This window comes from Capra hircus, chromosome 14 (genome assembly GCF_001704415.2).
Source record: "Capra hircus breed San Clemente chromosome 14, ASM170441v1, whole genome shotgun sequence".
In the NCBI taxonomy this organism is placed as follows: domain Eukaryota; kingdom Metazoa; phylum Chordata; class Mammalia; order Artiodactyla; family Bovidae; genus Capra; species Capra hircus.
Genome location: NC_030821.1, coordinates 74,917,117 through 74,989,205, shown reverse-complemented (window position 1 = coordinate 74,989,205; position 72,089 = coordinate 74,917,117). Strand labels below are relative to the sequence as shown.

Sequence of the window (72,089 nt, the reverse complement as noted above, 5' to 3'; positions counted from 1 at the left end):
TCACCTCCACTAGCTTTGTTCATAGTGATGCTTTCTAAGGCCCACTTGATTTCACATTCCAAGATGTCTGGCTCTAGGTGAGTGATCACACCATCATGATTATCTGGGTCATGAAGATCTTTTTTGTATAGTTCGTCTGCGTATTCTTGCCACCTCTTCTTAATATCTTCTGCTTCTGTTACATCCATACCATTTCTGTCCTTTATCGAGCCCATCTTTGCGTGAAATGTTCCCTTGGTATCTCTAATTTTCTTGAAGAGATCTCTAATCTTTCCCATTCTGTTGTTTTCCTCTATTTCTTTGCACTGATCGCTGAAGAAGGCTTTCTTATCTCTCCTTGCTATTCTTTGGAACTCTGCATTCAGATGCTTATATCTTTCCTTTTCTCCTTTGCTTTTCACTTCTCTTCTTTTCACAGCTATTTGTAAGGCCTCCCCAGACAGCCATTTTGCTTTTTTGCATTTCTTTCCATGGGGATGGTCTTGATCCCTGTCTCCTGCACAATGTCACGAACCTCATTCCATAGTTCATCAGGCATTCTATCTATCAGATCTAGACCCTTAAATCTATTTCTCACTTCCACTGTATAATCATAAGGGATTTGATTTAGGTCATACCTGAATGGTCTAGCGGTTTTCCCCACTTTCTTCAATTTAAGTCTGAATTTGGTAATAAGGAGTTCATGATCTGAGCCACAGTCAGCTCCCAGTCTTGTCTTTGTTGACTGTATAGAGCTTCTCCATCTTTGGCTGCAAAGAATATAATCAATCTGATTTTGGCTTGACCATTTGGTGATGTCCATGTGTAAAGTCTGCTCTTGTGTTGTTGGAAGAAGATGTTTGCTATGACCAGTGCATTTTCTTGGCAAAACTCTATTAGTCTTTGCCCTGCTTCATTCCGCTTTCCAAGGCCAAGTTTGCCTGTTACTCCAGGTGTTTCTTGACTTCCTACTTTTGCATTCCAGTCCCCTATAATGAAAAGGACATCTTTTTTGGGTGTTAGTTCTGAAAGGTCTTGTAGGTCTTCATAAAACCATTCAACTTCAGCTTCTTCAGCGTTACTGATTGGGGCATGGACTTGGATAACTGTGATATAGAACGGTTTGCCTTGGAGACGAACAGAGATCATTCTGTCATTTTTGAGACTGCATTCAAGTACTGCATTTCAGACTCTTTTGTTGACCATGATGGCTACTCCATTTCTTCTGAGGGATTCCTGTCATCTGGTGGATCATGGAAAAAGCAAGAGTTCCAGAAAAACATCTATTTCTGCTTTATTGGCTATGCCAAAGCCTTTGACTGTGTGGATCACAATAAACTGTGGAAAATTCTGAAAGAGATGGGAATACCAGACCACCTGACCTGCCTCTTGAGAAATCTGTATGCAGGTCAGGAAGCAACAGTTAGAACTGGACATGGAACAACAGACTGGTTCCAAATAGGAAAAGGAGTACGTCAAGGCTATATATTGTAACCCTGCTTATTTAACTTCTATGCAGAGTACATCATGAGAAATGCTGGACTGGAAGAAACACAAGCTGGAATCAAGATTGCCGGGAGAAATATCAATAACCTCAGATATGCAGATGACACCACCCTTATGGCAGAAAGTGAAGAGGAGCTAAAGAGCCTCTTGATGAAAGTGAAAGAGGAGAGCGAAAAAGTTGGCTTAAAGCTCAACATTCAGAAAACGAAGATCATGGCATCTGGTCCCATCACTTCATGGGAAATAGATGGGGAAACAGTGGAAACAGTGTCAGACTTTATTTTTGGGGGCTCCAAAATCACTGCAGATGGTGACTGCAGCCATGAAATTAAAAGACGCTTACTCCTTGGAAGAAAAGTTATGACCAACCTAGATAGTATATTCAAAAGCAGAGACATTACTTTGCAACAAAGGTCCGTCTAGTCAAGGTTTTGGTTTTTCCAGTGGTCATGTATGGATGTGAGAGTTGGACTGTGAAGAAAGCTGAGCGCCAAAGTATTGTTGCTTTTGAACTATGGTGTTGGAGAAGACTCTTGAGAGTCCCTTGGACTGCAAGGAGATCCAATCAGTCCATCCTAAAGGAGATCAGTCCTCGGTGTTCATTGGAAGGACTGATGCTGAAGCTGAAACTCCAATACTTTGGCCACCTCATGCGAAAAGTTGACTCATTGGAAAAGACTCTGATGCTGGGAGGGATTGGGGCCAGGGGGAGAAGGAGACGACCGAGGATGAGACGGCTGGATGGCATCACCAACTCGATGGACATGAGTTTGAGTGAACTCCGGGAGTTGGTGATGGACAGGGAGGCCTGGCATGCTGCAATTCATGGGATCGCAAAGAGTCAGACACGACTGAGAGACTGAACTCAACCGAACTGGTGTGAAATCTAGAAAGACGGTACTGACAACCTCATGTGCATGGCTGCAAAGGAGACACAGATAAAGAACAGACTTTGGGCTCAGTGGGAGAAGGAGAGGGTGGGATGATTTAAGAGAATAGCACTGAAACGCATACATTACTGTATATAAAGGAGACAACCGGTGGGAGTTTGATGTGTGACGCCAACCCAGAGCTAGTGCTCTATGACAGCCCGGAGGGATGTGGTGGGGAGGCAGGTGGGAGGGGGTACGGGATGGAGGGGACACATCTATGCCTACGGCCGATTCATAGTGATGTATGGCAAAAACCATCACAGTAATGTAAAGTAATTATCCTCCAACTAAAATAAAGCTTTTTAAAAAAAATGTGGAAATAAAGTGGGTGCTCTTTATAATAATTGGGACAATGCTGCGTGCGAAGGACCAGGCAGAGAGCCCAACATGTGGTAACAGCTCACTCGACTGCAGCGGCTGTTAGTGTATTGCAGTGTCCTCTTCGAAGGGTCTCTCCCTAGTCAGCAGTCATCTGGCCTAAAGACAGCAAAGCCTCTACCCGGAGATGTTCGGGACTTGAAAGATCGCCTTGTGAGGATTCCAGATGATTCCAAGCGCTGTGAATCCTCCCTCCATAATTCACACAAAAGCCTGACAGTCTCGCTTCATTTCTCAGAACAGAATCTGCTGGGGACTGAAAGATTAATCAGACTTCATTAATTCTGCAAAATAAACCGTGGCATGTTTACCCGCGCACTCAGAGGCATTATCATAAATCACTAAAATTAAAGCTCACCTGTCTTTGGCCTGCACTGGGGCCCTGTGAGCAGAAGGTCATGGCATCAGTGGTTTTTCCCAGTGGCTTCATTTCTTCCTGAGCTTCCATGTGACCAGCGAGACCAGCTGCACGGGGCTCCAGTTTGATCATTAACAGAATCCTGATCCCTCGTCCAGTGGTGAAGGAGCTCTAAAGCGTGTGTATTTTTGCTCAGAATAAGTAAAGAGACTAAGCTACATTGAGAGGAGATTAGAAGTTTGAGAGGCAGTGACTTGTTTTTTCAAGCCATAGCTTCTTAAGCCCATAGCCTGAAAAGGTTTCAGAGATCCGGAAAGGATTAGTAGTGTGTCCAAGGTCACACAAACCATTAACAGCGGATCTGGGCCCAGAACTCAGGACTCCTGGTTCTCAGTTTAGTGCTCGTTCCACACCAGTGCATCTGCCTACGGGCTTGGGGGAGATTAAAATGCATTCCAAAATATTTACTCCCTTGTGGGACAAGTCTACCGCTTACCTTGGTCTTGGTCACACGACTTTCTTTGGCCTTCAAATAGAAACTGACCCACTGCAAGCAGGGGTTGGAATGTGCTTGAGGGGTTGGTCACAAGACCTTCACAATCTCATGGGCCCAAGCGTTACTGAAAGCTCGGCCTCTCCTTGCACCTGTGCCGAAGCAAATCCCAGAGATAGAGTAGAAAAGGATAGCTTTAAAGAAGGCTGAGTGCTTAAGAATTGATGCTTTCAAACTGTGTTGCTGGAGAAGACTCTTGAGAGTCCCTTGGACTGCAAGAAAATCAAACAGGTCAATCCTAAAGAAAATCAATCCTGAATATTCATTGAAAGGACTGATGCTAAAGCTGAAACTCCAATACTTTGGCCACCTGATGTGAAGAGCTGGACTCATTGGAAAAGCTAGGAAAGATTGAGGGCAGGAAGAAAAGGGGACAACAGAGGGTGAGATGGTTGGATGGCGTCACCAACTAAATGGACATGAGTTTGAGTAAACTCTGGGAAATAGTGAAGGACAGGGAAGCCTGGCATGCTGCAATCCATGGGGTCACAAAGAGTTGGACACAGTGACTGAACAACAATTGTTTTGCCAAGAAAAGGAGGACACAGCAGGCTCCTGCCTTAAAAAAACCTATGTGTCCCAACTCAGGAGGATTTGGTGAGTTTTATAGCAGTACTTCCAGGATGGGATTTTGGACAAGATTAGGGTGTGTGCAGGGCCTCAGTCTCCTAATCTCCATGAGCCTCTCAGGTCCCTTTAATCTTGCCTTGTGGTTTTTTGACTCCTCCTCCTTTGATTAGCAGCTGTTTGGAACTCACCCTTTGGAACTCAGGGAAGGACATGGAGGCTGCAGTCTTGCCTACAAGAGACAAGAGACCAAAAAAAAAAAAGTTTTTGTAACCAGGAGCCCACAGCTAACTCCCCACCCAGTTTAACTAGTGTGACTTGGCTAAATGACCAAGTTCTTCTCAAGAAAGATATAACTGGAAATGCCATGGACTTCTGGAACACATCCTTAAAAAGAGTGGACTCACCTCTTTCATCATTCCTGCTCACTTGAAAGTGGACACAATGGCTGGAGCTCAAGCAACCATTTTGGAACAGGAAACTGCATGCCATGTACAGCAGAAAGGAGACAGAGGAGTCTAGGCTCTGACACCACAGTACCAGCCCCGAATCAGCTGCCTATGAATTTCTTTAACATAAGAGAAAATAAACCATTAACTTGACTAAGCCACGATTTGTCGTTGTTGTCCATTCGCTAAGTTATGTCCAGCTCTTTGTGACCTCATGGACTGCAGCATGCCAGGCTTCCCTGTCTTTCACTCTTTCCTGGAGTTTGTTCAAATTCATGTCCATTGAGGAGGTGATACTGTCTAACCATCTCATCCTCTGCCACCTCCCTCCCCTCTTGCCTTCAATCTTTCCCAGCATCAGAGTCTTTTCCAATGAGTCAGCTCTTTGCATCATGTGGCCAAAGTATTAGAGCTTCAGCTTCGGCATCACTATTTAGCATAGCCCTAGTTTGCACTATCTCTACACAGATTCTGTCACCAGTACAGAGCTGCTCTGGGGCCCGGGAATCTGTGTTTTGACAAGCTCTCCAGGTAATTCGTATACTCAATAAAGCTTGAGAGGCACTGATTTAGAGTTTCCCACCACATACACCTAACCTGATAACTGATAGAGTAGTCCTAAATTGCAGGTTTTGTCAAGGGCTTGGTGAAAGCTTAAAAGGCAGGTGATGTAAAGCCAGGAAAGACGGCAAAGGCAATAACTGACAATGTCAAGATTTAAAATGATTTTGACAGAGTGGAACGCTGGACCAAAGCCAAGCAGATGAATGCAATAGGGATATAAAAAAAGCAAGTCTAAATGTTCTTTTTTTTCTTGAAGCAAATATAAAATGTTCTATCTTTGACTTCGTAAATTAAAAAGAAGAAATGTAAAATTACTTATTTTGAGAGACCGCAAATAATGCTATAAATCAATGCCAATTACAGCTAGTGCAAGGGACATAGGAAGGAAAGGCGATCTGGAAAGGGAATGAGAACAAAACTCAACATCATGAAGAGATGTAGAGTTAAGGACGAAAAGGGAGAGAATGGGGGCTCCACTTCAGCATCACTCTGTGGATCCTTAAATGGTCTTTGCATCTGGAGGTGATCATGATAAAGCATCAGATTATATTAAAACTCACTGTGCACCAGGCACTGTGTGTTATGCAGATGTATCCTTTCAGGAACTCTATGAGATAAGATTTATTATTATCATTGCTTCCCAGATGCAGAAACTGAAGCAGAGAGAGGCTGAGTCATTTTCTAACAGCCACACAGCTAGTACAAGGTAGAAGCAAGCTTGGAACCCAGGTGACTAGACTTCTGGTCTGTGACCCTCAGCACCCCTGGCATGAACCCTACCCTTTGGTGCTGCTGCACACTCCTCATTGATCAGTTTCTACTGACTGATAGCCTGCCTTAAAAAGAAGGAAATGCATTACCTCCTGTAACTGTAAAGCCAGAAGTTGAACGGGAATCTAGATGCAGTCTGATTACAAGCACAAAGACAGCGTCACAGACACACTTTGTTCCATTCCTATGTGCTACAGTCCTCAGCGTCTGGACTCAGCCTAAGGCTGGTGCCCCTCACGGTTCCAAGATAGCAGGGAACAGTCCTGAAACTTTGTGCTTTCTTCTTCATGGCCAGCAAGGGAGAGACGTCTTCAGTCCAAACATGGAATATACTGGAATATATACTCCTTAATTCAGTTTATTGTACCGATGTAGGCAAGTGACCATCCTTAGACAACAGAGGTCACCCGTGGGAATACTATGAGTTGAGTGGGATAGATAACTCCTTATGGTCAGAGATGGTCTCGCCAAGTCAGGGCTTTGTACTACTCAGGACAGATGGGTGTCGCTATTAGTTGTGATTCTTTTTCTTTCTAAAGCAAATTAAGTTTCTTTCTGTGTTCAAATTCTGACAAAACAACAAGTACTGAGAAAATCATACACTATTCATTAGAAAGCATCTTAGATAGAAATCAATAAACCCCTCTTACCAACTAGGTGCTGGTACCAGGTGATTTAGGAGGAGAGAGGTGCCCAATGTGTACTAGACACCAAGAATGATGACTCATGCTTTATTATTTCTTTTAATCATTACAAGGAAGTCATATTATCCCCATTAGGTAGATGAAACAACCAAGGCCCAGAATTTGTTTGGATGTGAATTGCTCAATGCCATTCAGCTTGTCAAGTGGCAGAGGTTCAAACTCAGCCCTATAGGATTCTACAACCCAAGTTATTTCCATCCTACTATACTGACCCAGTACAGGGTCATTTCCATTTGTGAAATTATTAAATTTGACCCTCTCTTTTCTTTTTCATTTTTGACTGCACACTGCAGCAATGTGGGGCCTTAGATCCCCGACCAGGGACTGAACCCTCACCCTTCAGCATTGGAAAGCAGAGTCTTAACCACTGGACTGCCAGGGGAATCCCAGCGTTGAATCTTTTAACTGAGATTTCTTGGCTATTTCTTATCTTTTGCTAAATGCTTTATGTGTACAATCTCAGTTTATCCTGCCAATAAACCTATAATGCAGTTTATTATAGAGAATGCTTTTAGTTGCAAATGATAAAATCCCAAATCAAACGTTATGTGCCAATGGCCACATCCCCAGTTCTTTTCTAGTTATGATTCTCTCTAGACTTAGCTGCAAGTATTTTGAGTTTATTTTTCTTCGGTGGCAGAACCACACTTATACTCTTTTCCTGGAGTCATTTTGTCCAGTTGAAAAGATTTAATGGGTGCCACCTTCATCCATTGAGAGGTTTCCATAGAGGGACCATGCCTTCTGCTGGTCTTGGTACAAGAATGAGTTTTAATTAAACTTTGTCACTTAATCAAACCAGTCAATCCTAAAGGAAATCAACCCTGAATATTCATTGGAAGGACTAATTCTGAAGCTAAAGCTCCAATTCTTTGGCCACCTGATGCAAAGGGCCGACTCACTGGGAAAGATCCTAATGCTGAAAAAGATCGAGGACAGATTAACAATACTGTGTTGGTTTCAGGTGAACGGCAAAGGAACTCAGTCATACATGTCTCCATTCTCCCCAAAACTCCTTCCGCAGCCACAGTGCCACATAACACTGAGCAGAGTTCCCTGTGCTATACAGTAGGTCCTTGTGGGTTTTCCATTTTAAATACAGCAGTTTATACAGGCAACCATAAGTTCATTCTCTAAGCTGACAGCAGATATTTTTGAGCAAATGATACAATCTACCCAGTAGTGTTCTGGTGAATGTTTAACAACTAACCCTTGGGGAATAAAAGTTCTGATTTATAGCATTTGCCAATTTACATAAGGTAAATACTCCTGCAATGGCTGATTTAAAAATACCAATGAGATGTCACTAAATGCAGAATTAGGAAGCGTTGTGTGCAGTCAGCTTTGTGAACAAGTACGAGCAGGCTGTAGCACGGCTATGAACTTGCCCCATTTTAATTAAATCAATTACCATTGACCTCCAGACCTCCTTAGCCACAGATTCTGAATCGGGGATTAAACCAACCATATGTTGAAAATATTTTGAAAAAAAGAAAAAAACATTTCAGAAAGCTCCAAAAGGCTAAAGTTGAATCTGCCATGCACTGCACTATTTACATAACATTTACATTGTATTTGCAACTATTTACATAGCATTTACATGGTATTAGATATTATAAGCAATCTAGAGATGATTTAAAGTATGTGTGTAGGTCAAATGCAAATGATATGCCATTTCATATATGGGACTCGAGCATTCGTGGATTTTGGTGTCCGTGGAAGTCCTAGTCCCCTGGGATCCTGAAGAACTATTAAGTGTGTGTGCTTAGTCGCTCAGTCGTGTCTGACTCTTTGCAACCCCATGGACTATAGCCCACCAGGCCCCTCTGTCTATGGGATTTTCCCAGCAAGAATACATAGTGGGCTGTCATTTCTTCCTCCAGGAGATCTTCCCAGCCCAGGGACTAAACCTTTGTCTCCAGAGTCTCCGGTATTCACAAGCAGATTCTTTGCCACCTGGGAAGCCCTAAGGACTACTATCCTAAATGTAATTTATCTATACTTGTTCCACAGCTTGACTATGAAATCCTGCTGTGGACTAGAGCTATTATATGGCAGCATATACCTGCATAAACCTGCTTTACGCCTAAATTAAGGATTTCCAGTAGGGCAAGTCAGACCTAGACAACTCAGACTTCATCTCCACATCATTTGCTATTCCTGCATTAACTGGCAAATTCAAGAGGAGAGTAAGACTCTGAGGTTGAAATAAAAATAACCCTTTGCCTCTATAAATAAGATTCAGCCCCAGGTTCCTTCTCTTTTGCAGACAGGCTTATTAAGAACTTGGCTCTTCTCTAAGGAAACTAAGGTAGAGATCATTCGAAAACCCTTTCATTCCAAATTACTCATGATAGGAGTTGCTTAATGAAGGTACCTCTTGATTTTTAATCTTTACCATCATAACTTTTTTTTTCCAGTAAAAAGTTTGTTTAAAATATCCCTGAGCTTGTAATTAACTTTTACAAACAGAAGTTTTATTTATTTATTTTTGGTCATGCTGGATCTTCATTGCTGCACGGACTTTCTCTAGTTGCAGTGAGCAGGGACTACTTTGCATTGAGGTGCAGAGACTTCTCACTGTGGTGGCTCCTCTTGTTGTGGAACTTAGGTTCTGGTTGCATGGGTTTCAGAAGTTGTGGTTCATGGGCTCTAGAGCACGGGCTCTGTTGTTGTGGTATCCAGGCTTAGCTGCTCAACGCATAAAGGATCTTTGCAGATAAGGGATCAAACCTGTGCCCCTGCAATGGCAGGCAGATTCTTATTCATTGTATCACCAGGCAAGTCCCATGGAGAAGTCCTGAGTTACTTTTTTTCCAAAGAATATAATCAAATTGATATCACCACTGCGGTGACACTGAGCAAGTTGCTTATGTGCCCGGAATTTCTCTTTCGCCATCTATCAGGTGGGATAACAACTCTTATTTCTGGCTACTCCTTATAACCTTGCAAGGTTGTTATGAGACAAGTATCCCGGCACACCTAAAGCACTTGCAAGAGAACCTTGCTTGTGGTAGTCAATCAATAAATAATCATTACCATGCATTACGGAGGATACTGATAAGAATTTTCATGATTACTATTCAGGCATAGTACTAGAGGGTTGGAGCTACCATTTAAATAGTACACGGCTTTCTTCAGTAGCTCAGAACATTTGGCAGGAGTAATTTGGCTGTTGATTTTGAGTATATCTGACAGGAATGACTTTTGCAGCTTCCCTGGAAGCGTGGATGTTATTGTAATTTAACAACACTCACCTTCCTAGTTTCTAGTCCATTATGGCTGTTGGCCCCTAGCTTCCCTCAAATTGCCAGCCCAACAGAAAGACTGAGCAGCCTGTCTCAGGACAAAATTGTGGCCTGGGTGGGGGCGGGGGATGGGTGGGGAGTATGGGGGGGAACCCTTAGCCCCATCCCCTGGAGAATGAACAGTTCACTCAGCCCTGCTGCAGTCTTTCATCACGACACACACACAAAATCCCAGGAGGAAACCCTGCCTCTAGCTAGCTGCAGAGTAGTCCTGGAGGAGCTGGAGGGCCATGCACACACAGAAGCCTGGTTCAGTGCCACATGCCACCTGAGGTCACAAGACCATCAGTGCAGAGAGACCGAGATGACAGTCCACAAAAAGGCTATCCCCTCCCTTCCTGGGGTCACCTCATTCATTCTTCCTGAGCTGCTGTGAATAGTCAAGATTATTATTTCAGACTTCTTTAAACCTCTTGACTTAAAAAAATAATAATGAGGGGACTTCCCTAGTGGCGCAGTGGATGAGAATCTGCCTGTCAATGCAGGAGACACAGGTTCGAGCCCTGGTCCAGGAAGATTCCACATGTGGCAAAGCAACTAAGTCCGTGCACTTGGGCTTGAGCCTGTGCTCTCAAGCCCAGGAGCCACAGCTGTTCAGCCCACATGCCCAAACTACTGAAGCCTCTCTGCCCTAGAGCCCATGCTCTGCAACAAGAGAAACCACTGCCGTGAGAAGCCCGCACATCACAGCTAGAGAGCAGCCCCGGCTCTCTGCAACTAGAGGAGGGACTTTGCAGCAGGGAAGACCCAGCACAGCCAAAAATAAATACATAATTTTTAAAGATAGCTCTAAAAAAAGAGTGCTGATGCAGATAAAGACAATAGTTAAAACAGTAAAAGTTACCTGACAGTCTACATAGTACTGTGTGTGTGTCTGTGTGTGTGACACTATGCATGTATGTGTGTGTCTACTGGTTTCTCCTGAGAGGCCTAATTATCGGCTTCTGGAATTGAACATAATGATTTTTTTCTAGCAGTGACAGTCACACATAGCTAGGCCATCAAAAACTTGGAAGCAAGGATACAGAGCCATTCTTAACTGGGTTCTGGAGAATGTAATGTTACTTGTATGAGCAGCTCAATAAATTTGGGGTGTAAATATGGCCACATGGTCTTTTCCAATGAAGCCATAGAGTAAAGCTTACTGTTAAAACAAATAACTGCTCCTCCCCAACGTTTTCATTTATTTCTTGCCCATCTAACAGTCCAAAATGTCTATAGTTGAAGATCAGCATTCTTCCACAGAGTGATTCAGGAATCCAAGTCTGATTATACCCTCTTTTCTGGACAATGTAGTCACGAACTTATTCTACAAAAGGTGGCTTCTCCAGTACTCCCAGGAGACATTTAAAGAAGCCAACTAACCTTTCTGGCCCTTCTCTTGATAGAGCTAGGAGTGGAGAAAAAGTATGTTAAAGCTTTCCATTCACTGGGGCATCCTAGTATATTGGATTTTTTGAAATGCAAGAGTTAGATGTCATTTCAAGGTTTTAGTAGATGAGTGTCTATCTACTGAAGAGAAATAAGGAGAATTTGGAGGCTATCTTCATATGTAAAGGGGCATAAAGAAACTGAAAAATGCATACATTTTTATTTAGTTATTTATTTAATTATTTAGCTTTGCCAGGTCTTGGTTTTGGCCCTCGGGATCTCTAGCTGCAGAATGTGAGATCTAGTTCTCTGATCAGGGATCAAACTCTGCACATTAGGAGCTCAGAGCCTTAGCCACTGGACCACCAGGGACCACCAGGGACCACCAGGGAAACCCCTATAAACTCTTTATTTTTGAAGGACTCAGTTAATATTTATAGTTTTTTATATAAGACCAATAGTTACTGTTCAACGCATTTGTTGAATCCAACCTCTTGAATCATGCCTGGAACTTGGCTGCTCAATTGTTGCTTATTAGAATTAATAAATGAATGGTAATGCTATTAGTCTAGTAAGTACTTCAAAATATGTACAGATCCTTAGAAATAACTCTATACAATAAAAGTCATTTAAGTTTTTGAGATGAAAACTGGTGGGCATTCGATAAATATTTATCTATTTGTATTATCAAAAGAATAATTGCGATCCTTTAAATTGCCAAAGTAGACAGAGATGTGCCTTGTATATATCACAATCAGGACAGCTACATGTTGAGTACGGTACAGAGGAAGTCATTCGTAGAGACACCCATGGAAACAGCTTCCCCTAGGGTTGTGCCGTACGCATTACCCACACAGTAACCTCAGTCTATCAGTCTGAACAGGTTATGAAGGTGCAACAGCGGGTTCCCCTGTTCACCACCGGGACCGATTGAGCTTCTCGGCTAACTGGGTAGTCACGGCCTCTCACTTCCCACTTCTTTCTCATTCACCACCTTTCCCTACAAGTCTATGTTCTCGTCAAAGATGCTGACTCTCCCAGAGAGAGAGGAGTGTTCCGCAGTAGAGACTGTGCTCACAACTCTGCGGGAGTCCCACTCCACCTCTAGGGGCCTCTAAATCCTGGAGCAAGAGATCCCTCCAGATAGGAACTGAACGTTCTTCTCACTTTCTAATGAGGCACTTACCCAGCGTCTTTTTTCCTAACCCAACATTTTTAAAAAATGTGGTTATTTATTTATTTGGCTGCACCAGGTCTTAGTTGCGGCACAAGGGATCTTTGATCTTCACTGTGGCATGCAGGATCTTTAGTTGCACGGAATGTGGGATCTAATTCCCTTACCAGGAGTTGAACCTGGGCCGCCTGCATTGAGAGCCGGGAGTCTTAGCTACTGGACCAACAGGGAAGTCCCCCTGGTAGGTGTTAGAGTTACATACAGGAATGAAATATACCAAAACCCCTGCCCTCAAGTAGCTCACAGTCTAGTGAAGATAAGACATGTGAACACATAAGGTATACTCATACCACTGAATAAGAGTCATGCCAGAGGGATGAAGCATGGCTGTCCTCACAGACATAGCAAGCACAAATGCAATTAACTTGGTGGAGAGGGCGTGGACAGAGAATCCTAGGCAGGGGAGCCTTCGTATACACAGAACAGGTATGTATGAGAAACTACAAGTATTCAACATTCCTGGAGCAAAAGATTTCTTGCAAAAGTAGTGGGAGACCTGGCTGAAGAAACTGGCTGAGGATGAAGCAGTAAAAAAAAAAAAAAAAATGGATGAAGTTTGATCATTTTTCCCAAAGAGGAACAGAGGAGCCATGGAAGATTTTTAAGCTATTTGATGACATGGTCAATTCTCTGCCTTTCAGAAAAGTCTCTCTGGACTCTAAAGTACAGCCGAAGTTGGGCTGGACCAGTCAAGATGAGGTGAAGACACCAATTAAAGAGGGTTTTGTCCAGATGAGGGATCCTGTGAAGGCTGAGAGCATGGGGAGCAGTTCATGGCTATCCCTGTCATTCAAAAGGATGACTTTATGGAATTCAGAGACTAACAGGATGGAGGTGGGGATAAACTGAGAATGACTTGTGCTACTGGATGCTTCCCAGGTGGGGCTAGTGGTAAAGGACCTGCCTGCCAATGCAGGAGACATAAGAGATGTGGGTTCACGCCCTGGGTGGGAAAGATCCCCTGGAAGAGGACATGGCAACCCACTCCAATTTTCTTGCCTGGAGAAGCCCCATGGACAGGGGATTTCCTGGTGGGTTACAATCTCTAAGGTCACAAAGAGACACTACTGAAGCAATTTGGCATGCACTGGGTTGTTTGGGCTTCCCTGGAGGCTCAGACAGTAATGCAGGAGACCCAGGTTTGATCCCGGGGTCGGGATGATCCCCTGGAGAATGAAATGGCAACCCAATCCAGTATTCTTGCCTGGAGAATTCCATGGATAGAGCCTGGCGGGCTACATTCCATGGAGTCACAAAGAGTAGGACACGACTGAGCGACTAACTCTGGCAGTGCCATTCACGTGAGGAATAAGAGGAGTAGGCCTGGTAGGGATCCACTCACACACACACATATAGGGAGTTAAACAATACAGCAATGGGAGACCAGGACTACACATGGAACAAATGCTACCAGTACAGAGTAAGCAAACACTGCTTGATCTCTTTTTCAAGACTCCTCTTTGCACAACTTTTCTCCTTTATGGGAGCAGTATCACTTGGAGGAATCTGCCTGTTATCCTTAACAACATTTGAAAATCTCTCTAGGTCTGCAGCAGCAGTTAGTAAGACATCACGACCTCTTCTTTTCTGGATTTCCTACTTCTTCTTTGGAGGTTTCTTGTTTATTTGTTTTTTAAGTTATTTTAGCCACCTGCAGGCTTTGTTTAGTTGCAATGAGCAGCGGCTACTCTCTAGTTCTGATGCTCAGGCTTCTTTTTGTGGTGGCTTCTCTTGTTTCACAGCACAAGCTCTCGAGGGTGCAGGCTTCAGTAGCTGTGGTTCGTGGGCTCAGTAGTTGTGGTGCATGGGCCTAGCAGCCCTGCAGCATGTGAAATCCTCCCATACCAGGGATCGAACCTGTGTCCTCCACACTGGCAGGCAGATTCTTAACCACCGGACCACTAGGGAAGTCTGTGAACTTCTACTTCTTGCTCTGCTCACTGTCTTCTGCTACCGCCAAGGCCTTCCTTCATTGCATGAGTGTGACCATGTAATTTCTGGTGCATTTTAGAGTAGTCAAAGATTTATAACTTCCCAGAAAATATTTGGTTCTGAGATATACACACAAAGTAAAAGCTGCCCCTAAGAACTTTATGAAGTAGGCAAGGAGCCATTCAGGCATTCAACAGCTGGTCATTCTGTAGTTATGGTTCTGAGGTTAATGCTGGAAATGCAAAGTGGAGCTAAAAACCTCTTGCAGTTTCAGACTTTTACATTTGATGGAGAAGGTGAATAAATCAAACCTTAAAGGAATGGGTAAGGCATGACTTATTACAACATAACATGCTATGAGAGCAAGGAATAGGAAGAGCCAACTCATATGTGGATGTCCAGAGAAGTTTTCTCTAGGTGAGGGACACAGATCACAGAACACAATGTCTACCAGGAACAATGTCCCAAGCAAGGAATGCACCAAGTACTCAGAAAAAGGCACTATTTCATTCTAAGTAGATCCAGCAAAACTTTTTGGACAGAAGTACGTTTTAGTTGAAATTTGAAAGGCTCCAGTGAATTGAGTTCCGGAAAGTAGGGAGCATAAGAGCATGTTTGAGAAGCTGATGATGTCCTTTACCCAGATCAGACTTAGGTATTTTGGGGGGACTCTAAGACAGGGAGGGAGACAAATACTTTTAAACACTTAACAGCAAATATAGAGTTAAACAGTACTATAGCATTCAAGAAATACCACGAGGCAGTTAGTGACTAAGAGCGAAGTCAGAGAAAGGACTAGAAGTACATGGAAGAATGAGATCACCAGTGTGTTTGAATCATAGGGTACCGGCATAGACCTGAGGTCACAAGTCTTTTGTGGGCTGGAAAGGCATTCTTGCCTGCTCATTGGATGCAGGGTATATGTTGGTTAACTGAGTTAATCTTTCCTCTGGTAGCCAGAAATTGTGGAGGACCTTGCTACTGTGTTTACACTTTAACCACAACTTTAGGAAAAACTGAGGCTCCCCAAGGAAACTGAGGAAAGTGCCATGCTGGTGCTTATTCGGGCAAATTCATAGCCAGAGAGCTGCCCTCCAAAAACTGCACCAAGGCTGTCCAGAGGGCATTGGTGTGGATTAAAAAGAGATTCCCAGAGAGCAAAGGAAGTTCTTCACATGCTTTTCTTAGTGGTCCACCTCCCCTCGACCCACACCCCGCTTCCTTGAGGGAAAGCCATGTAGGCAAGAGTATTGAACTTGAAGCCTGGGTCTCTGCCTCTACCTGACAATGAACAGGTCACTTAATCTCTTCATCTCCGAGTCCTCTGTCCTCATTCATGGCTGTGGGCTCCATACTATTTAGGGTCTACTCAATGGCACCCCACTCCAGTACTCTTGCCTGGAAAATCCCATGGACGGAGGAACCAGGAAGTCCATGGGGTCGCTGAGGGTCGGACACTACTGAGCGACTTCACTTTCATTTTTCACTTTCATGCATTGGAGAAGGAAACGGCAACCCACTCCAGTGTTCTTGCCTGGAGAATCTCAGGGACGGGGGAACCTGGTGGGCTGCCGTCAATGGGGTCGCAGAGTCGGACACGACTGAAGTGACTTAGCAGCAGCAGCATATGAAAGGTGAGGCGTTTTCCACGCTCTCTTTTAATCCTCACAACCACTAAGGTAGATTTCAGTAATCCCATTTGACTCAAGACATTCAGTTCAGAGTGTGTAAGTAACACGCCCAAGGTCACACAGCAACAGTGGCGGGGGCCAGATGGCAATCCAGGGTTGCTTGAGTCTCTCACTGCGCAGTCCCAGCTCGGCATCAGTTGAGCAGCCCTATACTGGTTCCCTGGGTCCCCCATCCCTGGACTACCGGACCGCCTCCCCTCCTCCCACATAAACCCCCAGGCTAAGCGCCCCTTTCACCACCGGGCATGCTCAGTCGCTCAGGAAGAGTTTTCGCTCTGCCTTGGGAAAATTTTCACGCTGCTCCGTCAGCCGAACCCGCCCCGCCCTCGGCTTCTCCTCACCGGATTGGTTGAACTCAGGGACGCTGCAAGGAGGCCCCGATGACCTCCCAACTACCCCTCCCAACGATCTGGGCGCGCGCGTTCCGAGCGTGCGTCCGTGCGTGCGTGCGTGCGTGTGAGTGAGCACGTGAGGCCCCGGAACGTGCACTGGGGGAGGGGGGCGGGACTGGAAAAACCGGAGGCAAGGGGCGGGGCTGCCGTTGCCATAGCAGTGACGTCAGGCGTCGCGGAGCGAACCCGGCCCCTTCCCCACGCGCGCGCGCGCGTGCGCGCGTACACACACAGAGAGACAGGCACACACGCGCGCGCACCGCCGCTCTCCGTCAGACACACTGGAGGGAAAGGTCAAACTAAAGGCGAGGGAGCTGGGAGGCCGGAGGGAGCCGCCGCTGCGCGCCATGACGGACGCGGCCGAGGCGGCTTTCTCGCCGCCGACGCCGCCGAGCCGCTGCTCCCGCCGCGCCCCCGACCCCCCCTCAGCGCCCCGCGCCCCCTCCCCCGGCGCTCGCGCGTCCCCGCGCCCCCCCTCCCCGCTGCGCTCCGGGCGCGCGTCGGGCCACGGGCGCGCGCCGGCTGGAGCGGGCGCGGGCGGGTGGGAGGCCCCGCGGCCTCCGCGCCAAGACCCCCCGACCCCCTCGGCTGGTCCCTCGGCCGGAGTCCGCCAGGTGAGTGCGGTGGGGGGCGGGCGGCGGGGAGAGCGGGTGTCAGGAGCGGCCCGGGCAGCCGGCGGGCTCAGCCCGCTGCCTGACCCCTTCCGGGGGTGCTGACAGGCGCGCGGTCCCCTGCCTCTGGGGGGCGTCGCGGGGTCGGCGTCTCTCTCACGGGGTTGGGGGGCTGCGGGGGGGACCCCGTTTGGCGTCCCTGCCCTTCGGGGTCGGCCGTGGAGCGCCGGGCGCTCGGGGCCGGGGAAGTGCCGCCGCCGGGCGGGAGTCGGTCGGGCGACCGGGCCGTGGGGACCGGCGGCGGGAGGGCAGGTGGGCCCCTCTCGGGGGGTGAAGTGTGGGAAGGGGGCGAGGGGCCGGGCCAGGTGCGCGCGGGGTGGGGGGGTCCGCAGAGCTCTCAGGAAATGTTTGACCGGCAGTTGGGAGAAACTCCGTCCTGGGGACGAGGCGCCTTGCTTTTTGCCCCCGGGGCAGCGAAAGTGGAGGATCTTTACAGCAAAACTCGGGGGAAGCCTCGCTGGACCGGACTAATGGGAGAGGGGGAGCCCACCCCTGCATAGGGACCGGAGACGAACAGACCTGCCTGTGGGTAGCATTAGGGTATGAGGCGTGGACGTTGCCATGCCAGTGTTGGATGTTTGTTGCTGATGGTTATTTTAGGACTGAATGTTTAAAAAAAAAGTTACTTGGGAGAGAGGGAACTGCTTGAATGGTCAGGAGTTAGGAAATGGGTTAATCTTTCACACCATCACCACCACCCAACTGAATCGATGCCCAGTGGACTTTAAAAATAATAAATACGAAACCCTAAAGCCCTGAAACGAAGTGGTGTTTGTCTGATGAGTTTCAGGTGTCAGGGCTCCGGGTTCTGCGAGAAAAACAGAGAGGCAGGACACCGAAGTACTTGATATGCTCCAGCAGCCGTCTTTTTTTTTTTTTTTTTTTTTTTTTTGGTAATAAGCTTTGGAGCCCATCAAAGTGGAGTTTAGTTATAACTGCCAGGGTTAAGTAATCACATTGACCCCGTGCCACCCACCAATCAGGAGCTTCCCTGAAAGTAACTTGGAAGCGAGCTATCAGTGCAGTCCTCTGCTGATTGCGAATAACCACTGCTTCTGCTCATTTCTTTTTCCCTCTTTAATTTTCCGCTGTTGTAATGCATGCATATTTACCAGACGTTGGAGCGAATCATCATAGTTTAGTTGCTCTCCACACAGTCACTTTTCGAAAGATCAGGTGCTAGCTGTAACAGTTTCTTTCCAGGTTTGAAAGTTGTTTGGAAATTTCCATTAGAGTAATTTTACATGATAAAGATTTATTTGAGTGGAAGTCTAGCTTAAACAGATGATTACCAAGTGGGTAATGTGCTTTAGAGTTTAAAATCTCATCCAAGAAAATTTCTGGTTTGTAAAAGGTGCAGGATTGTGACCGCTAAGGAAATGTCTTTGGTAAAGAATAAGGAACGCCAGGACACCTGGTGAATTTCATGTTAATTGGCAGGCTCCGCATATGTTACACAAACTTTCTCCTTACCTAAGCATTTCTAATACATGGGTGCTGCTTTGGTTGTTTATGGATCTTTGGTTATTCATCATTTTCAAAAAGTTCTATGAAGAGAGAACTCTCACTTTGAAATTGAGTCCTAGTAGCCGTAGCCAGGATACCAAAGGTTTTCAGTACAAGATGTGAGGGAGGATTTTTCAGTGTACCATCTTAATTCTTTCTCTGCAGCTATTTTTGTACCTGGTTCTGTGCTCTGATGCCCCTTTTAGGCTTTACTCCTATGGCAGTTGCTGGCATATGTCTGTATACAATCCTGTAATGGGGTACTTAAATGTTACGACTTAGAACATCATTTCCTGTACTAGATAAATAAATTTTTGTTTGTCTTCCTTCCTTCTCTGTGTCTAAAGGGAGCTGTAGAACTGGGCAAATTAGTACTTAATCAGCATATCCCTGCTTCTGTAAGTCTGGTTGACCTTGGTGCCATCGTGGAGGTCATGCGTTCATGGAGATAAACTTCTTGAATTGTTTCCTCCAGGTGACGAAGGCATATGGGAAAGTGATTTGAGATATGAGTTTCTTGATTTTTCAAAAAAAAAAAATCATTTTAATCCAGCACTTAATTGTGATCATTGCCAAAAATAGTTCATTGACTTGTCTTTGGGAGTCCATATATTTCTATTTCACATTTTAAAGAATCACTTAATTTATTTTTTGACTTTTCTAGTGTTGTATATTCTACTACAGATGAACAGCTGGTTTTTTGGGTGACATTTTTAAAACTTGGGAAAGAGAGAGAGAAGCGCAGTAACGCTGGGAAGAATTTGGCCCTGAAAAGCAGTTGTGCTCAACTTTAAGAAATTTGATATTTACAAGTGTAAGATTACAAAACAAGTAGTGGTTACTTCTGTTACATGAAAATTCTAAATTTTAGAAAAAGGATTCCCTAAAGGAAATCCTTTTAGGAATCCTTTAAGGAATCCTAAAGGGTGCCTTCAAATAATTATCCCTTTTATATGTTATTTACCAAATGTGATTTGATTTTTGAAAAGATAGTTGTCATACAACAATTTAAGAACAGATTTTTGACATAATGTTAAGATTTATCAGTGTGTTCCTTGAATTGTCCCTAAAGTGTTTTGGGGCAAAGTTAATATTTATGGGTTTCCTGAATTCAAAGTTGTGCCACTTATATGCTGCCTATTAAGTAAGGTTTTAACCGAATGGAAAAATTGCCATCTGATTTGTGCTGTACCGTTTACAGAGTACATTGAAACCTAATTAAAATGCCAAAATTTTATGGTCAGGTTTGTCTGGAACCCTACCCAAGGTTGTACAGTTACTAAGGTATCAAAAGCAGCTTGTTGTAAGATACTTTCACTAGGACGGTGGTCCTGCAGCAAAGGCCAACAAGTGGTTATACCCAGACTTCAGCAAAATCCAAATAAATAGATTTGGTCTAAAGTCCACATGCAGTGAAAACCATTACGTGGAATTTTTCTCTAGGTGCAAGTTATTTTTCAGAATTAAAGGTTTGATTTTCCTAAGCTGTAATTCTATTTGGGTCACTTGTGAAAAATCTATTTTGATAAAAGAACAACTGCATACTCTTGGAACTTTCAAGGGAGCTTTTTTTCTCTCTCTCTTTTTGTTAGTGCAGTTGGGTTTTATTTGGAATCCCAGGAGATATTGAATGAAGTCCTTGGGGAGTTTTCATTCCAAAATCATTTGGCTTTGATGACATTTTTTTAAAAAAGGAATGTGAGTTAATATGAGTAGAACTTGCTTATGGGTTAGCTCAGACTTTATGTTGGGATAAAGGGGAAAGGGAGGAACTGGACACAAACTTAATTAAGGATAATTAATCAAATTTGTTTTATGCTGTTCATGCCTGGCTGTGTAAGAGTCTCACCCTTCCTCCGCAGCTTTAGAGAAATCTTATTCCTAGAGAAGGGATTTGAAGGTTAAGAGCTAAGCATTGAGTATATAAGTGTTGTTGGAGTATCTTTTGAGCACTTTAATAGTTTTTTGTCTTGTTCTTGTGCATTAGACAGAAAGCAGGAAACTATTTTCATGCTGAATATAGATTGAGAGCCCAACTTTGGAATAATGGGCACAGTTTTATTGCTCTTAGCATAATTGAATATTATAAAAATTAAGGGAACAGCTTGAATGATGCCATTAATTTTTTAATATAGGCTCTTAGTTCCTCTCCTGAACAAATGAATAAAAATGAAGATTGAAATAGTGATGTTAAAAGAAATGTTTTCAAGTTTTGTTTTGCTTTTTTAATCTCAAAGGACTGTCTCAAGGATTGCTAATTTAGAACATAGGTAAAAATTTCATTACTTGGGTTTATCATAATTGAGGACATGTAATTTAAAAAAATTTTAAGTACATGCAAAAAAATAAGTAGACTACTGCATTTTAAAAATATCTGTGCCGAGATCTATGAGAATAGGGGTAATGATTAGAAATTTTAATTGGGACTTAAGGCTGATTTATGTTATTAATGTCGTTATTTAACCCAATGTCACTTTTAAAATGTCATTTAATTTTTTTTTCTGTAAAATGCAATCGGTCGAACATACTTTACATAAAATTGGGTTCTTAAATATTTGGTAGACTTCTTAAGTATAAAATATTACCTAATATAATAAAGATGTTTAAGTCTATAGGATTTTTTAAAGTTTTTAGACCTTGTAATCTGCAGAAATTTGTAGAAAAATTTTAAAAATAAGAAAGGCTGAGTTCAGATTTTTAGTCATAGATGGTCCCATAAACTGCATTTTACTCATTCTCCTTAAAGGGTTTTACTGTTCAGTGTTTATATTTTGCAGACTCCCGTCACACTGGGTTTTTTTATTTTGATTTTTTGGTTGCACACTACCTGGCATGTGGAATCTCAGTTCCCCAGCCTGGGATTGAACCTGTGCCCCCCGCAGTGACAGCTTGGAGTCCTAATCACAAGGCCACTGGGAAAGCCTCTGGTCACACTGGTTTTTAGTGTTGGATCATCTTATCTTTAGCATCAAAGTTCTTTTGTAAAAACTGTCCTCTATTTTCTTCCAGCTCCTCCATCTGGGAGACTGTTTGAATCTGTTATTGAATGTTGTTTGATCAGAAGTTATTCTAAATAGAAGGGTTTTTTCAGTTTTCACAAACTTGGGAAAAATACAGATTTATCTTAATTTATGAACTTCTTTGTATTAATACAAGGACAATTAAACACTGTATATAATTTAATATTCCTAACTATTAGCATTTGTTCTAAGTTAACTTTATTCGATGTATTGTTGAAATCAACATAGTAGTTGTACAGTCTCTAAAAAATATCTATTTTGTCTGTGGGATAGTTTTCAAAACACTTTCCTAAGTGGGAAAGAGATAGAAATTTTACTCTGAAACTTTCTACTTGAATATATAGTTAAATGTTTGAGATTGGGTGTTGTTTTGATTGTTAGTTACATGTGAGGATTTTTTGTAGCTTTTTGTAGGATTACTTTCAAGTATGTTTTCATTTGTAAAAAGCTATTGTTTTTTAAAAAAAGTTATTTTGTTCTTAATGATTACAAATTCTCCAGCTTTTATATTTGAAAGAAATATGTGAGTAATTTATTAAACTGTTTCCCTAAAATGCATGTGGTAACACTTATTTTACTATAACAAAGAGAGTTATCTTCATCCCAAACAAATTTATAGCAGAATAGTTGGCTATTTTTGCAAATTTAGGGAGTGTTGAGTGTGCCCAGAAATGGTGCATTGAATGCTAGGTTTTGGACTGAGTTTATCATATGGAGAGGGTGTTTATCTTGTAAAGATGTTTATATTTCTGTTTAAGGATTATATCTTACATATGCTTGAAGTGACTGTGCTGTACATGTTGGTCGAATGATTTATGGAAGAATTAGTTGGTATCCTGAACTTCCGTCCCCTCTTCCTCCTTTTACTAATTGTCACTGGTTGGCTTTGAGCCAGGTGCTAGGAGGGAACTTTTAATGCTCGATAGATAGATAGAGGATGGTTGTTGGTTTCTTCCCAGTGTCGTATCCTATAGAGAAAAGTGAGGTTATTCTTTAACTTTCTTTTAATGTGTGTTAAATGTTGTTTTGAACATTTGTTTTTAATCGGTCTATTTATAAAGGGGATGATACTTTAAAAATTCTCGAGACTGTTTAAGTAGTTATGTTCCCCACAGCGGGAAAGGAGAGGGTAGAGAGGATTGTAGGGATTTGATTAAATTGTGTAAAGCGAATATAATTATTTTGATATAAAACATGTTAATCACTATATACCTTTTCTGTAGGATGGTAATCTTGCTTTTTTAATGAGCATATCTCACTGTGAAGAGTCAGGAGTAGTGAATTGCTAGGAGAGGCATATGCATATCATTAGTCAGTTTTACATGTTATTGTTGGGGACATTTTAGACGGCCGTGAGAAAGATAAGCAGTTTCACTGAAGATCATTTTCAGAGCTCTCACTTGGAGCTCCACATTTTAAAAGGTGGGAGAACAGATTCTCAAGTAATGGATGGGGAAGCATTTTCAGATACAAAGTCACTACTAAGAAAACAAGTGTACCGATCTTTAAAAAATTACATTATACCAATTACAATCATATATCCTATATTTTCCAAAACTGTACCAGTTTTGAATATCCTGTGGCCATAAATACACTAGTATTTGTCCACCCATAAGTCCTAACTTTGAGGTTAGAAAGGATAATCACTTACATTATAGTTTACCTCATAAATGAAAAAGCTGATCATTTTTATCTTCCTTTTCCCATATTATAACTTTGCGATTGATTTTTGAAGGCCTTATGTTGTTCAGTTGCTCAGTAGTGTCCTACTCTTTGCGACCCCATGGACTGCAGCGTGCCAGTTTGCTCAAACTCATGTCTGTTGAGTTGGTGACGCCATCCAACCATCTCGTTGTCTGTCATCCCCTTCTCCTGCCTTCAGTCTTTCCCAGCATCAGGGTCTTTTCTAATGAGTCAGCTTTTCGTATCAGGTGTCCATAAGTGTTGGAGCTTCAGCTTCAGCATCAGTCTTTCCAATGAATATTCAGGGTTCATTTACTTTAGGATTGACTGGTTTGATCTCCTTGCTGTCCAAAGGACTCTCAAGAGTCTTCTCCAGCACCACAGTTCGAAGGCATCAATTCTTTTTTGATGTCAACCTTTTTTACTGTCTAGCTCTCACATCCATACATGACTACGGGAAAAACCATAGCTTTGACTATATGTATGATGGTCGGCAAAGTAATGTCTCTGCTTTTTAATTTGCTGTCTAGGTTGGTCGTAGCTTTTCTTCCAAGCGTCTTTTAATTTCATGGCTGTAGTCACCGTCTGCAGTGATTTTGGAGCCCAAGAAAATAAAGTCTGTCACTGTTTCCATTGTTTCTCATCTGTTTGCCATGAGTGATGGTACCAGATGCCATGGATCTTTGTTTTTTGAATGTTGAGTTTTAAGCCAGCTTTTTTTACTCTCCTCTTTCACCCTCATCAAGAGGCTCTTTAGTTCCTTATCACTTGCTGCCATTAGGGTGGTGTCATATGCATATCTGAGGTTATGTAACCTCAGATTCTATGATTGAAAAGAAACTAAGAATGAATCCTGGCACCTGAGACGTGAGATTCACATTGATAAAGAGAGGCATGAAGTAAATAAAACATAGCTGTGTGGCTGTATTAATTCTTCTGAAAAGCAGTGGTTTTAAAGCTATATTCTATAAAGGATTCATTCTAAGCAGATTCATTCCAATTTCAGCCAGCGCAGTTTTATGTTGATCAGTTTTAAATGTGGACGTTTGCGTAAGAGTTCATGAAATCGGGGTGCTATTGTTTAAAATAGAAAGTGTGATAGCTAGCATGTTTGGTCTTATCAGTGTCCTGCTTAAACCCTTGCAATGCTTGAGTCTTTATTATGACTTACACAGCTTATTTATTAGCTCCAGCTTCATCCTTCATCTCTTATCGCTGTTTCCCTTGCTTTCCTTGGAAACCTCGCATTGTAGTCCTACTTAAATTGCTTGATATTCCCTAAGAAGGAAATGCTCTTTTCCATCTCCATGTCTTAACACGTGGAGCCACCCTCATTCTCATCATGCTGAAGAACTCTGTTTCCTTGGAGCTTTGGTCATTGCTCTACAAAAGCACTTGTTTCATTATTTTGTAACTGCGGCTTTCCTTGAGAGCAGAAGCCATCTAATTTATCTTCATATCCATACTGCTTGGTGTTCATTAAGTATTCAAATGTCTGTTGAATAATTGCATTCAGGACTTGAGAAGTAGAAGAATTACTTTAATGCGTACTCATGTGAGTAAAACATCAGAGATCTAGTCTGTGCAAAAGTAATCTTAGTGACATTTTGTCAGGCACAATGCTAAGTATATAAGAAGTAGCCAGATGCACTTATCAAGAAGTATAATAAAGCCAAAAGATACATTAAATGGAAAGTTAGATTAGATTAGGTAGTAGTGATTTAAATGAAGTAATGTATTGGCTTCAATCATCTAATCCTGAAAGCTGGTTGTGGAATCATTTTAATAATAATTCCATACAGTCTTGAAAAAGTTTCTTTCTATGTGACTAATGCTAATAAATTCAAAAAGACCTTCAGATGTCAAAGCTTAACACAGTGTTGTGCGTGTGTGTGCTCAGTCACTAAGTCATGTCTGACTCTTCGTGACCCCATGGACTATAGCCCACCAGGTTCCTCTGTCCATGGAATATCTCAGGAAAGAAACTGGAGTGGGTTGCCATTTCCTTCAGGGGATCTTTCTGGCCCAGGAATCAAACCTGCTTCTCCTCCGTTGGCAGGTGTGTTCTTACCACTACTTGGGCAGCCTCTAACATACTGAAACCTATCCGTAAGAGTGAGCCCTGGAGCTGTCCTGCCTGAATCTCAATCCCTTTCCTAGCTTTGTGATCCTGTGCAAGCTGTCTAATCTGTGGCTCCTTTTTCTTATCTGTAAAATGAGGATTTCAGTCATACTACCTTATATGGCTGTGATGAAGGGTGAACACAAGTTAATGTATGTTGAGCAGTTAGAAGAATGCCCAATACACAGAAAACACTCAACACATATTGGCTGTAATTTCTAGCAGCTTCTTAAGCAGTTTTTTAAATTGTACATTGTTTCCATCATTTAAAGGCAATTTCTTTAATATGTGAGTATCTAATTTAAAATAAAAATAGCACTTTTAGTTAGTTACTGTTCTGTCTCCTTACGGCCTTCCCTTGTGGCTCAGCTGGTAAAGAATCTGCCTGCAGTGCCGGAGACCTGGGTTCGATCGCTGGGTTGAGAAGATCCTCTGGAGAAGGAAAAGGCTACCACTCCAGTATTCTGGCCTAGAGAATTTCGTGGACTGTATAGTCCATGGGCTCACAAAGAGTCAGACAGGACTGAGCGACTTTCACTTTCTCCTTCCTGCCTCATTCTCCCGTTTCCCAGTGGAGTATAGGCTGTTTCTGTCATCTGGTTGACATGAGATACGGAACTGTTCTTCTGGTTTCTGCAGCAGAGCATTTTGTTCCCATGACCTGTGCGGTTCCTGACAGTGCCGACAGGAGAGGAGGGGGAGGAGCAACAACTGTAGGAAATCCAGTGACAGGTTCCTAACCAGCCTTAACCTGTACCAAGTCAGTCCTAAACTTTCATCCTTCTTGGTAGAGGATAGGTATGCAACTTTTTCCTTTACACTTTCCCTAACTTTTTTGTCTTGGAAGAATAGATTTTTAAAATATCTGACTTTATATATGCATACTGGTGTTAGTTGCTCAGTTGTGTCTGACTCTTTGCAACACCCTCGGCTGTAGCCTGCCAGGTTCCTCTGTCCATGGAATTCTCCAGGCAGGAATATTGGAGTGGATAGCCATTCCCTTCTCCAAGGTATCTCCTGACCTAGGGATCAAACCCAGGTCTCTTGCATAGCAAGCAGACTCACTTACCATCTGAGCCACCAGGGAAGCCTGTGGACACAGTCCATGGGGGCGCAAAGAGTAGAATACCACTGGGCAGCTAACGCATATATCCCAGAAAGGCACATACAGATTTAATAAGTCAGTGAACCTGTTTTTTAAGCTCAGTGTTCACACATGTACCTGTAGTGAGGACAGGAAGTGGGATGTTAGTAACTTGTGTCAGTACCCTGAAAATCCTGTGTGCCTTGAAATCCTGTCCAATGTGCCCTTTTATGATGCAAAGAACACTTCCAAGGAAAGAGAAATCTGTTTGCAAGATACTCGGTAAAGAGTGCTTATTCACGTCTCACTGTAACAAGAACATAATATCCAGTGTATCCTTACAGCCTAGTGTGACTGCCTCTCTTGTGTAACAATTAAAATATAATGAAAAGCTCATTAGTTTTTTTTTAATATTTCATTAAAAAAAGAAATTTAACCAGTAATTTTGAGCTGACTGTGAGTAATTTGAAGGTGAGGGGCCAAGATATAAAGATAAGTTGAGCACTTATCTTTACTACTTATGACCTATTAGAGAGACCAGAGTACTTGGGAGTTGGAAGCTGGGAATGAGATTGGACAAGTGCTGGGTTTTGAACAGATTAAGGAAACAAAATAAGACATTAACGAGGGACCATTTTTAGATGCCAGTGGCATCCTGTGTGATTGTTCACCTTGGGAAGTCTGAATCCTTATACAAGTCAGTCAGTAACACTAGTAGTGTCTTGTAATTTGAACACTAGTTTTACATTAGCAAATTTTTGCTCAAGGGCCTTTGTAGGAACTGTCAAATCCTTTGCACCTTCATGCAATTGGTGAGTTAGGTCATACAAGAAAAACCCACTTCTAAAACAAATACAGTTTTTGACTAAACATATTTCTTCTGTACAGACCTAGATGCTGTGTCCATGTTTAAATGTTATCTAGCCTTGAAATTTCATTTCCTTCAACAGCATGCCTTTCTGTATTTGTCAGGCCAAAGAACTTCTTGTTTTACTTCTTACCTCAGTTTTTGTTCTTTGTTGTTAGTAGTATTGATAGTATTATTTAATCAGGAAGGAGAAATACTGTTTGGACATTTTCAAATGCCTCAAAACTGTTAGGTTACCTAGAGGAATGAGTAAGATTTGTACGACTTCCACCCCATTGGATCACCTCAAGAACATCTCTGTGCTGTCATCCACCCTTCCTTGTTTTAGGTTTCTGAGTGTTAGAAATAACTTCTTATTGAACTTGATTTATTTCCCCTCTTAAGTTTCACTTACTTGTCTTTGCCTGTCTAGGGCACTATATACATGAAACTTAACTCTTCTTACACACAGTAACTCTTAAAATGATTGAAAGTGACTGTTAAATCCTGCTTGAGTCTTTTTGCCACAAAGGGGGGAAAAAAAGCCCTAATTCTCAAACCATATGCACATGACATGGTTTATAAGACCTTTCTCCGTGCACATTGCTAAACTCATGACAAAGTCTGTTTGTCAGTAACCTCTCAAAATACAGTGGCCAAAACTGACTGACGGCCTCAGATGTGGACTGCCCGTTGCTGAAGACAATGAAGCTATTATCTGGATGCTGTGCTTCTGTTAAAACAGCCTGAAATTTATATCACATTTTTTGGCGGCAGCATTATCCTTTGATCATATTTAGCTTATGGTCATCTAAAACGTCGTCTCTTTTTCATGTGGACTGCTTGAAGTCTGGCTTTCTCAGTTTTTACTTGCAAGTTGATGCTTTGAAAATAAATGCAGGATATGATGTATTACATTGCCCTGAAAGTTTAAGTGAATTTTTTTAAATCAAATTTTATCTCATTTTGACTATCCAGAGATACAGCATTTGTATAAAAGAGCACAATTTTCATGGTGCTCTCTCATATATTTTTATTTAATCTTTACAGCAACCATCCCAGAATCAGAAAAGTGGCTTCCTGCTAAGTCAGTTATTGGTAGGTGTGGTACTTGGTCACAGGGGTTTTGGTTCCAGATCCCCCGTTCATCTTAACCACTGTTCACTTAGTGAGCATTTAGCGCGTCCTCTGCCATGTGGAGAAGGAAATGGCCACCCACTCTCTCTAGTACTTTTGCCTGGAGAATCCCATGGACTGAGGAGCCTGGTGGGCTACAGTCCACGGGGTCGCAAAGAGTGGGACACTCCTGAGCGACGTCACTCACTCACGCACTGCCATGTGGCCGGCTCCGCGCGGGGCTGGTGCGTTAGTGAGCGAGACCGAGGACGGCGTCCGCCCTGTGGTGTATGAGGCTTGCTGTGTAAATAGTGCTGCCAGTTCCTGAGCACCTTCTCCTTCAGAGGGCGCTGTGGTGGACTGCGTGATCGTTCACGGGGTGTGTTGCCTCTCTCCTAGGGTCCTCTGTACCAGAGGATTGTATTTCCCACTCTGTTGACATCAGGTTTGGACACTTGGCTTTCCTAGACTGATACCGTGTTAGAGGAAGTGGCATGTCCCATGTTTGAGCAGATGTTTTAGATTCTGTTTTGCGGTTCTGCCAATGGCTCTCTTCCTTCTGTCATGGAACCAGCCTCCCTTAGCTGGGGCTGGTCCCAGAATGACGGAGCTTCAGACAGAATTCCTGAATGATGGAGCAGAGCTGAAGCTGATTCATGGTTGACATCTAATGTAAGTGAGAAATGAACCCTTGTGTTGGAGGCACCATGATTTTGGAGCTGTTTGTTAGCATAGCATCATGTATCCCGAGCAGACGGTGATACTGACATTCAAGGCGCTGTTTGATGATAAATAAGACTTAAGCCTTGTTCTCAAGGAATGTGCAGTCTTGGCGGGTGCAGTAAATTCCTATCAGTTACTGTAGATGAGGAAGAGGAGAGTATGTGTATGGAAAGGTCTTTGAAGCTGAGGATCTTTCCTGACTCTGTTTCATCTCTAGGCTGAATCAGTCAATATGTTTTAAATTCAGAGTCTAAGGTGCAGCTACTCACAGTCACAACTTCTATCCAGAATTTGATAAGCATGCTTTCTGTGTCTTGGTTCAAATCACCTTTTTAAAAACAAATGTTCAAGAGGATGGGCTTTGACAGAATAGTCATTAGAAACTTCCTTCCTAAGTCTTATTAGTTAGCATTCACTAGGTAACCTAAGAACCTGCCTAGTTGAACTATTTCCCCAATGTATCCATGAAAGTATCATGAGATCCTCGGTCCTGTTGGAATTTTATTTGTCAGCATTCAGATTTTCCATTGCCGCTGCCGCGTGTACCTGGTTTTGCATGGGTTTTCATTTAGAAACGAAGCCCAGGCTGGGATTCTGTGAGGAATTTCCTTACCTGAGAAGCTGAGGGATGCATGGCCAGGGTTCACGGGAGCTCTTGAAACCTTTGAAAAAATTACGCAGAAAATTTTCTGTAAATATACCTTGTTCTGAGCTGTAGTTTTCATTAGAGTATCAAAGAGAATTAATGATTCCCCTTAGAAGGTTGCAGCCACTGTTGTGGCGTGAGAGGAGAAGTGGATGGAGGATTGAGAAGGCGTGAGTGTGTAAGGGACGGGGGCCAGAACCCAGGAGAAGGGCCGAGAAGGGAAAGGGAGCAGGGCTGAGGACCGCGAACACACACAGTGTTTCAGAAGCCAGTTCCTCATTAGTCAGGTTGTTACAGATCTGTTCTAGGATTTTGCAAGGATTCTACTTCCATTCTCACGGCACTTATTTGTGATTCCTTGGAAATTACCCAATTTTCAGATACATATAATGTTTTTTGGTATAATTTTTCTCAGTCTATAAAAATTTAAAGCAGTTCCTTCTTCTGTTCCCATCTCCTTCCTATCTTTGGCTTTGATTTTTTTCTTTCATTCTTTTTTACCCCCTCCTCCCCTTAATCCTTATTTACCCTTCTCAGAGTAAAGATCAGTCTTATTTAAGAAGGCTGACTCAAGATAGAAACTGTTCCTTAGGTTATCTGTTGATAATTGACCCCAAGTCAGGAGATAGCCTTTGTTATTCTTTCTTGTTGGGAAGGCTTCCCCCACCTCACCCCACCTCAGGATCTTAGTTCCCCAGCCAGGGATCAAACCCTGGGCCACAGGACTGAAAGCACAGACTCCTCTAACAACTGGACTACCAGGAAATTCCTGAGGAAGGCATTGTTAAGTTTAAAATTTTTTAACACTTATTACAAATATCTTAAAAAAAAGTATTGAGATATTGTTATACAGTTAACTGCACATATCAAAAGTGTATAATTTGATAAGCTTTGACTTAGTTTATACCCATAAAACCATACCTGTAGTCAAGATACTGAGCGTATTTGTCACCCCTCAGTTTTTTTAGTCCCTCTTGGTAACCTCCCCCCACTTTATTACCCAGGCAACTACTGTTTATTTTCTTTTTCTTTAGTTTAGTCAGCATGTCCTACAGGATGCACTCTTTTTTTAAATTTAACTTCTTTCACTCAACATGATTATTTTGAGATGTATCCATTTTGTAGTGTGCATTAATAGTTTATTCCTTTTTTAGCTAAGAAATATTCTATTGGATGGATACATACTATAATCTGTGTATCTGTTCACGTCTTGATGAGGGGGGTGGGGGTTCTAGTTTTTGGCTTTTACGAGTAAAGCTGCTGTGAACATCCATGGACATACCTTTATATGAAGATATGCCCTCATTTCTCTTGGCTAAATTCTTAGGAGTGAAGTGGCTGAATAATATGGTGGGGAGACAGGGAAGAAGAGGTTGAGAAAGCAAGAGAGGTTTATTGTAAGAAATTGGCTCACAGGATTGTGGAGGCTGGCAAGTCCAAAATCCATGGGATGGGCCAGCAGGCTGCAGCTGGCAGGGAAGTTGCTGTTGCAGTCCTGAGTCCAGCATCTATAGGACCGGCCCAGAGTCAGGGAGTTCAGGCAAGATTTCTGTCCCTGTCTTGACACAGAATCCCTTCTTGCCCAGGAAGCCTCAGCGTTTTGCTTTGAAGGCCTTCAACTGATTAGATGTGGCCCACCCACGTTGTGGAAGGCAATCTTCTTTACATAACATCAGCTAATTGTACATGGTAATCACATCTGTGGAATACTTTCACAGCAACCCCTAAACTAGTGTTTGACCAAACACCTGGGCACGAAGCCTAGCCAGGCTGACACAAAATTTAACCACTACAGTCCCTAAATATTTCATGTTTTTAATGCTGTTATGCATTTTTATTCATATTTTTAAAAATTCAGTTTCCAATTGTTGCTAGCTCACTAGCATGCTGTTGGTGTTTTCTTCTTTGTTTTTTTAAAATTTATTTTTTGGCCGTGCCACACAACCTGTGGGATCTTCATTCCTCAACCAGGAATTGAACCTGAGCCTCTGCAGTGAAAGCACAGAGAACTGGACTGCCTGGGAGTTCCCTGTTGTTTCTTTTAACTGGCCTCCTTTATACTACTCTTAAACAGATAAGTGTCAGTTTTTTCATTCTAGTTTAGGATTACCTTCCATCTTTTTAGACATAAAAATAGAAATTATTTTAGACGCTTCATAATGTCATTACTTCTCACTTCTCTTATTTATTGGAATCATCTGACAGGAATGGCAAGTTCATTTTAATAATCTTGTCTTACCTTATTTGAGTCATCCTTTTTATTTTTCTTTAATCATAGGATTATAACAATTCTTAAATATTTTAAAGATTTAAAATGTAGGTGGATTTAGAGTCTAGAACCTAGAAATTTTCAGAGCAGAGGCACTGATACCCAGAAAGGAAACAGAAAATTTGGGAGAGAAGATTCAGGCTCATATTTTAGTCATCACCTTTATGCCATTCGCTTTGTGATTCACTTTTTGAGCCTCAGGTCCTCATCTGTAAAATGAAATAATAACATCGATTTCCATGGAGCCATTGTGAAGTTAAGTGAGCAGTTTTGTGTGAAGAGGCTGGAATCGTGCTTTCAAACATAATAGCTCCCATTACTATTAGCATTTTATTCAGCAAATGTTTGATACTTCTATTTACATTTTTTAGAATGAATTTTGCAAGAAGTTTGTCAGATTCTCCACCAAAAGCTTGCAGACACTGTTCCATGCTCTAGAACTGTAGGAGTTAAAAGGATGAGCAGGGTTCCTGTTCTCATGAAGGTTCAACCCGTCAGGCTCTGACAGGACAGGTAGACAATAAACAAGTAAAGCAACGAGCAGAGGACAGCATCTCAAGTCGGGAGAAGAACTGTGAAGAGCCGCGGGGGAGATGCAGTGACGTGGGTGGGGGCAGCCCCGTCAAAGTGGGCGGGCTGGGGAGACCTCTCTGCGGAGATGACGGAGATGACGTTGAAGCCAAGACCCCACCTGAGGAGGGTGTGAAGGAACCAGGCATGTGAAGGACGGTGTAACAACTGGTATGGCAGAGAAAGTGCAGAGCCTCTGCAGGGGGAGGAAGAGAGAGGAGCCCCAAAAGCTGGTGCAGAGGAGTGGGGGAATCAGAGAGGGGATGCGCGTTCCACGCCAAGCACGGGGGAGGCCTTGGACGGGTTCTCGGAAGGGAAGTGACCTGATCGGGGCGTTGTTGCCGTGGGCCTGTGGGGACAGGAGCCCAGCCCTGAGGCACCAGCTCACTGCATATTTCAGTGTGACTTGGATTTCCAGTTGCCTCAGAAACATTAAACTACATATTTTCCCCGATATAAAGATACCAGCCAGACCCTGTCAAAGCCAAGTGTGTATTGTCTAAAGCAAATTCTGTTCTATATCTTCTCAATTTTACTAAGATTTATTATATACTTGCATGTATTTTCAAAAAGTGTTTTGGGGATTTTTTTTCCCTTTCAAGCTCATGTGGCAATTGACTGGCATCGTAGTCAAGGCTCAACATTGGGGTCAGATATCAGCAGAATTATTGACCACATGGAAGCATTTGGCAAATATTAATATCAACAGATCTTTATTACTAGAATATGATTCCCGCATAGAATCATGGAACCAGTGAACTTAAGAATTTGTTGGTCTCGATTCCTTCCTTTTATAGAAGAGACAGCTTGCATCCAAAGAGGTTAAATGGTTCGCATTACATAAACATAAAAAAAATAAGCCTGGTTTATGTTTTACTCCCCTGATCTAAGGTGAGAGATTCTTGAGACAAAATATGGAGCCAGTAAAGACGCAGACATTAATTCTCTTAGTGTTTGCTGCTGCCTTCTCTGTTGCTCGTTTATTTTATACCTGTGCTATTTTACACTTATCCCTGGACTAAGGATGTTGGAATGAATCAGACAGCCATTCCGTAGTGGGGAAATAGGGAAACAGGCAAGTAAACAAGCAGTTGCCATGCATGTCACATGTCACAGTAAAGCCAAGCTTAGCCCATGGGAGCGTAGCCTGTTACGATGGCCGCGTCTGTGAAGTGTGGCCCCAGATTCAGACTCTGTTCACCTACAGAGCTGGAAGTGCTTCAGCCCACCTTTTAATACAGTGAGCATTATATTGCCTTAGCTGTTTGACCTTTCTTCTGGTTTCTTGCCTCCCGTCCATAGCCCTGGGCTAAATGTAGTGAGTTCCGAGGTCAGGCTGTGTCTGACCAGTCCATATCTGACCAGTAAGACTTGTCTTGATACAGCCCTGCTCTGCCCCTGCCACTTGCTCAATATGGACCCACAGCCAGTGGTAAGTGACAGCTTGTCTTATTTTAAATAGAAACCCATTTAGAGACTAATTTAAGAATAGTTGAACTTGATGTAGTTCCTCTCTCAAGTGATGCAGATTTTGTTCTTTATTTTTGAAAAATTCTTAAACAGAAACAATGACTTTCTTTTTTTTGGTTTACTCTGGCTCATTTGCCTTTTTGCTGTGTTTTATGTGGGGAGAGTGGCCATTCCTAAGAAAACTAGCACATGAAGTTCATTGTCATCTTACACTGTGCTCTCTGTCTTAAAATAAGGCTCCAGAAATGCATTCAGAGAACAGGTAGAGAAAGCAGCGCTTCTCTGATTGTGAAGAAACAGTAGTTTCCTGTTAAGCCTTTCTCATTCAAGAGCTTATAATTTTCTGTAAAAGCTAAACATTATCCCTTGGGCGGGTATGTTTTATTCTTGGCTCTGATTCTGTGTTAGAAAGTTTGATTTAAAAGGGAAGATATTAGCTTTTTGTCTCCCACACAAAGAATGTTCTTATTTGTCTTTATTTTTGGTAAGATTCAGTTTCATTCTCCTGAACCAGGACTTCCTTGGCAGTCTAGCGGTTGAGACTCTGTGCTTCCACTGCAGCAGGGCACAGGTTTGATCCTTAGTCAGGGAACTAGGATCCCATATGCTACACAGCGTGGACAAAAAAACTGAAAACAAAAAAATACCCCGAGCTTGCCTTAGTGTGAAGAGTAGTGTCAATATCTTTTATCTGCAAAAAAGTATCTTTGCCATCCTATGTGTGTATTTGTGTGTGTCTGTGTGTGTATAAAATCAAAACCTGCAAATACGGTATATGTTGTTGAGGGTATTAATGAATTCCTGATGACTATATTGTATTTAGTGTTAGATGACAGCCATTTTTGATAGTCCAGTGTGGTAGGTGATACAGCATTCTCCATATGGGGATAAAATGATCCATCTCTATTATCCATCTCCTCGATTATCCTCCTAGTCCCCTAGATGGGAACTAGAATTTTAGATGTGTGCACTGAGAAAATGCGACTCAAGTTGGGTAGCTCATATGGTAAAAAAGCTGCCTGCAGTGAAGGAGACCCAAGTTCTATCCCTTACTTGGTAAGATCCCCTGGAGAAGGAAATGGCAGCCCCCTCCAGTATTCTTGCCTGGAAAATCCCATGGACAGAGGAGCCTGATGGGCTATAGTCCATGGGGTCACAAGAGTCAGATGTGACTTAGTGATTAAACCACAATAGCAGCCTAAAAAACAATAAAACCAAATTGTGTATGAATAGTAGTTTGTCCTCCTCTATCTTGTGTACATTGAGAAACGGAGCTATAGGGGTATTTTTAATGACTGGAAGAAGCTGTTTGTAGTGAATGATTTTAGCTTGTACAGAAAAAAAGTCCCCAGGTATACTAACACTAACGCTGTCAGCTCCGAAGGTCTCTGCAGTGATCACTCCTCCTGCTCGGCGACAGCAACCACACGTAGCTCGGGGAGAACCGCCTCTGGAGCCGGGCTTCAGGGTCCAGAGCCCGGTCCCCGAGCTCCTGTGTTGCTCTGGGCAGACTACTTTCTGCCTCACACTCCTTCTTTCCAAAAAGGGGATAATACTAGTACTTCCCTCACAGGGTGCTAGGAGAATTAAAGGAGGTAATATATGTGAGGCACTTAGAGCACGAGGTAAGTATCAACTATTATTGATGCTTTTCTGCCATACATTCTAAGTGTCCAGTTTTCATAGAGAGTTTGGCGTTTGAACTGGGCTGAAAGAATAAATAAGGTTTCCAAAAATGAAATGTAAAGAATTTAAAATGGGGAAAGCTGTGGGTGGGGGGGAGGAAGAATGCTAAGAGGAGGTAAAAAGTCTTTTCCCCTCCTTTTTGTCTCCCATTTATTGCTTACTAATTTTACACCTGCCGCAGAGCTCAGCATTGATGAATGTTACGTAATCTTATTCAGCCCTCATGAAAACCCTTGCCAGATAGGTGTTTTTAAATCTCATTTTACAGATGGGAGAGTAGCCATAGAAAAGTCAAGTCACCAGGTTAAATACCTGGCCTAGTTCTGACTATAAAGCTCAGGCTCTTAATTATTATCCAGTTCTTCCTTCCTAAGAGCAGGCTATTAGAAGACGACTCCAGAAAATATTTATAAAACGATGAGTGCTCTGTGGTTGGAGCACAGAGTGGTGCTGTCAGGGGCGCACGTGATCCCTTTGTCCCAGCGAGAGACTGGAGACCGTGTGTGCGATCGTCGCAGAAGATGGACGAGAAGCTCGCGTGCCCGCGCGTGCTGCCTGCGTCGCCGTGCCCGTCATTCCAGCAGCGTGGAGATGTGTGTTTGCTCCCAGCTGAGAATGGCAGCATTGGGTTGTTGAGGTCTTTATTATTTTTCTCATGAGAAATTGCACACGTTTCCCCCGCGACATCCCGATTGACCCCTTGGACTCGAGTGCTCTTCACTTCCTTTTGTTGCCTCAGATTGACGGCTGTTTGAACACCCTTTTCAGTTCCCTACCTACATCTGCTTCCCAGCCTGGAGCACTTTTTGGTTTCATGCCCCCCGTGAGGTCTGTTGGGAATACAGTGAGGACGATGGTAATTCCGTTACTGTTACTCCTTCCGTCCCCTGACTGTACTTTGTCACACTGTCTTTTGAACCTTTAATGGAATCTGTCATTTCATCCTCAGACATTCCTCTCAAATAGCTCACTGGCCTTGATTTGAATTTTAAGTTGTTCTGTCCCCACGTACTACTTCCTTCCATTAATTAGCTGATGGCTGTTTTTTTCCCTCTTTAGTGTTCATGCCTTTTTTTTTTTTTTAATTGTCTAAAACTCCTCTTTCCAGAAGACACAGCCAACAACTCAGGACTAGGCTTTATAAAACTAGAATCAGACTAAAATGAACTAGAATCCTGGTAGCTAGTATCTTTCCCTAGAATTTATATCTTTTTCTCCGCTTTTAAGGGATCGAAAAAAAAGAGAGAACATTTTCTGAAAACAGATACCAGAGATTCAGCCGAAAATTTCAAAAGAAAAATTTCAAAAGAAAATCCTGAAAACATTCAGGATTTATCAGTGAACCATTAACGTCTGTTACATAGCCTCCAAGAAACCATGAAGGTTTTTACTTACAAGTCAATCTCATGTCTATACCTTTTACTTATTTCTTTTCATCATCATGAAACAGGCCTTCATGACTTGTCTGGACTGTGGCAGCAGTCTTAACAGCCGGTTCCCTATCCTTCCCACTTCCCCAGGTCGTCATCCATGTCAGCAGCATTCTGATGGTTCTTAAACAGTGATCTAATCTCTTGCCTTAAAAGTCTCCTTTGGCCCCTCCTTGCCTGCGTTTGTGTTTAAATCCCTAACATGCCTCATGCAGCCTTGTAGCCTGCTTCAGAGGGGTGCTCCATGGAAACAGGTATTTTATTCACCGTTCCCCCCGCACCTAGATCAGTGCCTGAAACAGCCCCTTATGCCCTGAGTTCACTAGGCCAGGGCTTCCCCAAAACAGGTCCTAGGTTTGCCTCTCACAGGTCACAGGTTTGTTGAGAGGTGCTGGTCGGTGCCCTCCACCTTTGGGATGGCCAGGTGGAGCCTGGCTCAGCCAGGACTCAACTGAGTAATGGGAATCTCAAGTCTGCACAGCGGCGGTGACCTGCCGAGCACGGGCGAGGAGGTACTCTGCCACCTGCACAGCTATGATAGCCGCCCGCTGCAGAGCATCCAGCTGTGGGTGAGGGGCCCGGGGCTGCTGGCGGGTTTATGATCCAGGGGCCTGAGCAGCTCAGCCAGAGGTGCTGCTACTCAGAAGCAGGGGTGGGCTCACAGGAGGCCAGTCAGGGGCGTCTCCTCTGTCTTCACTCCCACAGGATATGTTTCAGTGCTTCTGTGGATGCTGTTCCCATTTAGTAGCATTCAGGTTAGCCACGGGCTGACCAATCCACTGGCCGTGAAAAATATAATTAAAATCAGGCTTATCTTTTATACCTTTAGGAAGTCTTTTCCTAACCTAAACGTGAAAACTAAGAGTATTGTTTATAGTATTATTGTCCTTATGATGGCTGATGGATGGGCCCAGTTAGCCCTGTTCGGTGTGAAATAGGCCACTGTTGTTGGTGCTCTTTTGTTTTTATTTTTTGCCCAGGCCAGTGAATGTCACATCAAAGAGAATTCTGTAGAACCCTGTCGTGTTCCCACAGACCATGATCCTCATGGCTGTCCTGTCTTTCAGATGCATACTCGGGAGGAAGGTTTGCAAGAAAATGTAGATGCAAACCTGAAACTGCTGTCAACATCTGTACAGTGCTTTATTATTTAAGATATGCTTTTATGCTCACATAATTTTGTTTAAACTTCACAACCATTCTGTGAGAGTTTTTTTTTTTTTAAATTTCACATTATAGGATTTTCTAGTTTTGCAGATTGAAAAACTTGTTCTGAGTAAAGTAACTTAAAGTCACACAGCCAGTATATCAGTAGAAGTGCAAAGATTTGACTGAGCAGGTGTGACTGTAGGGACACAATGTAAGCAGACTTTATGGAAGATAATGACTGGGAGAGTCACTCATACCTCTTGTTCTTAGAAGAGGACTCTTCTCAAGTAGAGCTTTAAGTAGATATCTTATTAGAAAAGGGAAAACTGAAAACAGTATTTAAAACTCGGTAGATATACATGGATCATCTCCGAAGACTGAAACAGCTCTGACACTGAGACATTCACAGTGAGATGCATGACACCCACTTGGGTTTCACATGTGGAGATATGTCTGATATATGTGTGTGTGGATACATATTCTGTGTCGCTAAGGCTCACAGTTAGGGTCTTAGATCTTATTTGCTGAAATCTCCTTTTGCTTGTATGTCGAGGCCCAAGTTGGCAATTGTCCTTCCAGGTGTGGATTTTGAAAATAAAAGTCGACTTGTTGAAATGTGACCTGCCTCATCATGATGCATTCATATCCAGGATTATGGGAAATTTTCAGTGTTGTAGTTTGGCTGATGGTATCCATGAGCCATGGAAAGCACTCTCAGACTAAGCAAGTTAGCAGTTTTGGGTGCAGTTCATGGTGTTTATCTAAGTCTGTAAAATAGAGTTCGAAGCCTCTTGCATCCTGTTGGCTGAAGAGACTCTGCACGAGCGCTGTGGAACCACAGACCTGCTCAGCTTATCCTGATTCAAGTGGTCTGAACGCTTGGGGTCAGCGCCGTGTGTCACTGGTGACTGATTTTTGCCCCCGTTTATGACCTGGGACCTTCAGTGGATGGTATTTTGAGAATCTAAAAAGATCCTTTAAAATCGTGAGACTCTAAGAAGCTGGCTGCCATCAGTTCACTGTCAGTGGTCAGAGAATTTTATTTTAAAAAATACAGGGAATTCCCTGGCAGTCCAGTGGTTAGGAATTTGAGCGCCCACTGCAGGAGGTAGGGGTTTGATCTTTGGCCAGGGAACTAAGATCCTATATGCCATGTGGTGCAGCCAGAAAATTTTGAAAACTTTTTAAAAATTAAAAAAATACAAACTTGTGACTGCCCTAGGGTTTAGTACAGTGTTTGACCGTTTTGTCCAGAACGCTGCCCTGCCCTCCCTCCCCCAGGTGGTTTCTCGTCTGTTTTGTTTGCCTGTGCTTCAGGACGTGTGGAATCTCGGTCCCCTGACCAGGGAGCCAGCGTGCACCGCCTGCATTGGATGCGCAGAGTCTTAACCACCGGACCTCCAGGTCCCTCCCGTCCAGGTTTAAAGCATTCCTGGGCAAGCTTTTCTTTTCGAGTAAGTACATAACAAATCAGTGGTTCAATGTAGATATATGGCACCCCTCTCATGGAAAGCTCTCTTTGTTCACAACAGTAATGGAGAAAATGCGTAATTACCCTGAAATGGTAAACTAAATTAGCCATTAACACTTCCTGGGATTTCAATGTAACCTCCTTTCTCCACCCAAAAGGCAACATGAGTTCAGTCCATAATATCACTGATCCATTCCCCCCCCCCCTTTTTTTTTCCATTTTTTACGTGAATAGTTTTTTGGGCTTTGATCTGTAATGGCGATTAAGGTAACAGATTAGTCCTTGCCTGCCCGGGACTGTCTGGGTATTAAAACTGATAGTCCCTTTCAGTCCCAGACAAGCCCTAACACAGGGCTGTGTTGTCAGTGGGCTTTGGCCATGTTATTGGAACTATGGTACCACCTAGATCCGTGGTTAGGAGAATTTAGTGGGCCTCAGAACAACTTGGAAGGCTTGTAAACACTGATTTCTGCATCTGATTCCCCCTAATTCCTGATCTAGTGGGTTTGGGTAGAAGCCTGAGAACTACTTTTCTTACAGTGTCGTGGGTAGTACTGATGCTGCTGGTTTGGGGTTGAGCCGTGTATATACCTTGTGAGTATATGATGATGTTTTATTAAGCTTTGTGGAGAAAGGAACTGGTTCTCTGCCTTGCAAGCCTAAGCGCTGACTACCCCAAAGGGTGTTTGTGTGTCTGAGCAGTGATCATGCAGTGCAAAAAACAACCCATCCTGTTGGAAGTGACAGAAATGGGGGAAAAGTTAAAAAAAAAAAAATCAAACCAGGTCATTTTTACACAAACATGTATCAGTATATACACACATATATATATTTTATAGTAAGTTTTCTAGGTAAACTTTCATTTGATAATCAGTTTGAATCTCGTAAAGTATCTGACATGGGTAGTTGCTTCCAGAGAACACGTAATTCATTATTATAGCAGAACCGATGTAAGCTGAGTGGAGTAGCGATGATGATACCCACCCTGCCTGCCGCTCGGAGCTCACCATGAACACCCACAGGGGAGGTGTGAGCACACCATGCAGACGTCAGATGTCATGGTGACGATTTCCATGCTTTTCAGCACTCTCCTCTTCATCGTCTCACTGGTTGTCTGGTGTTCAGTTTGCCAGGCTGGTCTGTCCTCAGATGTGGTCACCTTGTAGATGGTTCCTTGAGAGTGGCTCACAGTCAGTGAGTCAGTGGCTGAGCTTGCTCAGACCACCTGTCCAGTTTGTGCCGTCTTCCTCATCTGTAAACGCCTGCTCTACTACTAACCTCAGGACTCTAGTTCTGCGGCTAACTTGAGAAATCATGTGAAAGCACGCTCAAGCCTCTGTTCCCAATGGCAATTGGCAATAATGAGTAAATAATAAATAAGCTTCATAGAACAAGAAGCGTATTGTTTTGTGCTAATGCCAAGAGTAAGAACAGTTTGCTCTCAAATATGAAATAGATTTGTGTCAAGTGTGGAAGTTGTTATGCACACCAGAACGTGTTCATCTTTAGCCTCAGCTGTACCTTCATTAGATTCAACCTGCTTACTCTGTTTTTAATGATGAATACAAGAACAAAAAGAACATTTGTGAAATACAGATTACATATTGTAATTACAATGTGTGTCTAGATACTTTGTAATTATAGAATACTTCATAAGTAATTTTATTATACTTAATTATTCAACTTCTGTACATTTAGTTTTCAGCTGTCTTCAAGAACACATCATAAACAAATTATAGCATTCGACAAAATCCCCTAACAACCCTGAAGAAAAGATTCTGTATATTATATGTGAGGATTAAATATAGTAGCTCTGGTAAAGATGTCAGTCTTTTGATCAACCTTTAAAAAAAACAAAAACAGGGAAATTGTTTGAAGGAGAGACTTGCAATCGCTGGTTCATTGCAACTCAGTATGCAGTATCCGAATTAGTCAAGTATCGTGTGCCTACCTGGGCATAAAATAATTTTTTTTTCCTAATTTAAACCTGGAAATTTTCAGTTGTAGAACAGCTTGAATAGCCTTTGTTGGAAATAGCCACTGGGTTCTCTTTTTTAAGTATTTGTCTTCAGAAACAATGAAGGTCATCTTGTATCCATAGAGACCACATGCGCTTTCCTCATTATCTCTAGCATTGTTTCTGAATGGGGAGTTACTTATGACATTTAAAGCAAAAAAAAAACTTCACAAAGCAACATTAAATATTACCACAGTAAATATCAAAGACCGAAATCACTTACTCCATAGTTTCTCAAAGAAATTAATTAGAAAATTAGTAGCCTTTCAAAATTGTGTGTATTGATGTATTCAGTAGTTATCTTGTAGGGTGTCTGTGTGTGTTTGTTCATTTCTTGGAAATCACTGAAACTTAATTGTATACTCTAATTGTTTTAACTGGGGTTGTTTTTTTTTTTTTAAGAAACAGTAACTTCACATACTTTAGATGAAAGTAACTCTTGGTTTTGGTGGAGTGCCGATTTTTTTCACATGTCGCCTAATCTTCATTCTGTCTTTCAGTAAAGTGGTGTGGTAACAAAACGATTTTAACGTATTACTGCTTTATAAACAAAGCCAAGGTCATGAGTTCATTTTCTTATTACCTACCTTGCTTTGTTATCTCCATGGACTGTATATGCATCTCTAAGCTAACTCAGCTGGGGACGGGCGAAGAAAGTATTAGAGTCTTAGTACAGATCCACTGCCAGTGGAACCCACTGTATTAGCGACCTAGATTAGAATGCTCTTGTTAATGGAAGAGTCACTTTTAATGATAGCATCAGCACAGCAGGCATACCTTCAGACTGTTTCAGGCACATGTATGGTCTCTCTGATTATTCGGACTGTCATTCTGGTGTGTTTATTATTAATTCTGAAACTCTGGGTTCTGGGAGAGAAAACTTCATTTTTTGCACATATCAAATAGAAAGTGTATCTTTGTGTAGAATAACTGGGTCATATCTTTAATGTTACTAATTTGCCACGATAACTTTACAACGTATATTGTCTTCTGTAATTAATTTATTTAGGAAAAATTGCTGTTGATAAACCACTTATCTCTTGCTAATGAATTCAATTAACCGTACCATTTTTTTGTCCCCAAATGTCACAGATAGCATTCAGGACTAAAGGCCTAACAAGCATTTAGAGATGGGGACCAGCAATACTTGTGTCGATGCCTTCTGTTAGCTTGTGCAGAAAGTCTGTTGTTGTAAACATCCCCGACTGGAAGCTGTTCCACACAGCTAAGCTTTCAGTCAGATGTTTGCTGCTACCGGCTATTCGCAGACGTCATTTCAGTGTAATTACATCTAAGAGGTAGAATTGGAGCGGGGCTGGGGGTGCCTGTAAAGGGTGTGGGTGAACACCAGGAATCTTTGGGGTTCTGCCTTCACTGCACTCTGTGTGAATGCGTGTTTCATGCCGAGTAGTGTGGGATGCTCTCCTCAAAACAGGATATCCTGGAGCGGATGCCAGCCGAGCTTCCAGACTTTAAGATGCTGCTGCTGCTGCTGGGCCTTAGAGAATTCTGTTAAAAAAAAAAAAAAAAATTTTTTTTTTTCCACTATGGGTTCTTATTTCTGTTTTTACCCTGTCAGTGAACTCACATTCTTTATTGCCTTTCCAAGTAGGCTAGAGTTTGACTTCCCAGCAGTTCAGAAGACTGATTTCCTCCTTTAGAAATTCTGTAGACGTTCTTGAGAGTAAATTTATCACCACCGCCCCACCCTACCGCCCAGCAGTATATAACCTAGAAATTTTCAGTTTTCTCTGTAGTGAAGAAATGTGTGTATAAACTTTGTCTCTTGCCTCTCAGCAACCCCCCACCCTAGCTTCCTGTTCTCCACCCTGAGTGACGTCACAACTCCTAGTCAGAACTGTCCTCTAAAAACTTTTGCAGGACCTCAAACTACTGAGCCTTTTTACAGCATTCACCGTTGGTTATATTTGTCTCCATTTATTGAGTATGTTTTCCTGCATATTCTCAGGTCACTGCTTGGCTTTTCTCTTCCTCATTCGCATGTCGCTGCCTTGTGAGCAGATGCACTGAATCTATTTTTTGGGGTTTCCCCACAGAGCTGAAGAATACAGGGTTTTTCTCACAGCCGACATTCAATGCACACTGTTGATAATGTATAATTTTACAACAGCTCTTTACCGAGTTTTGAAAATTTGCTTTCTTACCTCTACTTGTCTTGTAGACACTGGGAAACATTTCTGTTTTATTGAAACCTTTCTCTTCAGTAAAGCTTTAGTATTTTTATCATGTATTAATATTAAACTGCTGAACATGTTACTGTATAGGGCTCAGTGCATAATTAAACCAAAAGGTAAAGCCCTTGGTAACTTTTTACGTGCACATCTTCCTTGATTGGATCATAAGCTTCCTGAGAGTGAGGACATCATATCCTTACAATTATCTATTTTCCTGGCCGTCAGCACCAAGTAGGGCACCTTGCGTGCACGGAGCTGCGCCAGCGATTTAGTTTTGCTGCAGGGGCTACTATGTCCTTTTACCTTTCTGCAGAGGAGCAGGCGACAGTTTGGGGCATCGTGTAGCTGCCCAGATGTGTTCCTACAGCAGCCCCACTTAAACACTCCTTTGCCAGAATGCTAGTTTACAAGCCTGACGTGGCCAGCGTGGAGGAGGGGGAGGAGGATGGTGAGCTGCTTCAGACACAGGTGGCTCTGCAACTTGAAGTATAATTTTCAAGATTGACGATTCGCATGCAGCAAGTGTCCCTTCCTGCTGAACTCTTAATAAAGCAGGTTTCTTGTGTATTCCTTGACCCTCCAATGTAGGCCTCAGAGTCCAGATAGCAGCAAACGGATGGGGCCATTTGGGCTCTGAGAGCCCGAGGCATGTCCCCTCGAAGGGTAGAACGAGTCCTCTGCTAACAGGGTTGTTCTGTTAGACAAGGGACAGTGTTTCCTATGAAAAGTTGTGTTACACAGCCTTGAGATTCAGTAAGATGGATAGAAACTGCCCAGTTTAATAATTTGCTTGGCTGGATTTGAGAGGCTTGTTAAAATGAAAGCCCCGATCTGTGCTAAAAGGAGGATGCATGTCTGGCACAAAGCTGTCACCCTCTGCCCAGCCCAGCCCCTCACCCCTGGCTGCAGGATTAATGTACAATCTGTGTTACATAACATTTGTTCCATGTTATTCTGCCCTGATGAGGTGAATCAGAGGCCATGTCAGCTTTAATTCTGGATGCCCTTGCCTCAGTGTACTGGAATACCACCTTATAAAAGTCATCTGCAGATGACTTCTTTATGTTTTAATTTGGAAGAACTGCCGACTTCCCAAATGACCTGCCAATGTAACAATTGACTGTATAGGACAAATGCTTTAAAATGTTTGAGCAGTAGTGTTTGCTAATAACCCTATAAGAGCTTGTCTCCCCACAGTTTAACTTAGTATTGAGGAAGAAGTGTGTGGTCTTTACTGACAGGTCCTAAGAAGATTATTTTGATTGAAAGTGAAAGTAAAACATTTTTAGTTGCTGAGTAGTATTCTGAAAATGACAGGCTTTTTTTTCCTTAGCATTTGCTTTGACATTTCTAAGGGATTACTTTTTAAAAGCAAAACTGCAAAATTGTGTCTGCAAGTTCATTTCCAGTTAGACGCATTTGTGTGCAGATATTCTCTGTTGAAAGCACACTGTTCGACAGGTCCTCATTGGTCTTGGTGCTGGAGTCCCTTTTACCCTGACTGGCTCCCTCCATTCCTCTGGATAAAGCTTTATTCATTGAGTGAATAAATAGAGGTACATTTGCGGTGCATATTCAGGAGGAAAAAAGTTTCAAGTGTGAGTCCGAACTTAATCACTTTTCAAAACTATGCTGTTTCAGGTTGTCTCTGCCAGTTTCCCCAGCCTGGTTCCTTACGGGCGGACAGTGTGGTGGGTGTTTTGATGTTGGGTGGGTTTCTTTTTTTCTTCATTCTGTAGCATATTACAAACTTCCTGACAATTTGATGTTCACTGCTATCTTTGCTCTGGCTCTCCAGCATGTTTGGTAACACCGTTATTAATGTGTTGGTTTTCAAATAATAGCAGGTATCAGAATTACTTGGGAGAGATAGTTAATTAAAATATTGATTGCTGGGCCTTGCGAGACTTTCTCATTCAGTAGGTCTGTGGTGATGCTTGCTTCTCCTAAATGCCCACGTGCTCTGATGCTGCTGTCCTAAGTCTAGGCTTTCAGAACCACGGAGCTCATCTTCCGTTCATCTCCCTGGTCAGTGGTATGGTGGCTGTTCAGTCATGTCCGACTCTTTGTGACTGCATGGACTATAGCCCACCAGGCTCCTCTCTGTCTATGGGACTTCCCAGGCAGGAAGACTGGAGTGGATTACCCCTTCCTTTGCCAAGGGATCTTCCCGACCCAGGGATGGAACTCATGTCTCTTGTGTCTCCTGCGCTGACAGGTGGTTCTTTACTACTGAGCCACCTGGGAACCCCTCCCTGTTCAGTATGCATGCCCAGTTAGCAACTGAAGAGAAATACTCATACAGTCCCTAACTTAAAAACATAGTAATCCAAAAATTTGTTTTGAAAAAGATTTGTTGGAAACCTGAGACCCACTTTTCTCCCAGAGAAGGCATCATATTCATTGTCTAGCCCACGAAACCTGTTTGAATATATTTGCAAAGAAAAGCAGAAGGAAAAAAAATAGTGTTGCGGTGGAATACTTGAAGCAAAAAAACAGTATATTTGTAGAGAAAAAAAAAAAAATGTGTGTGTTTCATCTTGAGAACTTGGGAATTTAATCAGAACTCCTGATTTAATCTTGGATCAGGAAAAGTGGCCTGAAGAGACAGGAGGTTCCAAAGGGCCCAGAAGGCATGCGAAATTCCAGAGATCACTTTAGAGTTTGCTGGCAATAATTCTGTCATTTAATTTTACTTCCAAGTTTGAGGATTTTTCTCTTCGAGGCAAGTGTATTGATTGGGCTGCTTAAAGTGCTTTCTAGAGGTATCAGTGGTAGTATTTTCCTAATCAAAGGAATCCAGAGAGACGACGGATTCCTGGGAGGTGACTTAGCAACACTCGGGCAGGAGGAGGAGGACGACCCGGTCAGGGTGTGGGAGACGTGTTCCTGAGGTGAACGTCCTGAGGCAGGAGCATGGGAAGGAGATGGGGAGAGGCTGGGGGCAAGAAGGCTGCTGCGGGGCCCTGAGCTCCTCACAGGTGTGCTGCTAACTTTGTCTTCAACTTGAAACAGGAATCTCCTTCCTGAGGAAGAATGGATGCCCTATGCGCCATCCCAGCCATCAGGCAGGTTCCTGTAAATGCAGGTTGGCTTGTTTGAAAGGGAAGGCTGTAATCCCAGCCACATTTAGGTCTGGAACATTCATGAGATGTCTGCTTATATCGCCACCAGTTACGAGAAGAACATCACTTGTGCCTTTTCCCCTGGATTCTAAACCTTGTCTCAGAAATACCTCTTGATTGGACTTTTGCCTCATTCATGTTAATCTTTGTGCCTCCTGTTCTTTTTTCAAAAGATTCTACAAAGTTATCTTTTTAAAAAAATCATATAAGTTATTCGTCATCTATCCCTTAATTTAAATTTGAGTCTCAAGGAAAGGACCAGTGCAAATACGGTAAAGGATTGTGTAAGTCCTGCTTTAAACCAAGTTTCCAGTTCATGTAAACATCCTACACTCAGCTGTAACACTTGAGTCGGCTGGGAGGTGGATGTTTACTTCAGCTGACTTGGACTGTCAACCGTTAACACGGATAGAGGATTTGGCAAAAATAGTACACAGAGGCTTGATTTTCTTTCTTTTAATGTAGTTACTGTAAACTTTCATTACTGTCACATCTTTGCAGTTGTGCTCTTATATCTCTAACATGACAGGAGACTCGGGGATTGGGCCAAGGAACGTCCTCACTTGGGTGGTGGCGTGCCGGCCATGTGGAGCTTGTGGTGTGCGCCGACAAGCAGGGCCTCTGACATCAGACCCTTGGAGCCGCCTGGGCTGTGCCGGACAGTTTGCTGTGTGATTTGGAGGAGGAAAAGGCACTGCTTCACACCTCAGAGCTTTTCTCATCTGCAAAATAGGTATGGTATCCACTTCACAGGATCGTTGTAAGGACCGACCTCCGTGATGAGTGCAGAGTGGTTCATTAGTCAGCGCCTGTCACATTAAGTCCTGATAAATGCTAACGCGCTAGCTGTTGTTCTGCCAGCTATAATGCCTAATAATAGTACATAGCCTATTTTAAGTGTTCAGTGAATAATTGCTGTTCTGTTTAAAGTAGATCAAACTCATTTTTATTTTAGCAATAAAGACAATACCAGCTTTCCGATTTAATGGAAATGGTTTGAAATCACTGTGATTTAGTGGTAGAGTTTTGAAGCCTAGCTTCTTGAACTCATATCCTGGTACTACCACATACTAGGTGTGTTACTTTGGGAAAATTATTTCTCCATTTCCTCAGTCTGCTAAATTGGGATTATAACAGTACGTCCCTAATAGGATTGTTATGAGATTTAATGGGTTAATGTAATAAATAAGTTAATAGCAGTCAAATGTTATAATAATTCCTGGTACACACTAAGCTCCTGATAAATGGTAGCTATTATTATTGTTATTTCAAAAACATGTTTGTCATCCTTTTTTGTCAGAGCATAGTTGTGCCAAACATTTATAGATAATTTAAAGATAAACTAACACCTGATAATTAGTCCTAGATATATGTTGTTTGATTTAAATGATACTCTCATATTTCATGCTCTTATTGAAAACACTCTACTTAAAATTAACTTTCTGTAACTTTGTTTTTCAGCCCCGTGAAATCACCTCTGCTTTTCATTTTTTGACGACACATTCACATTCTATATAGGTGAAAAACAAAGCAAACAACAGCCACAGAATCAAAAGTACTGAAGAAGGACATATTGTTTCAACAGCTTGGCAAGCATCCATAAACTTATCTATGCCTACATTCAGAATTTGAGTTCACATTTGATGCTTGTACTCAGGAAGATGCCTGTGTTTATGAAAAAGTCACAGTTAAATAAAACCATGAAGTCCAGGCAGGGAGACTTGTTCTTGAACAAGTGAGTGCTGTCTTTCTAATTGTGTTCTATTTGTTCAGTAAACTAAAGTTTTGTGTGTGTGTTTTAAAGTTTCTTTTTATTAAGTGAGAGTTATTCTGTTATATACTTGGATGTAAAACATATTTCAGTTAGTTTCACATTTTCATTTGAAACTTGTGAAATGCTTAAGTTATTTAATAATTTATAATACTTCAAGAGAAGTATCACAGTGCATTATGGAAGCATCATATAACCTAAGATAGTTTTATGAAATGTGTTTTTTCATATTTTCAGATTAAGCATATTTGGAGGTTCCCCATCAATTTATCTTTGAACTTCAGTGAATAAAATATAAAATTTTCCTTTCATATTCTCCAATATGAAAAAGCATTCATTTAGCATATCATTGTGGTTTAGGCTTCCAAACGCCTTATAGGTTAAATTCCTAATTTATAGTTTTTTAATTTATTGCTTGTTTCTTTTGTTTGATAGTCCTGTGTTTGTATCTTTATATTACACACTTTCCTGATTATATAGTAATATAATTTGGGCTATCAGCTTTGCCTCACTTCAGCACTTAGAAAAAGCTCTATGTGAAAGTTGAGTTGTAGTTGAGTCAAAAAAATTCTTTTCACTTGATCTTGTTTTAGTTAATACTATAAAGCATTCTGTTATACTGAGCTGTCTCCCACCTTTTAGATAATACATGCCTTGATTTCTTTAAAAACTCTACATTTATTAGAATTTTTTCTGATGAACATGTGCTTATAAGTTTTAAATGTTGCAGAATCTGGGTAAATGTTAAAATGTTCCCATTTTCCCCCATTGTTTTCCAGTTGTCATTTTTCATTTCATTGATTGATAGAGAACATAATACAGTTGGATTTTTTATAATATTTGATATGTTCTGAAATTAAACTCCAGCTATTTTCTATCAAGTTTAAAGATTTGTTATCTCTCCTCATGATTATTTGCTATGCATTTGGCTTAAATTATTTAGCTTCCTGTTTCATTACATCTTTCTCATCTCATCAGTTCCCAATAGTAGGAGTCCATGCTTCCAAACAGATGTCTCCTATAGGCTTCAGTAGTTGAAAACTGTCACTTACAGTAGGGAATCTGATACACATGAGTTTGCCTTTTAGGTCTATTCGTTTCAGTTGTTTTTTTTTTTTTTTTTAAAGCAGTTTTACCTTTTGATAAAGGTAAAGTATTATTCAGTGGAAAATATTATGCACAATTATAATAAGCAATTAAATGATCTCTTTTCATTGTTAATGGCTTGATATTAAGGTTTGTTTGTTTTTAAACTAAAGAGATGATAGTATCAAATTCTGGCTTTTTCTGGCTTTCAATGAAAGGTGAGATTTAGTTTGTTTTGTTTTTAACTTTTAAGTTACCAGTGCATTATGAAACCAGTAGCAGTTTCACTTTTAGGATTTTTATATCTATATAAATTAGGATTATTTATTAATATTAGCATTAACTTCCTTTAACTTTATGGAAGAGAACCTGTCCTGAGGATGTTTGTATAATTTTATGCATATTATTCCTGTGAGACTGAGTAAAACTGTTCCATCAATTAAAATCTTAGTAGTAGAACCTGTTCATCTACTTAGCTGTCTTTCTTGGGATTAACCAGATGCAATTATAACTGGCTTTTAAAAGTTCCAACCTTTTTTCCTTGCTTATTTCAAAGTGATTCTTTAGAACTGTTAAGCTATATGGTCAGTGTTTGTCCATAAGTGCTGTCTAAAGCTACTTAAATATAGGATTGGGGCTATTTGTTTTGTTTTTTTTAAGTAGTTTGAAAAAATTTCTTTGCTACTTGTTCTTCATGAAACTTTTATAGGAGTTCAAATTCCCTGGAAAAATAAGGGTTTTGTAAGATTTCTTTGACTGAAGAAGTATAAAGGTTGCTAAAGGTATATAGTTGTCTTAATGTTGACATAAATTTCCCTTATTCTGTAGATATTTCTGAAAATTATTGTTTTAGATATCCTATTTATGTTTAATAATCATTGTTTAAAATTTTGTAGTAACATAGTCAGGAGCACAAAAAAATACCATATTAACCAGAATACTGGGTTATTTCAAGTAAAGGTATGACTTTGAAAGAGAAGCAGAGTTTGGGAAATAGGTACTGGTAAATCCTGCATTCTGAGATAACTTTCTAAATATGTGGCCATTCTGTATTATTTAGACTAAACGTGAAGAGTGTATAGAAATACTCTCTTCACAGTCACATACCACTGGCTGCCTTTTTCTTACACCCTGCAGTATTAATAATGGTGATCCTTCCAAGCTCCTGTGTTTTTACACACAAATATGTTGGTGATATATGTGGGATTTCTTATACCATGAAATCATACCATATCTTGTACTTTTTTCCATGCTTTGGAAAACTTTCCATATCTCTGTCTCAAGTATTATTTTTTTTTTAGTTCCATATATAAATATGCCAGACTCCCTGTTGGTGGATGCAAAGGTTGCTCCAGTGCTTCACTGTTGGAAGCTGTCCTGCAAAATGCACAGTATTGTGACGCATGTTCTGTGTGATTATTTCTGCAAGACCATTTGTAAAGGTGTAATTGCTGTGTCAAGGAACACATCTATTTGAAATACTTAAGGGTACTGCAGAATTGTTCTCCCAGGAGTCTGTGCCAAGTTACCCTTGGGCTGGTAGTATAAAAGAGTGCCTGTTCCCTCACACGCTTGCCCCCGGGGCATTACCATTCTTGTTCGTTTTTGCTGATCTGATAGCTGCAAAAAAGTACCTCTTTATTTTCATTTCCTTGTCTAAGAGCAAAGTTAATATCTTTTCACATTTCTGTTGGTTTTCTTTCTTTGATTTTTATTTGTTTAATTGTTCATCCCCTTAGCCTGTATTTCTTTTGATTTGTTAATTTGTTCTCATTGTTTTCTAGGAACGCTATATATTTTGGATTGGGTTACTATATGTGTTACAAGTACTTCCTCCTAATCTGTCATGTGTTTTTTAAAACTTTATTTTAAACCATTACGTAATCTTTGGTAACTTCTGGGTTTTGTTGTCTTAGAAAGGCCTGTTGCACCCTCAATATTATAAATGCATTATGCTGAATACATTATCCTTTAATCTTTTGAAACTGTATTTCATCAAAGCTAAGAAATACCATTGTTGATTTCATGTCCCAGTATTTTATATACTGAGAGGGGACCAAATCTGCACAGAGTATTTTCTAATCATTTCACATTTTATTTATAGTTAACGTAAAGATTTCTTCTAAGACATTTATTCCGATCAGTTTTTTTAAACTCTTATAAAAAGGAACGTCTGTTCTGTCAGTTCTTTATCTTTGTATCAGCAATCCTCAGACCTTGGGTGTTCCCCTCAATTTGTCCCTTATTTTAATACAGCTTTCATTATTACTGTCTGAGTATTCATCTGACAGTAATAATGTATATGGAACACCTTTTATGATACAAGTATTTTATTAGATACTTTCATAATGTTCTCATCTAACCCTTGCAGCAGCCCTTTAAGTGTTATTAGTGTACTTTACAGTTGAGGAAACTGGGACTCAGAAAAGTTAAGTTGCTTGTAATCACAAACAGTTAAAGTGATGGAGATTCCTGAGCTCAGAGCAAGCACCCTGGGTACCGTACGTAAGTGGTTCAGAGATGCAGGCCGTGGGTCTGAGACATTTGTAGAGATTGGAAAACTAAATACATGGGAGAAATTGACCCTCAGGTATACAGTCAGTCTAGAATGGAGCACGTAGAGTGTGTGATTAAATGTGTGATTCTAATTTTCATACCTTTCAGAACCGTGCCTTCAGATAAATGTTCACTTCTGCCCTTCTCTTATTAATAAACCTGCTGATACTCCGGCTCTTGTTGGTCTTCATATTGTTATAGTTCTCGAATCAGTAGGATTTATAACTGGATCTTCGCTTTAATGTGGGAAGTACCAGCACTGCTGCATAACCACTCTCTCCATCTATATGTTAAACCTAAACCAGGACAGGAGATGAGAATTGTACACTAGCATGAACAAAGTCATTCCATTTGAACCACAGTCAGTCTCAGTAGTCATCCTCCTTGAACCTTTAAAGTATATTTTTAAAACTGCATACATAATAAGAATGGCAGTTTTATTGTGACCCTTGGCAAAGTTTTATTATGACCCTAAGGAAGTTATTTAAGCTTTTTATTTCCACACAAGCATTTAAAGTTTTCGTTTCAAACTGAACAAACAGAATGAACAGTCCGTACTGTTTGCTTGTGTATAAAAAATGATTGAACAGATCCCAGGCATCTTGGACAGGGCAGGTAGAAGAGTCCCAGGGCTCACGTTAGGAACGTGAACTCAAGTGCCTAGAAAACCTGCTGTCGCCACGCCATACAGGGATTTGTGGCTGTACAGGCTGGAGGCAAAGCTCTGGGTAGACAGAGTGCAAGTCTCTTCTCGAGTCCTGTGGCTATCTGGGGTTTAATCCATGCCTTGCAGTTACTTCTGTGTGTAACAGGTTGAGTGTGTGAGAGGCAGTGCTCATAAAAGTTGGCAAACCTGTTTTACTTGTTTCTCAACCTTTGCAGATCATTGCTTATGAAACACTGGTATTTACAGTAAATATCTTGTTTTAGATGTAGGCCAGCCCCATCCAACCGTTTGTCCTTCAACAGCTTCGCCCTTTGGTAAGTTGGCACGTGGTTTGAGGTGGCCTTTGGTGATGGGAAAAGGGAAAAGCTAAAGGGAAAGGCAGGAAGAAAGTAACATTTCCAGGAAAACGTGATCATACTGAGGATGGGAGAGCCCTTGAGAGGAAAAAGGGTTAGCTCTGTCTGTGTCATGTGACCTTTGGCTAACTCCTGCAGCATCCTGACTTCATAGCCGTTTGTGTAAATGGGAACATTTGGATGTATACACCCCCGTATCCCTGTGACTCCATCCGGTGACCTGTTTCACTGTGCGTTCTTGTGTATCAGCTCACAGTGCTAATATTTAGCAGATTGAGTCCTAGATTAAACCACCTGAATTCATCTGTAAAACGGGGTTACCTGTCTCCTAAATGGTAGTGGTAATTTAATTAGATAATCCACATAGTCCCTTAGCGCACAGTATCTGGCCCCTACTAAGCCCTCAGGAAATAACTCGATCTTCAAAACTCTGTTCAAATGTCCTAATGTTACCTGAATCTTGGGCCTCCCAGGTGAAAGGGGGGAGAGTTCTCATCATGCCGTAAACATGTCTTCCGCTGTCTTCTCGTTTAGCACATTATGGTGCTAGTAGTGCTATTTCGCACTGGTACTAAAATTATCACCAGTTTATCTACGTGTGTAGTGTTCCACTTAGATTATGAGCCCCTTGAGGACAGAAACAAGCTTATTTGTCTTCATAAATTCAATGTCTGGCATGATAAATTTTGTTGGAGGGTAAAAAGTTTATTCCTGTTTAAATAAGGTCCCCTCCTCTCTCAGAAGAAGATAATGTTGGAACAAAGGTGTCCAGTAGAAATATTCTCAAAAATCCTGGGCATGGGGACTTCCTTGGTGGTCCAAGGGTTAAGACTCTATGCTTCCAGTGCAGGGGGCTTGGGTTCAATCCCTGCTCAGGGAATTAAAGAGTTCCCATGCCACAACTAAAGTTCTCACATGCTGCTACTAAGACCCAGCACAGCAAAATTAAAAAAAAAAAAAAAAAAAAAAAGTTGGGCGTATTCTCCAAACACCTTTCTTCTTTCTTTCTTTCTTTCTTTTTTTAAGTTATTTAATTGCCGCTCTACTCCCAAGGATTTAATCAGTTTTTTCACTTTGATTCTTCACAGTGTTTTCGTTATTAAAAAACTGAGGTAAGTAAATGACTGCCTGGTGAAGAATAAAGCATCACAATGGCAGCACCAAAGAGTTGCTCCTGGAATCAAGGCCCTGGGTTCACATTACAGCATCTGCTACTTTCTCGCCAGATGACAGTGATCGAATTATTGTGTCTGTCTGACTCTACAAAGTGGGCATGCTTCAGTGACTTGTAACGGTAGAAACATAGACTCCAGGCTGTGCAGGGCTAGAGTCCTTGGGTGGTACTCTGGTCTCTCAAGTCTTTTCTAAGTTGTTATAACCTAATCGGAGGTGATATTCATGTAGTGCCAACCCTGGACCTGCTTACTAGAACACACTCAATTACTTCAGGAGTGGAGTTAGTTCAGTTCATACCATACCCTTGGGGAAAAAAAAAAAAGCCTATTTATTTTACCTAATACACAATTTTTTATTATTAAAGGTGTTTAATTGTACCCTTGGTTCCATGTTGGAAAACAGAACTAAGATGTAAGTGTTGCTCAAGTAATTATTCTTCCATCATGCCAGTGTTGTAGGGAAGAATGAACAGCAAAGGCATACCTGAGAATTAAGTTGTACAATTAAAGGTTAATATTTTCTCAACACAAACATACGGGTCTCTCCATCCTGTAACTCTTACAGTTAATTGTGGTAACTTGAGACACACACGAAACATTAAAGCCGACTAGGTCTTTGTTGATTGCATGTTCCTTAGAAAAGATGGAAGTGTAGGGAAAATTATTCTTAGTACTGCTGATACAAATAAAGCTATTAGGTGCCTTTCAGCATAGTGCATATGGTATCTGAACCTTCGTCACCTATGAAATTTTTGTCCAAATCACTTTGCAGTTGCCGTGTTTTAAAGGAACCCCTTAAAATCCCCGACTGGTAAGTTCTCCTTTCCTTGTTTTACTGGTTTTGAACCTCATACTGTTTTACTAAATAAACATTTTCTCCTAACACTTCAGTTTCTGTTTTCTTCATTTGTTCTGCTTTTCAGAATGCATCAGTGAGTGAGTAAATTTTACAGCAGTGTAATAGAAAACTGCTGAATTGTGGCTTAAGATGGCGGTTTACTGTTCTACCCTCTTCCGTGGTTTGTTTCCAGGAATCTCAATGGAAAGGCCAACTGAACTAAGATAACCATCCCAAAGCTCCAAACTCAAATGTCAAAATAAAATATAACCTGTGCACAGCCAACAGCAAAAGGAAGGAAAGGAAGTCCCAACTTCAGAAGTGAAGAGAGAACAGAGCAGTACACGGAGGAACTGGAAGAGACACTGACCTTCAGGATCATCATCTTGGCTGAGACATTGAACTGTGGGGCTTTTATAGGGAGACAGAGCCTGACAGTTGCAGGAAGCGGGCCTGAGACCCCCGCTGGCGCTGCAGCCTCCAGGACCAGGGTGCAGAGCTCTGCACAGCAGCCTCTGAACCTGACACTAGGGGAGGGAAAGGAATGGTTCGGTGAGAAGAGCTGAAATGTCCGGTGCAGTCTTGCTTTCCCAGCATCCAAGCTCAGCTCAGGAATTACTGTGCGCGCCCCCTTAATGTGCGGGTGCAGTGGGGTGCTGGTGGTGAAGCACCAAAGAAAACAGATGTCTGCCCTCTTGGGGGCCTCTCTTCTATGCCACTGGGAAGGAATTTACTATTGTACAGATCAGACACACTTGATAGTCTTTGAAACGGCAGGAATAAGAATAAGCATAAAAGAGGTGGGGAAAAATGATTCACACAAGGAAGATCCAGTGCACATATATTTTAGGGGTTTTAAGCAGGAGAAAATAGGTGTGGCAGTTGTGAGCTGACCTAAACCTGTGTATTCATGTACTACCCTTGGTAGATGCCCACTCACCCCACACACACTCTCTCTCCTGCCCTCCCATCAGCCCCTAACAGCCAGGTCATAAGGAAGACAGTTTCTTAGCAATTTAATGTCACCAACACAGATTAATCAAACAGTTCTTACTGCCTCTCCTGTAGGGTTAAGGAAGTTGTTCTCTGCCTTTGAGATGCCCTAACTACTGCCTTACCTAAAAATCCCCTTCAAGAAGCAGAATTCTGTTACCCTTAACAAAACCTTGTTCGTGGCTGGACAGAGGACCTTCTAGGGGCCTGTATTAGGACATCTTCCCAAAGGGTGAGGGTTCAGACCAGGCTGGATTCTTGACCTGTTCTTGCAGGGTGGATGTGCAACTCCACTCTTGGCCAGTCCATGTAATCTTACAGGCCACTAATTTCACCAATTAAAACTTCTGACATTTAGTATGTAAATTAACAAAGCATTATATGTTGGTCAGGAGAAACACAACAGTACTTAGGAAAGTTTCTTAAAGATTTGACAGGCCACATAACATGGGGAAAATGTTTGAAGCTAACCAAATCCTGTGGACAAAGAAGGCTGGCAGGCTGCTGTCCATGGGGACACAAAAGAGTGGGACACGACTTGTAGATAAACAACAGTGGTGACGGGGCCAGGATAGAGTTTATACTGGCAAATTTCAGTAAAACAAGCTGATACAAAAGAAGATGTGAATAAGGATATAGTTAAGGTTGTTACCTAGATAGGGGCTTCCCTGGTAGCTCAGCTGTTAAAAGAATTCACCTGCAAAGCAGGAGATGTGGGTTCAATCCCTGGGTTGGGAAGATCTGAAGGCAGGCATGACAACCCACTCCAGTATTCTTGCCTGGAGAATCCCATGGGCTGAGTAGCTTGGCGGGCTACAGCTGTAGTTGCTAAGAGTCGAATACGACTACAGAGACTGAGCACGCACGCGCATAGTTAAGGTGTGTTTTTTCTTTTAATGACAAAGCTATTGTGAATATTTGTAGACAAGTTTGAAGTTTTAAATATTTTTTAAAATGTGGATCATTGTAAAATAACACCGAATCTGTTTTTTAAAATCTCCCAAGTAATCCACCAGAACCAGATGATTTATGATGTGATCTGTCTAACATTCAAGAAACCACCTTTATAAATACTGTAGTAGAAAATTTTTTTAAAGGAGGGGGAAGCTCAACTGTGACGCTGAAGTTAAATGGGATATGTGAAGGGAAAGTAATATAGTTCAGTCTCTCATGAACATGGTTAAACTAAATTGTAGAATTTCACTTTCACCAATTACAATACACTCACTGTGGGAAAGTAAAATTGATTGCCAGAATGGAAGAATGATAGACACTGGAAAAATCTTTCCATGTAATATGCCACATTGATAAAAATACCGTCTCAATGAATGCAAGAGGAAACAAGCCGCAGCGCTCATTTTAAAAATCGACAAAATGAGGGCCTCCCTGGCATTCCCGTGGCTAAGTGCTTCCACTGCAGGGGGTACACGTTGGATCCTTGACTGGGGAACTAAGATCCCAGATGCCACTTGACGCGACCAAAATATAGGGGGAAAGAGCCAAATGAAACATTCTCTTGATGGATTATGAATAGACAGAAGCTGCTTAATATGGTTTTGATATGGGTTTCCCTCGTGGCCCAGCTGGTAAAGAATCCACCTGCAATTTGGGAGACCTGGGTTTGATCCCTGGGTTGGGAAGATCCCCTGGAGAAGGGAAAGTGTACCCACTCCAGTATTCTGGCCTGGAGAGTTTCATGGACTGTATAGTCTATGGGGTCGCTAAGAGTCGGACACAACTGAGCAACTTTCCCTTCCTTAATATGGTAAATGGTAACTGGCTCAGTGGGCAAAGAATCTGCCTGCAATGCAGGAGATGAAGGAGACAAGGCTTCAGTCCCTGGGTCGGGAAAATCCCCTGGAGAGGGAAATGGCAACCCACTCCAGGTTCAGTCCATTTAGTCACAAAAGAGTTGGACACAAGTGAGTTAATAACACGTGCACACTAAAAACATGGTTTGGGGCTTTCCTGGTGGTCCAGTGGTAAAGACTGCAGCATTACCAAAGCAGGGGGCCGGGCTCCGATCTGGTCAGGGAGCTTGATCTCGCGTGCCGCAATAACATGATGAGTTAATGGTATAACTAGTAACTAGATACGTCAGCAGTGGGACAGGGCTGACTTGTGCATCTTGTTCCACATTGCGCTGAGGGCCTGGCCAGCACAGGAAGATTAGAAGAAATAGACATAAGGATTGTAAAGTGAGAAACTATTATTATTAGTGGGCAATATAATTGTTTATTTGAGAGTCCTAGGAAAATTGAAAAGTATTGTAACTAATAAGAAAGTTGAGGGTTTGGGGCTAGAATATGCAATATACAAGAATTAGTAGTGCTCTATTTAGAGTGTAATATTTAAAAGAGTTTCGTTCACAGTAAAACCTATAATACAGCTAGTAAAATGCCTAGTAAAAAATGTGCAAGAATTATATAAAAGCAGAACCAAAATAAATGAAGCAATATTCCATGTTTCAGGATGGGAAAAGCTAATATATTAAAGTGTCAGTTCTTGCCAGAGTCATCTAGAAATTCACTGAAGTTCCAAACAAAATTCTCAACAAAATTTTTCATGGAATACAATAAACCTACCTAACTTAATATGGAAAGACAAAGAGCCAAGACAGTTTTTTTTTTTTTTTAAGAGAATCATAAGTGGGGGGGGGGGGGGCACCTATATCTTAGGCAAGACAACAGGACATGGTGATTAAACAGCCCTAGTGGTGCAAGTTTGGGATGTATAGATCTATTGTGTAGAATAAAGGTCCAGATATATGAGAACTTCATATGACAAAGTGGGAAAATAAAGTTCTTTTGGCTTTATTTGCTGGGTTTTCCCTACTGCACACAAGTTTTCTCTAGTTACTGTGAGTGGGGGCTACTCTCTAATTAAGGGGAGTGGGCTTCTCACTGCAGTGGCTTCTCGTTACAGAGCACTAGGCGTGCAGACTCAATAGTTTTAAAGGAGTTTTCAATAAATGGCATTAGGACAATTGCATGTCCATGTGGGAAAAAATTACTGTACCTTTCTCACACCATATACAAAAAAAATCAGTAGATTGAGGACATTCTAAAGTCTACAAACAATAAAAGCTGGAGAGGGTGTGGAGAAAAGGGAATCCTCTTATACTGTTGGTGGGAATGCAAACTAGTACAGCTACTATGGAGAACAGTGTGGAGATTCCTTAAAAAACTGGAAATAGAACTGCCTTATGACCCAGCAATCCCACTGCTGGGCATACACACCGAGGAAACCAGAATTGAAAGAGACACATGTACCCCAATGTTCATCATAGCACGGTTTATAATAGCCAGGACATGGAAGCAACCTAGATGTCCATCAGCAGATGAATGGATAAGAAAGCTGTGGTACATATACACAATGGAGTATTACTCAGCCATTAAAAAGAATACATTTGAATCAGTTCTAATGAGGTGGTTGAAACTGGAGCCGATTATACAGAGTGAAGTAAGCCAGAAAGAAAAACACCAATACAGTATACTAATGCATATATATGGGATTTAGAAATGTGGTAACAACCTGTATGCAAGACAGCAAAAGAGACACAGATGTATAGAACAGTCTTTTGGACTCTGTGGGAGAGGGAGAGGGTGGGATGATTTGGGAGAATGGCATTGAAACATGTATAATATATAAGAAACGAATCGCCAGTCTAGGTTCGATGCAGGATACAGGATGCTAGGGGCTGGTGCACTGGGATGACCCAGAGGGATGGTATGGGGAGGGAGGAGGGAATGGGGTTCAGGATGGGGAGCACATGTACACCCGTGGCAGATTCATGTTGATGTATGGAAAAACCAATACAATATTGTAAAGTAAAAAAAAATAATTTTTTTAAAAAGGGAAAAAATATTACTTTGGAAAGACAGAAAAGAAAAAGACAGAAAAATATCATGACCTACTACAAAGAAATAGTTGAATGTGACACAAAATGATGCATAGAAAGATAAATGCATCTGTTTGTATTAAACGTAGAAACTTAAATCCTACAAAAGACACTAAATATGAAAAGGCAATCCACAAACTTGCAGTGAACTTGCAATGTGTCTACCAGTAACTGACAAAGGAAGCGTCCAGATTTTAGAAAGGATGAATTAAGGGGAAAAAAGTAATACATGAAAGACCCAAAAGGTCAATTAACGCAAAAATATTTCAGGTCCCTAAATGTAAGACCAGAAACTATAAAACTCTTAGAGGAAAAGATAGGTAGAACACTCAATGACATAAAGCAAGATCCTCTATAACCCACCTCCTAATGTAATGGAAATAAAAACAAAAGTAAACAAGTGGGACCTAGTTAAAAGCTTTTGCACAGCAAAGGAAACTATAAACAAGGTGAAAAGACAACCCTCAGAATGGGAGAAAGTAATAGCAAATGAAACAACTGACAAAGGATTAATTTCCAAAATGTACAAACAGCTCATACAACTCAATACCAGAAAAACAACCCAATCAGAAAGTGGGGAAAGACCTAAACAGACATTTCTCCAAAGAAGACATACAGATGGCTAACAAACACATGAAAAGATGCTCAGCATTGCTCATTTTGAGAGAAATGAAAATCAAAACCACAATGAGATATCACCACAAACCGGTCAGAATGACCATCATCAAAAAGTCTACAAACAGTAAACGCTGGAGAGGGTGTGGAGAAAAGAGAACCCTCTTGCACTGTTGGTGGGAATGTAAATTGGTACTGCCACTTGGTACAGCCACCATCCATGGAAGGCAGTATTGAGATTCCTTTAAAAACTAAGGAGAAAAAAAAAAAAACTAAGAAAAAAACCACCATATGACCCAGCAATCCCACATGAGTTCAATCCCCAAGTTGGGGAACTAAGATTACACCTGCTTTGGGAAAACAGCCCTCATGTTGCACGTATGCAGCCAAATAAATAATTTTTAAAAAAGAGATGTAATAAAATAACAAAATAGTTCATACATCCACATAAAAACACAACAGAGCAACTTGTTGCTTATGATACAATACATAGACAACTTTAATATCTCTTTGAGACCTTTGCATTAATCTCTTAGTATCTAACAGATTTTATATTTAGTTCACTAGTTGTAAAATCGCTTTCCTTATTAAGAAAGGCTGAGATTTTATAGTCCTACGTATAAACACATAATTTTTAAATCCTAGTAGCTAGCGTTATAGATTGATTTCTAAAGAGAGTCTAACTTTCTAACTTCATATTTTTATTTCTGGAAGTTACTGATGTTTGTTCCCACAATATATTGTGTGCTTATTTGGGCTCCCCTGGTGGCTCAGACTATAAAGAATCACCTACCAATGCAGGAGACCCAGGTTTGTTTGATCCCTGGGTGGGCAAAATCCCCTAGAGAAGGGAATGGCTACCCACCACAGTATTCTTGCCTGGAGAATCCCATGGACAGGAGCCTGGCAGGCTACAGTCCGTGAGATCGCAAAGAGTAGGACACGACTGAGCGACTAACACTTTCCTTTCCTTTTTTTTTTTTTTTTCATTCTTTAAGACATCTACAGGGACGTTTCTTAACAGCAATGTTTGAAGTAACAGGGGCAAAACTAGGTGACTTACATGTAGCACTTGAGGCTCCAGTCAAATCCAGTCTATAGCCCTAAGCTAAGAATGGCTTCACAGGTGTGCAGTGAAGGGCTTAGTGAGTCTGGCTTACTCAATCCTGCACATTCCAAAGGTAAGTCTGACCCTTGGCCAGCTTCCCTGGGAGATAACCTTTAAGCTCTTGAAATAACCCACCTTCCCTGAGTACCTGTGTCTGCCTGGGGTCTGAATCACATCAGACAGTTTATCCTAATAGTGGTTTCTGGCAGGAGGGGCCTTGTGAATGGCGGGATCAGTTTGCTCTCCAGAGGATTTAGGAGCTGAGTGACTTAAGGTCAGCCATGTGGGTGCTCCATGCCTGTGAGGACTGACCGTCAATGACAGCCCTGGACATGAAGTCTTAGGCAGGTTTCCCTGGTTGACAAGTCTACATGTGTGCCCCACATCACTCTGGGGAGAATTAAATGCTGTCCATGTGACTTTTCTAGAGAGGACACCTGGAAGCTTGTACCTGGTTTTCTGAACTCTTCCCTATGTGCCTTTTACATTTACTGATTTTAAACTGTCTTTTTGCTATAGACTGTAGCTGTCAGTCACTTTTCTGAGTTTTATGACACTGAACTAGAGGGTGATCTTGGGGACCCTGACACAACATATTTAAAGAAAAAAATTTAAAGAACCATAGAGACCATATGTGTCCTGTGAAGCTTAAAATATTTTCTGTCTGGCCCTATACAGAAAACTTGCAAACTCATGCAGAAATGTAGCAAATAAATAACCTATGTTATTTTCATACACTGAAATCAGATCAGTTAAAATGAATGAATAGAGATATAAATAAAGCTCCAACTGTTTTAAGTGAAAAAAATAGCAAGAATGAAACAGAATGATACTATTAGTGTAACTCAGGCTATCAAGATTATAGTTCAGATGGTAAAGAATCTTCCTGCAATGCAGGAGACCCGAGTTCCATCCCTGGGTCAGGGAGATCCCTTGGAAAAGGAAATGGCAACTAACACACACACGAGTAAATGTACAGCTTGTTTATTCGATATATCGTGTCCCACTCTTGTGACCCCACGGACTGTAGCCCATCAAGCTCCTCTGTCCATGGGGATTCTCCAGGCAAGAATATTGGAGTGGGTTGCCGTTTCCTCCTCCAGGGGATCTTCCCGACCCAGGGATGGAACCCATGTCTCCTGCATTGGCAAGCGGATTCTTTACTACTGAGCCCCCTGGGAAGCCCAACAGTACAGGTAAAACTTGAAAGATTACTATGGAGGACATCTCGAACTTTAGGATTGTGGTGAGGTCTGGGAACAAATGGAATGAAAGGTAAGATTCATTTGTCAGATTTTCATTCTTAAAAGGAGAGATTCAAGGGGCGAGGGGTGGGAAATGGGTGTCTCCCATCCAAGTGCTAGCTTCCCTGATCGGGTAGGATCGGGCGCATTCATGGGGCATGGTACAGACTGAGTCTTGTAAAACAAATGAAAAGGTTTTACTTTATTGATACTAATATATATATGAAGTGAAGTTGCTCAGTCATGTCCAACTCTTTGCGACCCCGTGGACTGTAGCCCGCCAGACAAGAATACTGGAGTGGGTTGCCATTTCCTTCTCCAGGGGATCTTTCTAACCCAGGGGTTGAACCCAGGTCTCCTGCATTGCAGGCAGACGCTTTATCCTCTGAGCCACCAGGGAAGCCCGAATATATATAAAATTTCACCAAATCTGCTTATCTTGGAGTTTTAGAATGATTGTTCTAAAGACCTCAGCTGCTTCAAATTCCTCAAGTCCTCAGTTAAGAAACAGGCCTTGGTAGATGAATTGCCCAGGGTCATGCTAAATTCTTGTTTAACAGGCCCTCTGTGGGGAGTATGGTCATGCTGGTAGGGTCAGTTATTTTGAACTGTGGAAACTTGAAACTGATTCTCATAAAGATATGAGGGCTGTGGTATACATTCCAGAGACATACCAAGTCCTCTTTCAATTTTGTCAGTCTATAAATTAACATTGAGCAATTAGATGAGTAAGGAGAGAGAGGAGCATACATTCTGAGAATTCATAAAACAAGCTCTTTTACAAACAGTAAGCATGTCCTTCTCGGGGGTTAATTTCCTTTATGCTGGGAGCAGGATTCTGAGCCCATTTAGGTTTACAGTTGAATTAATGTACATAATTCATGTTTTCTTTTAAAAAAATCTTACTCTTTGAAGCAGTTATAGAGATCATGCCAAGTTTATTGTCTGCTGATACCTAGCTGATTTTAAAGGTATTAAAAGTTAAATACTAGTAGGATCTGAAGTACGCATCAAATAAGCAAATGGTTTTTAAAATGCTTTGTAAACTGTAAATTAGGGTAAAGTGGTGCTAATGTGAACCATACTGAACTCAGACTTCTAGTGAATAAAATTTAGTGATACCGACCTACCTTAAGGGCTTCCCTAGTGGCTCAGATGGTAAAGCATCTGTCTGCAATGCAGCAGACCCGGCTTCGATCCCTGGGTTAGGAAGATCCCCTGGAGAAGGAAATGGCAGCCCACTCCAGTATTCTTGCCTGGAAAATCCCATGGACTGCAGAGCCTGGTAGCCATGGGGTTGCAAAGAGTCGGACACGCCTGAGTGACTTCACTTTCACTTCCCTACCTACATTCAGGGAGTTACTGGGGGAATCAAATGAGATAATAAACATTTTAAAAGGAAAAAAAAGAAATCTTTTATAATACTATGTAAATGGTAAACTACTATGTGGATGAGTCATAAAAATATTACCATCATTACTGTGATGACACTGATGGGGGCTAATTTTAATTGTGAAAGGACAAGAAAGAAAAACATGCTTTCTTGGTTCCTGAGACCAGAGGTGAGCTGTCAGCTATGAATAAGGAAAAGTAATGAACACTCATTTAGCTTTTCCTTTGTTGTTCACACAAGGTTACACGAGAGATGAAAGAAGAGTGCAACACAGCTCATGGAGTTTTCTCAACATTTACTGAACACCCACTGCGTGTTAGGTGTGGGGGTCAGACAGCTGAGAACTCACTGTATTAATTGTCCTCAGATTTGTCTAATGAGGTATTCTCCTTGTTTCTCACATGGAAACTGAAGCCCAGGGAAGTAAAGTAACTTAAAATCAGATGGATCCAGAGCTAGCCTTCAAACCCGTTGTTTCTGGCTTCAAAACATATGCTTCCAGAAATCACCTACAATACAAGAAAGCTAGGATCCAAACGTTAAGCAGTCCGGTGAAGAGAAGCAACAATAGAGGAGGTGAGTGAAAGAAGACACTGGTGTAGGGGGCAGGGGAGCAGTTCAGGGAGGCTTCTGGAACCAGGCAAGACTTTTAGGAGGCCCTGGAGGATAGCTGGAGTTAAGAAGATGAAGAAAAATGAACGTTATCAGCCAGAGAAGGTGGGAACTATGGTTAGCAGTTACCAGGTTCCCTACCAGGTGGAGCCAGCAGTGTGTCCTGGGAATGGGAACACGCACTAGGTGTGCTGCCTCTGTGGTCAGTTGATCCCAGGACAAGAAACGGGCTTGGGTAGATGGGGAAGATACTGAGGAAGCAGGAAGCAAAAGATTCTTCTTGTTTCCCTAGGGTCAGGAGAGAGCCTATACTGTAACACTCATCATGTGGTCAACATGCCACATCAGAGAACCATGGGGATGGCAACCAACTTGTGTGTTTGCTTAAGTCTGTCATTTTTTTTTAAATTTTTTCTTCCAGTTGTATTAAGACATAATTGACATTTGTTGCTGTTCAGTTGCCAAGTCGTGTCCAATTCTTAGGACCCCATGGACTGTAGTTCACCAGGCTCCTCTGTTCGTGGGATTCTCCAGGCAAGAATTCCGGACTGGGTTGCCATTTCCTTCTCCAGGGGACCTTCCCAACCCAGGGGTCAACCTGTGACTCTTGTGTCCCCTGCATTGCAGGCAGATTCTTTACTACTGAGCCACTAGGGAAGCCCAGGATATGGCATAGTGATTAACATATACTGTGAAATGATAACCACAACCAGTTTGTTTAATACACATCGTATCATATAGATGAAACAAATTTTTTTTCCTTGTGATGAGAACTTTTAGCATCTATGGTCTTAGCAACTTTCAAATATGCCATACAGCAGTGTTAGCTATAGTCTGCACGCTGTACATTATGTCCTCAATATTTGTTCACCTTATAACAGGAAGCTTGTACCTTTTGAAAATCCTTTATAAAATAGCTGTTGATGTAAGGTGGAGAGGGGTTGGGGTTTTGAAACACAGGGGTAGAATTCAATAGACCTGGGTGCGGTGTAGAATTCAGTAAACCTCTTCCCGTAACACAATGCACTGTATGTGCACTTACGCATTTTTATTATTTTTAAAATTTTCTTTTTATTTTCGGCTGTGCTGCGTCTCTAGTTGCAGCGAGCGGGAGCTGCTCTTTGCTGGGGTCCCAGGCTTCTCACTGCGGTGGCTTCTCTTGTTGCAGAGCACGGGCTCTAGGCATATAGGCTTCATTAGCTGCAACACCCAGGCTCAGCGGCTGTGGCACTCAGGCTCTAGGGCACGGGCTCAGTATTTGTGGCACACAGGCTTAGTTGCCCTGCAGCACGTGGGACTTCCTGGACCAGGGATCGAACCCATGTCCCCTGATTCTTAACCACCGGACCACCAGAGACGTCCACTTAATCATTCTTAAACTGTATGAATGTATTGAACCCCAGTTACATCTGTCCTACCTTTTGGGTTTTGGGTATAAAATAACCAATGTGAGAATACTTTGAGAAATGTAAAGACTGATGTAGATGATGAGTTGTATGTTTCAGCAGCACCAACATCATTCCTACTGTAAAGCTGTAATAAAGTTGAAAACAGGAAGTTTATCATAACATGTGCTCTAATATGGTTTTAAAGGCTTCCCCGCGCCCCGCCCCCCCGCCCCCCGCCAAAGTTTATAAGACTTGTAAAATAGATATCTGTATATTTCTCATTTCTTTCAGCAATGGTTTTTAAAGAGAACTAAATCATGTTCTGGTAGCCCGACTGTCCAAGTGAAAGTGGTACTCTGAGCCAAGGGAAACCTCATTCTGGACGTAAGGCACTGTGAGTGTTGTAACTGCTCAATTTTCATGGTTTCCATAGGACTAATGAAAGTACAGAGGCTAGATTCCCCTGTGCTGTACATTCTCCGCTGGTTACCAGAGTCAGGAGGCGCGTGAGCTGCCAAGCAGGTAGATTCCTGCACCTGCCTTGCATCCTGCCTGCACCTACCTGTCCAGCAGTGCTTTGTAACATTCTAACTTGCATTCTGTCAGCCTGTTTTCTTTGCATTTTTGATTTGTTGTTGTTGCTGTTTGTTTGCTTCTTCTACCAGCCAGTTTTGTCAGATTTCAGTTCTTGTAGTGTGTATTGTTAAAACAGCCCATGGGTTTTTCCTGATCTAAACATCTGTTGAGACCCACTCCTCCTGTTGAGAGTCACTGTCCTGTGGAAAACGAGGCAGAAATGAGACAGTCTTTATCATTCAACCTTCTGAACACTGGAGGACAAGGATCATGCCCCTCGACTTAGCACAAGATGCTTCTTTATCTAGGCCGGTGGTTTTCAAACATTTCTTATAAGGGAACATATCCTTTAAAAAAAGAAATCTTGTAACATTGAAACGTATACATTACCATATGTAAAACAGATAGCCAGTGGGAATTTGCTGTATGCACTTGGAGCTCAAACCCAGTGCCCAGTCTCAGCCTAGAGGAGTGGGATGGTGAGGGAGGTTCAAGAGGGAGGGCACATAAAGTATACCTGTGGCTGATTCATGTTGATGTATGGCAGAAACCAACACAATATTATAAAGCAATTATCCTTCAATTAAAAATAAAACAGACAAACAAAGGAAACTTTCGGGGACTTCCCCGGCAGTCCAGTGGTTAGGTTTCCACACTCCCACTGTCCCTGGTGTTCTATCCTTGGTCAGGGAGTTTAGATCCTGCATGCCACATGGCCAAAAAATAAATAAAATAGAAATCTTTCATCAAAACCCAACATAAGTCACACGCCTGTGAGCCCAATAGCTAGGCTGCTTCCCGAATCTAATCCCTGGAAGCATGGGAGGAGCCTGACTTGACTGCCACTAACATAAGGCCGCCTTCCTTACCCTCCTCATCTTTGGCCACTGGCCTCAATGAACTCTCCAGTCTAGCCATTCCTACCTAACCTTGTCTGCTTCTGCAGAGTCCTGTTTTGCAGTTGTGTGCCTCTGCATACATTATTCTACTGGGAATCTTCCCCATGTTCCGGACTTTTTATGTTGATGACGTTTAATTATCCTCGATCTGAACTTTTCCTAGAACCCTTCCCCGACATCCTTGTCTGGGCCTCCGAGCCATTCATTTGGTTCCTCTACCAGAGAAGTGACTTCACAGTAATGGTTCACCTATTTGTCTGACTCACTCACGTGGCAGGTATGTTCTTTTTCAGGGCAGAAACACATTGTTATTTGATATTCTGCTTCCTGTGTTAGGCAGGTGGTTGGTAAAGTGATGAATAATGTCTACTGGATGGATGGATGGGCAGGAAGATGGACAGATAAAAGAAGGAATTTACCAGCAGACCAGGTGAATGAAGGGTCCCAAGACCTCGAACCCAGCAGGGGAGCAGACGGAACAAAGAAGAGAATCCTTTTCCGAGGGCCGGCTGCCTTGGAATGTGCCTGCAGGTTAGGAGCGGACCTGCCGCCACTTCCCAGAATACAGTCATCACTGGGGTGGCCCTGGGGAACAGTCCAGCATGAGTCATATGCCCTCTCTCCCATATCTGGTGCCGTGTATTTATAGCTAATGCTGGTGGTTTGTCACTTGTTAAACAGCACAAGAAAAATGATTGCATGAAGGCCAGGCAAAAGACTAATGGAAATGGTTTTAATAATTAATTTTTAAAAGGCTTACGAATGACAATTCAGCTGGAAAGCTATCAAAACATTTAAGCTGAAATTTCAGCTGAAGGATGCTGCTCTTTGGATTGTTCTTCTGGGGTTAAATGGGGGTAATTTGAAGCTGGCAGAAAGAAGGCCAGTGACACATCATTTTGCTTGCCTTTTTTTTTTTTTTCCTCTTAAACAGCAAACCATATCCATGAAAGGAAGAATGTTTTACATTCGAGTGCTCAAGGATGAAGAGAGACTGTGAAACAAACGAAGCTGTGTTCAAAACAGTTTTCAAAATTACTCAGATAATATTTAAGCTTCGCTGTCCTCTTACCCTAATTGGCACATTATTTCCCCCCAGCTAATTATCACACAGCAAAAAGTCCTGGAGAGATTTTCTCCTTAAGTTTTCCCTTTCCGTATGGAATTCCATCAATGAACCCTTGATAAAAGGTTAACAAAATTAAATTCAAAAATGCAGCAATTCCTTTCTTAGAAAGAAAGATTGGAACTTGCATTTATTAAGCATCTGCAATATCCAAAATACACTTAACTTTTTCATGAGATGTCTCAGGAAATCTTCACTATTAGCCCCAAAGAAGTACTGCTTAGGCAGTTTTCTGTCTCTGTGCTGGTGGCACAGATAGAGCTGGACCAGGCCTGTGCCTGCATGCTAAGTCACACAGTCGTGTCTGACTCTGTGACCCCATGGACTGTAGGCCCTCAGGCTCTTCTGTCCATGGGATTCCCCAGGAAAGAATCCTGGAGTGGGTTGCTGTGCCCTCCTCCAGGGGAACTTCCAAACCCAGGAATGGAACCCAAATCTCTTGTGTCTCCTGCGCTGGCAGGCAGAATCTTTACCAGTGCACCTCCTGGGACACCTATTACAGGGAGCGAAAGAAGTGCCCTAAACCGTTAGTTTCCTTTCTGTACCTCTTCTTTCCTTCCTTTGGAGATGAGCAAAGCTGCACCCCTGATTACGCTCCCCCGCCCCTGCCCTCCATCACTAATCTATTCAGTGTCTAGATTGATGTTATAAAAAGCTGATAATTTACATTTGAATAGTATTCCAGGAATTTACAAAGAATCTGCAACATCTCATTTCATCCTCATTGTCCAACAGAGAAAATTAAATTCCAAATAAGTTTGCGACTTTCCTAAAGTCTCATAGCTAATTAATAGCAGAGGACTCTAACTCAGTCCAGAATTTCCGAAGCCAGATAGTTTCCACCACCTCCTTGAATGAGAACGTGTGCGAGTGTTTTCTAAGGATGAAGAAGATTGCACTCTCCAGAGCTCCACTTGTTCCTTCTCTTATCTTAAGAAAAACTTATCTTTCTAAGACATGAAATGTATTAGCCACATAACAAACCTCACTGACAAACCGCTCCATATCCTGCTGTCATTATCTGGATGTGCAGACACTAACTCTCTGTCAAAAAATGTCAAAACATTCCGCAAATGGGCGTAGCAGAGAACGTGTAAATGGTTAAACCATCATTATTTATTCGGAATGATATGAGGGCGGCCCCAGCAGAGAAGGCTCAGATTAGAATTCCGCCCACTGAAAGAGAGTCCCGCCCACTCCTCTGCCTGTGCCTTCTTACGTAACTGCTACAAAATCCACCAGCTAACAAGCCCAGAAGACATCAGAATAAAAGGGCGACGGTAGTGGTTGTATGGTCTCACCTTCACATTTTCCTTTAAAGATTTCTTCTTTTTTTTTTTTTCTTTGCTGTGGACCATTTTTAAGGTCTTTATTGAAGTTGTTACAATATTCCTTCCGTTTTTGTTTAATTTCTTGTCCTGGAGGTGTGTGGGAGGCATGTGGGATCTTAGTGTTCTGGCCGGGGTCAGACTCACCCTCTGCACTGGAAGGTGAAGTCTTAACCAGTAGACTACTAGAGAAGTCCCTTCATACTTGACTTTAAGAAAACGAGGAGGAGGGATGGCCTTGAGCTGATTTACCCACAGTGAACAGGTGAAATGACAGGATGGGAAGAACCCTGGATTTGGATCCAGGAGCTAGAATGAGAGCAGTCTGCTTCTTTACACCTCACTTTCGGTGTCTATAAAATGAGTATTATAAAGCCACATAATGCTGTTGAGCGTCTAAAGTCAGATGGCATGTGGATAGAGAAATTTGTGTTTATACATAAGAAGACTTAGGGGTAACAATTTGAAAAAATAGCTGGTAACAGCGTGTATATAAATAAGATCAGTAAGTGTGATTTTGACCTATCTATAGCAAAGAAGGGGGGTACTGTTAATAAAGCCTAGGGGGTGGTTTCAGTTCAGTTCAGTTCAGTTCAGTCGCTCAGTCGTGTCCGACTCTTTGCGACCCCATGAATCGCAGCACGCCAGGCCTCCCTGTCCATCACCAACTCCCGGAGTTCACTCAGACTCACGTCCATCAAGTCAGTGATGCCATCCAGCCGTCTCATCCTCAGTCGTCCCCTTCTCCTCCTGCCCCCAATCCCTCCCAGCATCAGAGTCTTTTCCAATGAGTCAACTCTTCGCATGAGGTGGCCAAAGTACTGGAGCTTCAGCTTTAGCATCATTTCTTCCAAAGAAATCCCAGGGTTGATCTCCTTCAGAATGGACTGGTTGGATCTCCTTGCAGTCCAAGGGACCCTCAAGAGTCTTCTCTAACACCACAGTGCAAAAGCATCAATTCTTCGGCA

General features: G+C 42.0%; 1 long non-coding RNA gene and 2 other non-coding genes across 5 annotated transcripts; all 3 read left to right on the top strand.

The window, feature by feature from the left end:
* On the top strand, positions 17,197–55,985 carry LOC108637533. Of its 3 annotated transcripts, none has more exons than XR_001919160.1 (3): positions 17,197–17,303; positions 48,019–48,222; positions 48,951–55,985. It is a non-coding gene; the product is annotated as an uncharacterized LOC108637533 (long non-coding RNA). The 3 variants fall into 3 exon arrangements; XR_001919161.1 differs by lacking the exon at positions 17,197–17,303 and adding an exon at positions 39,395–40,135; XR_001919159.1 differs by lacking the exon at positions 17,197–17,303 and having other exon boundaries at positions 47,884–48,222.
* Positions 43,349–43,429, top strand: MIR30D (microRNA 30d). Its single transcript, NR_129694.1, has one exon. It is a non-coding gene; the product is annotated as a microRNA 30d (primary transcript).
* On the top strand, positions 47,790–47,878 carry MIR30B (microRNA 30b). The gene has a single exon (NR_129692.1). It is a non-coding gene; the product is annotated as a microRNA 30b (primary transcript).